This window comes from Pistacia vera, unplaced genomic scaffold (genome assembly GCF_008641045.1).
Source record: "Pistacia vera cultivar Batoury unplaced genomic scaffold, PisVer_v2 Contig692, whole genome shotgun sequence".
Classification (NCBI taxonomy): domain Eukaryota; kingdom Viridiplantae; phylum Streptophyta; class Magnoliopsida; order Sapindales; family Anacardiaceae; genus Pistacia; species Pistacia vera.
Genome location: NW_022196548.1, coordinates 414 through 64,081, shown reverse-complemented (window position 1 = coordinate 64,081; position 63,668 = coordinate 414). Strand labels below are relative to the sequence as shown.

The window sequence follows — 63,668 nt, the reverse complement described above, 5'->3', positions numbered from 1 at the left end:
TGGATCATCAAACACCTCTTTATCCTCAACATTCAATTTTACGTTAGGAACCATAGGAGTATCACAAGGCTTGGCTCCAATTAGACCTATTTCAGTCAATAAATCTAACACATACTTGCATTGAGACAAGATAATCCCTCTCATACTTCAAGAAACCTCAACTCCCAAAAAATACTTTAAAGAGCCTGAGTCTTTCGTGTGAAATTTGGAAGCCAAAAAGATTTTCAAACTATGAATACCAACACTATCACTACTAGTGATTACAATGTCATCAACATAAACAACAAGGAGGAGAATACCAGAACTAGATTGCTTATAGAAGACAAAATGATCGAGCACTTCTGTGCAAACCAAATTCAGTCACTACATCACTAAATCTCCCAAACCAAACATGTGGAGATTTTTTCAAACCATATAAAGATTTCCTCAGTTTGCATACCTTTCTAGACTCCCCTTAAGCAACAAACCCTGGTGGTTGCTCCATGTAAACCTCCTCAAGAAGATCACCATGAAGAAAGGCATTCTTGACATCAAGTTGGTGAAGGGGCCAACCATAGGAAGCTGCAAGAGAAATAAATAACCGAACATAGGTCATTTTAGCAACAGGAGAAAATGTCTCTGAATAATCAGTACCATATGTCTGAGCATAACCTTTAGCAACCAACCGAGCTTTCAACTGGGCCATAGACCCATCAAGATTAACCTTTACTGTGAAAACCCATTTACACCTAATGGCCCTTTTGTCACTAGGTAAATCAATGAGATCGCATGTACTATTATGCTCAAGAGCCAACATCTCTTCTTCCATAGCCCTTCGCCATTGATAAGTTGCATAAATTTAGTGTTTTTAGGTTTGTTTTTGTAGCCTTCTAGTTAATTTCTCATTTGTTTTCTATGTTTTGATGTTAGTTTTTGTTAAGTTTGAAATTTGAATGGTCAGCTATTGATTTGGAGAATTTTTGTAATTTTCTTTTCAAGTGTTAATTGAGTATATTGGAGCATTGGAATGAAATTGGAATTCAAAGCTTGAAGAAATTGAGATTAGCTGACAAGTTTGAAGGCCATGGCCTTGCCTTGGTGGTTCACCACGGTCGTGGTGGTGGAATGAAGATAAAATAATAAGGACAGGAAGCACCATGGCCTACGCTGTGGTGACGTACATTTGGACACGACCAGGGCCGTGTCGAACACTTTTAGGGTTTTTTTTAGTTTTTCTTTCCTTTTTCACTTAGGACTCTTTTGGGTATTTAAGGGTGATTAAGATTACTCCTGAGGAGGCCGAATTTTACCCATTCTTGGAGAGAGATTATTGGGTAACAAAAGAGAAAGGAGAATCAAGAACAAAATTCATCACAGAGTTTGTTTTTACTTTTTCAATATGATTTATTTCTTGGATTCTACTCTTGTTTCTTTTATTATGAACTAATTTTCTCAAGCTAAGACTAGGGTTAGTCTTTTTATGGATCTGTGATCAATCTTTTACTCTTTGGTCAGTGAATTATTTTTCTAATGATGAGTTTATATTATGTGCTTAATGCTATTAGGAACCTGATCAATTTCTGATATAATTGTTTTGTGTGATTGAGACCGAGAGGAGATATCACATGAGTGCTCTAGTAATATAGGCCATGGATTAATTGGATATAGAGATATATGAACTGATACATGCAATAGTCATAGGCAGGATTAACTTGTGCTAAAAGCTAGAGGATTTCATAAAGCTTAATGCTCGTCTATTTTATTAAATCTATATAGAAATATCTAGGTTGTGAGATAAAAGTAGAATTAATATTGCTTGAGAGAGAATATCGATTAACCTAGGAAATCTCGTTGTCACATTAATTAAATAAATTCATTGACCATAGTAAATTGAGGGGTGCAGAGAAGTTATAGATGAGCTTGAAGTCTTAGCCGTTTTCTCTCATTGAATTCTTAATTTTAGTTTTACTGTAATTCGTTTCTAATATTTCAAATTTTAATATTTTCAGTTTTAAAGATCACCATTCTAAGTTTTGATTATCTAGATAAAGTTGAGACTAATTAATATTTCAGTACTTGTTTACGCAATCCCTTGGGTACAATAACATGTATTTTGTTATACTATATTACTTGAGACTAGTGCACTTGCTAGTAGTTGTTGCAAACGACACAACAAGTTTTTGGCTCCGTTGCTAGGGATTGCAGTTAGACAATATTGAAATAATTAGTTTAGCTTTACTTTAGATCTTGTTCCATTATATATATATATATATAATATTTTTTTTTTTTCAAGTTCTCTTGTTTTTAGATTTTCCAGTGTATGACACACACTAGACGAAGATTAGAGATTCTTGAACCTTTTGATCCAGAAATTGAGAGAACAATACGAGCATTGAGAAGAAGACAAGCAAGGAATATGACAGACAACAATAATAATAATCAAGTGGATCCTCTACTTTTGGAGAATCTCGAAGAAGATGCAGTCCCACGTTCTTTAATGGATTATGCAATGCCGTCATTGAGTGGCACTACTTCTAGCATTAGGAGGCTAGCCATTGTAGCAAATAACTTTGAAATTAAATCTACGATTATTCAGATGATTCAGTCAGCCTGCCAATTCAGTGATTTAGCCCACGAGGATCCAAATGATCACATTGGAAATTTCTTGGAGATATGTGATACATTCAAGCAGAATGGTGTCACAGACGATGCAATTAGATTGAGATTGTTCCCTTTTTCATTAAGATATAAAGCCAAGAATTGGCTAAAATCTTTGCCTGCAGAATCTATTACAACTTGGGATGCATTGGCTCAGCACTTTCTAGCTAAATATTTTCCTCCCTCTAAAACTGCAAGGATGCGTAATGATATCACTAATTTTATGCAGGTAGATGGAGAGTCGTTATATGAAGCATGGGAGCGTTACAGAGAGTTGTTGAGGAAATGCCTGCATCATGAATTACCAATTTGGTTACAGGTATAAACTTTTTATAATGGTTTAATTCTTGCTAACCATTCTATGATTGATGCAGCTTCAGGAGGCACTATAATGAAGAAGACACCAGAAGCAACGTATGAATTATTGGATGAGATGGCTTCAAATAGCTACCAATGGCAGTATGATAAAGTGCCACAAAGGAAGGCAACAGGATTATATGGAGTGGATGCAATCACAACAATTTCTACTCAATTGGAAGCATTGAACAAAAAGATTGATAATATGAGTGCCCCAATCATGCAAGTGAAGAGCATGAGTTGTGATCTATGTGGAAGAGACCATCTTAGCAATGAATGTTAGGTAGGTAACCCTTTTGCTAATTCTACTGAAAGTGTTAATTATGTTGGTAATTTTCACAGGCAACAATAGGATAATCCTTACTCTAGTACTTACAACCCTGGTTGGCGGAATCACCCCAATTTTTCATGGAGCAATCAAAATGTAGTGAAACCACCACCTCCGGGTATTCCTCAAGAAAAGAAGCCCAATTTGGAGGAACTAGTGACGAAGTTTGTAAGCTCCATTGAAGCAAGATTTCAGAATCAAGAAGCTTCGATTAGAAATTTGGAGACTCGGATGGGGTAGTTGGCAAATTTGATATCAAGGAGAGCTCAAGGAACGTTGCCTAGTGACACAGAGAAGAATCCAAAGGAGCATGTGAAGGCAATTACACTAAGGTGTGGCAAAGAAATTGGGCATAAAAAGCAAGAGAAAGAGGAAGCACCGAAAGTGCAACCATACAACATTGCTGAAAAGTTGTTTGAACCTAAGAAGATAGTGATTCAGCCTCCTTTCCCTCTTGCATTGAAGAAGCAGAAAGTTGATCAGCAATTTGCAAAATTTTTAGATATTTTTAAGAAATTGCACATTAATATTCGATTTGCAGATGCTTTTCTTCAGATGCCTAGCTATGCAAAGTTCTTGAAAGAAATCCTTTCTAACAAGAGAAACCTGGAAGAGCAAGAAACAGTAAAACTCACTGAAGAATGTTCATCAATTTTGCAAAATAAATTGCCACCAAAATTAAAAGATCTGGGGAGTTTTATAATACCTTGCATTATTGGTTCACTTTCATCTTCCAAAGCTTTATGCGATTAAGGTGCTAGCATTAATCTAATGCCTTTATCTATTTTCAGGAAATTGGGACTTGGAGAACCAAGGGCCACCACAATATCTCTACAACTGGCTGACAGATCAATTAAATATCCAAGAGGTATTGTGGAGGACGTGCTTGTCAAGGTAGATAAGTTTATTTTTCCTTTAGATTTTCTTGTGTTGGACATGGAAGAAGATGTTGAGATACCTCTCATTCTTGGACGATCATTTTAGCCACAGGTAAGGCGTTGATTGATGTGCAAAGAGGTGAGCTAATTCTTAGGGTAGGAGATGAAAAAGTAACATTTGATGTTTTTAAAACTATGAAACACCCTTTAGAAGATAACACGTGCTTTAGAATCGATGCTTTTGATCCTTTGGTTCATGAGTATTTTCAAGATAACATGTATGAAGATCCATTGGAAACTTGCTTGGTTGATTCAAAAGAAGATGGAGGGGAGAATAAGCACTTATTTGAGATTGTAGCAATTTTGGAGGCCAATCCACCTTATAAAAGGGTTATGTTAAAAGATAAAAAGCTTGCAAAGTCCAGCCTTCACCACAGGGTACCCCGTGTTAGTTTACACAACTGTGGCTTCCCAAAAAAAAATAAAAAAAATAAAAAAAATAAAAAAAATAAAAAAAATAAAAAAAATAAAAAAAATAAAAAAAATAAAAAAAATACCTAAAGCCTAGTATCACAAGTGTCAATGACTGCCTGCTCATTTGTGGAGCCACATTTGACCGCTTTATGAGCCCAAATTCCTAGTAGTTTTGTCCTCTCACTTTAGGGAAGTTTCTGTCTCTCATTTTTCAGTTTTTTTTGTTTTTCTGTCTCTTTGTTTTTCATGCACTGAGGACATTGCATCCTTTAAGTTTGGGGGAGTGGGCGGTTTGGTTTGTGTTGCATCGTTGATGGTTTATTTCTTTTGTTTGGTGTGTTTGTTTTTAGGAAGTGTTTAGTTTATTTGCATGGTGGGTAGTATGCTTATACTTTTGATACAATCCCGAATGAAACTTTATCCCCCCCCCCCCAAAAAAAAATTGCTTTTTATGATGAACTTGGTAATCACTTGGAGTAGTGGTAGTATCAAGTCATTGAAAGGATTCAAACATGCTCATATCTTTAGGAATACTGAAGAGTATGCAATTCTAGATGGTTGTGCAAAGTCTGGTTTATTACTTGACTTTGTTGTGTACTAGATGAGCCTTGTCTTCACCCCCTACACAAAAAAAAAAATTGTATATACAGTCTTGAAATAAATTAACTATGCTTATTTGTTTATTTTTGAATGAACTACTCGATTGTTTCGAGCTGCTTAGTAACCAGGGGCATTCATAAGACCCATGTTTGCTTTTGCGTCAAACCGTATCTTGAATTATGAGTATGCAAAGCACTTTATGAGTTGTGACATTGTTGAGTAATCGGGGGCATTCATCACAAATGTGAGCATTCGCGTAAAAAGGTGATGCGACAATCTAAAGAAGCCTATCAAAAAACAAAAAAACAAAAAGAGAGAAAAATAAGCAGGGGGTTGAGTACAAAGGCTTGGTGAGGCACAACTGGGTTGGGGAAAGATCAGAGTTGCATAATTAGCTGGGTTGTATGTTTGGATGCATGAGAATTATTTAAAGAATGTTTACCTTCTTCCATTGATTTTGGAAGTACTGCGAATCCTTGATAATTGCTGAGTTTGTTTTTCTGATATTTTCTTTACTCAGGGACGAGCAAAGGACTAAGTTTGGGGGAGTTGATAAGTTGCATAAAATTAGTGTTTTTAGGTTTGTTTTTATAGCCTTCTAGTTAATTTCTCATTTGTTTTCTATGTTTTGATGTTAGTTTTTGTTAAGTTTGAAATTTGAATGGTCAGCTATTGATTTGGAGAATTTTTGTAATTTTCAGGCGTTAATTGAGTAGATTGGAGCATTGGAATGAAATTGGAATTTAAAGCTTGAAGAAATTGAGATTAGCTGACAAGTTTGAAGGCCATGGCCTTGCCTTGGTAGTTCACCACGGCCGTGGTGGTGGAATGAAGATAAAATAACGAGGACAGGAAGCACCATGGCCTAGGCTGTGGTGATGTACATTTGGACACGGTCAGGGTCGTGTCGGACACTTTTAGGGTTTTTTTTTTAGTTTTTCTTTACTTTTTCACTTAGGACTCTTTTGGGTATTTATGGGTGATTAAGATTATTCCTGAGGAGGCTGAATTTTACCCATTCTTGGAGAGAGATTATTGGGTAACAATCCATCATGAGCAATTGCTTCAAACATTGAACGGGGAACAGACATGGAATCTAAAGAGGCAACAAACTATTTGGAAGATAGAGACAATGAGTTATAAGAAACAAAAGAGGAAATAGGATAAGTACAAGAGCGCTTAACTTTATGTAGAGCAATGGGAAGATCTAGGTCAGAAGGAGGAGGAGCTAGATCTAGGGGTGAGGTAGACAATAGGGGCAATGTCTCAGATGCCGATACTGGTGCTAGTGTCGGTGCCACTTGTTGTGGTGGAGGGCCACAAGAGTATATCTGAGTGACAGGAGGACGAGACAGGGGTGGAGAACTATAGTGAGTAATGGTATAAATAAGAAAATCATTAGTGACCAGAGAAGAAGATGGAATGGAATCGTCAACAAAATGAGTAGTTTCGAAGAATGAAACATCAGCCGAGACAATATACTTACCTAAAGTAGGAGAAAAACAACGATATCCCTTTTGATACCATGGCTAACCCAAGAATATACACTTGAGGGATTTAGGGTCTAATTTGGAAAGATGAGGGCAAACGTCTTGAATAAAGCAAGTACACCCAAAGATTTTGGGAGCGAGGGGGAACAAAGGTTGAGAAGGAAAAAGAATGGAGTAAAGTATTTGGCTAGATAGAATAGATGAAGGCATACGATTAATTAAGTAACAGGAAGTAGAAACAACATCTGCCCAAAACTCTTTAGAGACTTTTATATGAAAGAGAAGTGTACGAGCGACCTCTAACGAATGATGATTTTTTCGTTCAGCAACTCTATTTTGCTGAGGCGTATACACACAAGACGACTGATGAATAATACCCTTGGTGGACCAAAAAGAAGAGAGAGAAGCAGAAAAATATTCTTTGGCATTATCACTTCACAAAATTTTGATAGATGAAGCAAATTGGTTTTGTATCTCAGCATAAAAGACACAAAATATAGAGAATAATTCAGAATGATTTTTCATAAAATATACCCACGTAACACGTGAAAAATTATCCACAAAAGTAACAAAATATTTATAACTAGATTTAGATAAAACGGGACAAGGACACCAAATGTCAGAATGTATAACATCAAAAGGAGCAATAACTCGTTTATTTTTTCGAGGACTAAAAGACGCTCGATGGTGTTTCCTAAATTGACACGCTTCACAATTAAGCTGTGACATTGACTGTAAACTAGGACATAACTTCTTCAGGATTGGAAGATGAGGATGACCAAAACGATCATAGAAGAGAGAGAAGGACAAATCACTAGTACATGCAACATGTGGCGACACTAGAGTAGAGATGTCATCAAGCACGTACAAGCCACCTGAGACATGACCCCTACCAATAATCTGTTTTGTCCCAAGATCCTGGTACAATAGACCCATTAGCTAAAGTAACAGAAGACAAATTAGAAGAAGGTGTAAGTGAGGAGAGAATGCGTGTATCACCTGTCATATGGTGCGTAGCACCAGAATCAATGACCTAGTTACGACTAGAAGTAGATACACAAGCTGTCGGATTACCAAGTTTAGTAAATGTAGCAGCAGTTGGTGCAATGGATGACTGGGGGCTAGCAAGTCGAGTGAGACGAGCATACTCATCTGCAGATATAGTAACCTGTAAAGGAATAGGTAAAGTACCATCTTGAGCAGTAACATGAGCATATTTCTGATTGCTTAACATAGTTGGAGGCTTTCCATGTAACTTCCAACAATTCCTTTTGACATGACCTTCAGCACCACAATGGAAACAAGTACGAGGACCATTACCATTGCCATGAGTACCCTTGATATCTCAACTAGCACCTTTGTTGCCCCTACTACTATTAGACTTCATGCTAGCAAGAGTCGCATGATCTAGAGCAACATTTTGAAGAGTCTCCCTATCTTGAGATGCTCCTCTATCTTCCCCTTTACTAAGCCAAAGAAGACGAGCATAAACCTCCGTTGGAGAAGGAAGTTTGTCACTGGTAAGGAGTTGTGCTTGAACTATCTCATATTCCAGTCTTAGCCCAACCAGAAAACACTACACCACCACTTGCTCTTCTTGTTCTTTCATTTCCACAACATCTACAGTCATAGGGAATATAGCTCGTTTTTCCTGAAATGCTTGCTTCACCTCTATATAGTATTCAAGTAATGTCTTCTCTTGCATACTTGCTTGATAAATCTGCAATAACAGCTCATGAACATGAGACAAGTCCTGTTTACTAGCATACAGAAACTCTAGATACTCCCATAACTCTTTAGCTGTATTATAATGATTAGTAACATCATTTACTATGGAATCCAGAGTATTCTGGATCTGATTAAACAATTTATCATCCTCCATGAGCTATTTCTTCCGAATTCTCCTAACACTCTCTAATTTCTTATCACTACCCTCTAGTTGCTTATCACTCTCTGTTTGTGGAAGTGAATTCGTAGGTGGATCCTTAGTCAAATGATCCCTCATGTCAATGCTAGAAACATATCTCCTAATAGTTCGTCTCCACTAGGCATAATTCTGCTTTCCCAGTAACTTCCTATCAGTAATCTTTGTAGATTAGTGGACTAAAATTTCAGTCACCACCTGTTTACTTCCACTGCCATAGCTTAATCGAACCAACAATGATTCAATACTAAGCTCACAGATAAGATCACCTCTAATCACCAATATCCAGCAAACCCAAATCACCAATTCACAATAAATTCATGACTCAAATCCAACACCACAACCAGAATAATCATCAAATAAACATAAAAAAAAAAAAAAAGGAACAATCAACCAGTAAAATTAAGTTGTGGGGTTCAAATTTTTTTGGCCATATGGTTATAAAAAAAAAAATGTAATTTCCTATGATTATTAAGTCAATATAGGGCATTTTATTTTTTTTTTTTTTACATTTTTTCATGTTAAAAATAATAATATATGTGATATTAAATATTCATTAATTTGAAAAAAATATCAATGATGTTAATTTATTTTTGTATAAATGATTTATCATCTATTATTACTTGTATTATATTTATATTTTAATTTATTGTATTTGTATTAATATAAATTATTATTTTTTAGAAAGGAAATTATGTATTATCTAATTTTCGTTGGTTTGACCCGAAAGATTTTTTATTTTTTTAAAGATTTTAATTGAAGAATATTTATGAACATACAATTTCAATTGGTTAATAAATTATTTAGACTACAGATAAATTTTATTTTATATATTTAACATAAATTAATATCATTTGTTTTCCTTTCATTTTCCTTTAATTAATAAGTGATAAAATTTTCATGCATTTTGGAAGAAGCCTATAACATATGCTACCTAGACAAAAGGTTATTGACAAATGCTGGGGTTTGCTTCTTTGTTGATTTTGTGTAAAATGTAAACTTAATTTGAAAAATATTATTTATTATTATTTTTTTACTAATTAATTTATATTTGTTTTAAATAATTATTGTATTGGCTATATTAATATTGGAATTTTAATCTCTAGATAATTTCACAAAATTTGAAGAAGATACACTGATGAATCAAATATTTGAACTTTAATGTCCCACGTGAATCCATAAAGAGAGGGTATTTCTTTAATTTATTTCTCTGCACAAAGTAAGTGTAAAAAATAAAAAAAATAAGATTACCTTGTAATTAAAATATAATTAAATTTAAATGGTTTCGAATTTCATTATAAATCTCTTGAAATTTCTTAATATTTGTGTAATTAATTTAATACATTTTAATTGTATGCTTTTCTTTGTTGCTTTTAGCTTCTTTAGAATCTTCAAACAGGATAATAAGGGTATATTTGACAATTTCCATTCGTTGACTCTGACCATTCTTTTAATCAGATTTCTCTTGATGGTGACATTATTAATAAAAAGGTGCTGTCTCTCGTTATCTCTTGCGAACTAGGTTTGCAATTTCCTTGAAGGCCAGCAAGAAATCGTCAAGGCTGGGTATCTTATACAATAAGCCAAACTTGAACTTACGTAGGTTGGAGTTGGGTTGATTTTCATCCAAGTCAAACTCATAAATTGATATAAAATAAAATAATTTAATTTAATATTAAAAATTAGTCTAATACAATTGAGTTTTCACTTCTATTATTTTAATTTAGTTACTCTCTTTATGCCATATTGATATGTGTAAAATAATATACAAATTATTTTAAAGTATTATAATAATAACAATAATGTTACGGACACCGAGATTATACACCGAATTTTTACATCGAATTACGTGTCGCGTGACTCAGACCAACCACGTATCTTATTAACAAATATTTTGCGAGTGAATGGCCATTCATCAACTATGGATGACTGTTCACTGTTATTGGAAGGGGGTCTATTATATGTGGATGCCCGTCTATGCGAAATGAACAATAGACTCTCATCCATATAATATGGACGAGGGTTCACATTTAAAGGACGCCCGTTCATCAGTTAATTAAAAAAAGCTTCTAAACAAAAATAATGGACGGCCATTCATAGGTTATGGATGACCGTCCCTCAATAATGGACAATGTCCATACTTTTAATAAAATAAAGTATGGACGAAATGCAAGGATGCCTGTTCATCAGTTATGGACAGTCGTCTCTGCATTTTGGACAAGCGTCCACATATAACGGATGCCCGTCCATATTGTAAAGTAAAAAAAAAAGAAAAATTAAAACAAATTTTTGGACACCCGTCCATTATTCAGTGGACGGGCATCAACATATAATGGACGCCCGTCAATACTTTCAATTAAAACAAAAATTTTAAAACAAATTTTTCGGACGCCCACCCATATGTTATGGACAGGAGTCCATATAATATGGACGATCGTCCATAATATAATAAAATGTTTTTTTTAATTTACTTTTTTTTTTTTCTATTTGTAAAAAACATTAGCTTCTCCAAAACAAGAGCCAAAATTTTTACACGAAACAAAAAAGAAAAAAACTTCATTTTATACCTATTGCCTTCTGCTTCATTGTTCCCGTCTGTTCTTCGCGTCTGCGTTCTTCTCATCTGCGCTATACTAGTTTCTTCCTCATGAGTTTGATCAAGAACCACAATTGGTTTCTTCCTTAACAACCAACTACTGTGACAAGAAAGAAAGCCATAAATTTTTCATAAAACAATCGTTTAGGGTGGAAAGGGAGATAGGAAGATCAAAATTTTTTCAGATTAGAAAGATTTGTTAAGGTTGTTAAGCGGTTTTTATTTAACTTATGCATTTATTTAGTTTTGTATTCTATTTTGGATTGAATATATGTTACAATAGAAAATAACTGATAGAGAATATTTGTTGGTGATTATTGTGAATAAGATTAGTGAAAGAGAACACTAGTATTGGTTTTGCATTAAATTACAGAATATGGAAGAGTCCAGTTTGCCTCATTTCAATGATGTTGAGGTAAATTGTGTTCGAAACCTTAAATTTTTCGTTAACATGATTTTAAATTTATTGTATCGTATTGTTTCTTATGATGTGTTGTATTAGTACATTCTAATTTTGTCCATTATAAAACTATTAAATGATCAGGAAAATGAACGTGATGAATTAGAAGATATGGGATGTGCGGAGGAAGAGGTGGAGCCTCATATTGGAATGGTGTTTGATTCAGTTGATAGTCTGGTGAAGTATTACAAACGGTATGGTAACAAAATGGGATTTGAGGCAATGATACATACGTCAAAGAAAGGCGATGATGGAGAGATGAGATATGTGACAGTGGCATGTTCTTGTTCTAGGAAGGAAAGATGTAAATCCAGAAATACCTTGAAAAAGCAACTTGTTGCCAAAACATATTATAAGAGTCGGATTAGTGTAGCTTTGAATGCTGAATGCAAATGGGAAATTAAATCAGTTGTACTTGAACATAATCATGATCTTACAAGTCCAACAAAAAGAAGATATTTCAACGTTAATCGAACGATACAACCTTATGTGAAAATGAGGCTTGAAGTTAATGATGTGGCTGGGATTAGACCATGTAAAAATTTTTAGTCATGTTCAATTGAGGTAGGAGGTGTAGAGAATTTGACGTTTCTACAAAAAGATTGTAGGAACTACATTGAAAAAGTGAGAAGGCTACGACTTGGAGTTGGAGATGCTTTGGTAGTACTCGAGTATTTTATGAAAATGCAAAAGGAGAATTCAAATTCTAGTACATGATTGATGTAGATGAAGAGAGTCGATTACCGAATGTGCTATGGGTTGATGCTAGATGTAGGGCTGCATATAAAGAATTCGGTGATGTTGTCACCTTCGACACAACGTATCTGACGAATAAGTATGATATACCATTTGTTGCTTTTGTGGGGGTTGATCATCATGGACATTCGACATTGTTAGGTTGTGGGTTAATTTCCCATGAGGACATTGAGATATTTGTATGGCTATTTTGTTCTTGGCTTGAATGCATGGATGTTGCTCCTAATGGAATTATCACTGATCAAGATAAAGCCATGCAAAATGCAATTGAGATTGTTTTTCCTGGTACAAGACATAGGTGGTGTTTGTAGCTTATAATGAAGAAACTGCCTGAAAAGTTAAGAGGGTATAAGGAATATGAAACTATAAAGTTTAAGTTGCAAAATATTGTGTATGATTCCTTTATGTGTGAAGAGTTCAAAGAACGGTGGAACCAATTTGTTGATGTGCACAACCTTCACGAGAATGGATGGTTTGTGGATTGTACAAAGAAAGAGTACGGTGGGTGCTTGCATTTCTTAAAGATACTTTCTGGGTAGGTATGTCTACTACCCAACGTAGTGAAAGTATGCATGTATTTTTTGATGGATATGTAAATTCCAAAACTACTTTGAAACAATTTGTGGAACAATAATATGATAATGCATTGCAAGATAAAGTGGAAAAAGAAAGGGACATTGATTTTAGATCTTTCAAATCCTGGATATCATGCATAACTAATTACCCTATTGAGAAACAATTTCAAAGTGCATATACAACTGCAAAGTTTAAAAAGTTTCAAGAAGAGATTGCGGGGAAGATTTATTGTGAATTATCTTTTTTGAATAAATGTGATTCATACGAGAAGTATCAAGTTTTAGAAGATGTTTGGTTTGGAGATAGCAGTCACCATGTTCCCTTTGCGGTATACTTAGAAGAAAGTTCGTGTGATATTCGTTGTACTTGTCATTTGTTTGAGTTCAGGGGGATTTTATGCAGACATGCCATTATGGTGTTGATTCATAAAAGCGTTACGTTCCAGAAAAGTACATTTTATGGCATTGGAGGAAAAATATAAACAGATGTCATAGAAAATTAAGGTGAGTTATAATAGGTGGAGCACCAACATAAAGGACAACATTTTGATAAGTTGTCTAATATAATGCTGACAGTAGCCGATATGGCATCAAACAATGAGGAAGAGTATAATATGTTGACGGAGTTTATGATTGACATGAGAACAAAGTTGGAGCAAAAGGAAAGTGAGGGAGGGCTTGGTACAAAAGTGAACATCTCTTCCACAGTCGGTTTGAGTAATAAAGATGGGGACAGTCCTCCGAAAGAGGGGAATAATCTAATTATTAGTCTATAGACAGTTCGTAGCAAAGGTAGTCCTCTATGTAGAAGAAAGCAATCGAAGGTTGAAGAAATTGTACGTAGGGTTAAAAAGAAAAAATTACAAAAACAAAGAATTGGTATGAGTTATACACCTATTCTTACATGATATTTCTTTTTTGAAACATTATTTACTTATTTGAAGTTTATAATAATATCAACTTGATTATTAATGTGTTATGCTATTTTTTAGGAAAATGATCATCAGTAGAGCGAGAAAATGAATAGTTTCTTTCATCTACTTCCGTGGCCGATGCGGAAACTTAAGTGTTGTTGAATGATGTTGTTACTACCCAGGTATGTGTTATGTATGTTGTATAATTGTAATTGACTTAAGTTTTCTATAACGTATGCTAAATTGTGTTTGTTAAACAATGACAGTTGTCCACTGGTTCGGTTCAGAATCTCGCAGGACAAAGTAATTTCTATACTGGACAGGAGTTTGTAAATGATGACCATGTCTCGTTGGGAGATGTTTGATATTGTTGATAGGTTGAAGCATATAGAATTGTATTTGGTAGAAATTATTCATGCTTTGGTTAATTTCTGCCGAATGCAGTTGAGTTATATGTTGATTTAGTTGTTTTGTTTTTAGTATTTTAGTCATTGGTTGTGTATGAGTAGGTTTTCTACTGTAGGGTTGTGAATTCATGATAATGACCTTAATGTAACTTATTATGAATGTTTTCAGTATATATTATCGTCACATTGCAGACTCTGGTTGTAAATGGAATTTCGGATATACATTTCATTTGAGATTTTAATTTTGATGTCTTTGGGTATGTCTAGTATTACATATACATATGCATTCAAAAGAGTATTTGAGATATGTATAAACAAAAGGCAAATCTATTTATAAACAAAAGTCAATCTTTATCAAGAACATCTGCTGAAATCAATCTATTTATAAACAAAAGACAAATATAATCTTCGTACATAAAGCTTAGTATTTGAACTTCACATAATGACAATTAACATTCATAGTGTGTTCCCCAAGAATGTTGACAAGGAGGAGGCTGTTGAGAAATTCTTCATCATGGTGCAGGGGGTGGAGGTTAATTGGAGGAGGAAGAGGCTGTTGAGAAGTTCTTCATCATGCTGAAATTTTTTGTCATGCGTTCCCTAAGGATGTCAATTGTTTCTTCTATTCTTGATGTGAACGAGTTGAAATCACTTTGCAATTGATCATGTTGTTCTTGCATTTTCCTCTCAATACGTGAAAAACGCTCCTCTTGAAACTTTTCCATCCGCTCAAATCTGCTTACTATTTCGTCTGAAGTATGAGAAGACATATCTTCTACATTCTAAGATGATCCAGGTTCAATACTCATTCTTCTTCTTTTGCACACATAGACTTGTCCTTCATTTACCCCTTCTGGAACACTGACACCTTTCTGAACCATTGCATCTCCATTTCATCCCTAATCACAAACCATTCTCCTGCCATATTTTTTTTAATCAAACCCATTTTACATAATGTCACATCTCCCAACACATTATTTGTGGAGAACTTAATCTTATTTGCTTCATCATTAGGGGTGATCTGAATACCACACTTCTCACATGTTAACGTAACAAGCATCCCCTAATATATTTCTCCTTTTTCTACTTGAACCTCTCCCAACTTCTTAATCAATAACTTCGTTGAATTTACTTGCCTCCTTGCTATTGCTGCTTCTATAAACATTAAATCCTTAATCGTCACGTTTCCATTTGTCTCTTTCCTACCATTAAATGTGTAAGTCAGATATCTGTGAAATACTCTCATAGTATGATTCTTTAACTTTGTAGATTTACACCTATGTGGATGGTAAATCCCTATCCCAGAAACATCTATCCAAGCTTGTTTGGAATCTCACGTTCTAGATACGTTATCCAAACCTTCAAAATCAAATCCTATCCAAGTTGCTAAATCTTGTGGTCTCACTACAAAGTTCTGATTCTTTAATCTAAAAAACATTGTATACGCCAGAAACTCATCAGTATCTGTCTCCAGAACTTCCAAACTACCAAAAAACTCATAGATCAAATGCTTATATCCATTATATCTAATACTCACCAACCGGTCCCATTTCAAATTATGAATCCAACCATTCATTTCATCACCCAAATCCAAACTTGTTATAAGCCCTAAATCCAAACTTCTTTCAAGGAAAATATCTCTTTTCAACACCTCCTCGTATTGCTTTTTATGTCGCAAGTCTCGAAATTGGATTCCAGATGACGATGTGCCTTCATGAGGAATGGTTGTATTTTTTGCTCTCACCATTTTTTGCTTTCTTCTAAAACCTGTATACATAAAAAATTCATCATCATAATCAGTTATAACTAAAGAAGTTTGAAAGATACAAAAGTGTCAATAAGAACATGAATCTCAACAGAAACCTATACAAAAGTATAGTTTGTCTGCATTCATCACTTTTTAGGTTGATATTTAGAAGAAGTTAGTTATGACTCATCACAAACAAAACAGCCATTTTCCTTACTAACTCATCCTCAAATTCATAATATCTTTAGGAAAACTATCATTTCACTTCAAATCATTTGTTTAATATTTTGTGTTCTGCTGCTAGATCCCACCCTTCGTTTCTGGGTCGATCCTCTTTAATGAGATCAACATTATCACTTATAATCGCACTGCCACCAATACATGGCCAGTTTATTAACAATACCAAAACAATTTGTTTAATAACTCACCAACCTAACAAGCACTCAAACCATATTTTAGTTGTCAAAAAACCATCCACAGGTCTGGGGCCGAAACTTGGTCCCCCTACTCCCTTATACAAATGAAACTTGGTCCCCCTTCAAGTAAAGTCAAAATCCTAGTCTCATCAAAGCCAAACACCTTCACAGGATTAAATGCTAAGGTTACAAATGAAACTTGGTACTGCACCAATAATGTTGACAATCCATATAAGTAGAGAGCATAATATGCTTGCGATTTTCAAGAGAACCTGAGAGCTACTAAGACAAATAAATCCAGACTTCAGGATAGATTACCTTTATTTCTCAAACTATTCTTCACAATGCTAGAGGTTTGTCCATGTAACAGAACTTTGTTTATTTAGAATCAAACTAACTAAAGAGAATTAAGCCATCCAAAAAAGAGATTTTCATACAATCATGTCGAATAAGAGATTTATCTATCTGATTTGAAATGCAAATCCTAATGGTTAAAAATGTTCTAGTGCTGAGTTAGCTTTACATATGCTTAAATTTCATAATACATTATATAATTTGCTCAATTTCTCTACTGCAGACAAGTTAAATTCAGAGCATTAACCAAAGAAACCACATGAAACATTAGAAGACAGACTCAATGTCAATTACCATCGATCGAACTTATATTCATCGAAATGTGATACATTCTTAGCAAAAAGTTTTGAATCAGGAAATTAATATGCTGTAATCAACAGATTGACCAGTTGCGTCATGGAAATACCCAAGAAAAGAGGAGTGATTCAATTAAAAGCTCAAGCTGGAATTCTGCAGGTAAATCAGAACCATTATAATCAGAATCATTATTCAGTATTTCAATCCCAACAATGTGGTCGAAGGAAAATAAGACTATATACCATTATAAACAGATACAGAAAAATAGCTATAAAAGTTAAACTAATGGTTCAATCATGAATGCTAATAACAAGTAATGGATAAAATAATTAACCAACAAAACATGCAAATAAGGGAAAAGGAAAACAAACAAACAAACCAACATCTTTGATGCAGAGAAATATGTGGTCCACCAAAATTGAACTAAAGAACGTCCATCTGCTTCACTAGATCGCTGTCCATCTGCTTTACTAGATCGCTATCAGAAGTCAATATGAGATATAGAAAACGTGATTAACAAAAACCAAATAGACTAATTACCTTACAATAATAATGGCAAATTAGGAACTTGAAGAAGAATCACGATAGATGAGGAACTTCGACGAAGAAGAAGAGCAGCAGATGAGAACTTCGAAGAAGAAGAAGAGCGCAAATAAGGAATGAAGACAAAGAAGAAGAGCGGAGATGGGGAATGAAGATGAAGAAGAAGAGCGACTTGTTGTTTTTTAAAATTGCCCCAAATTGATTTGACATAAATCCCAATTAAAGTACTCTTGGAAGTATTGACGACATTATATGTTGATGCCCGTCCACAAGTTAGGGACGCATGTCCACTGAATAATGGATGGGCGTCCAAACATTTGTTTTAATTTTTTTTTTAATTTACAGTATGGACGGGCGTCCGTTATATGCAGATGCCCGTCCAAAATGCAGGGGTGGGTGTCCATAACTGATGAATGGGCATCCCTACATTTTGTCTATATTTTATTTTATTTAAAGTATGGACGGGCGTCCATTATATGTGGACGCCCGTCCATTATTTTTGTTTAGAAGCTTTTTTTAATTAACTGATGAATGGGCATCCTTTAAATGTGGACCCTTGTCCATAGTAAATGGACTCCCGTCCATATAATATGGACGGGAGTCCATCGTTCATTTCGCATAGACAGGTGTCCACATATAATGGACTCCTGTCTAATAACAGTGAACAGCCGTTCACTCACAAAATATTTGTTAATGGGATACGTGGCTGGTCTAAGTCACGTGACACATAATTCGGTGCACAGTCCTAGTGTTTGTAGCATTATTGTAATAACAATAGTATAATTACATCTATCCTAATTCCAATTTTTTCATAAACCTTGTGTAAATCTTTAAAAAGGGTTTAAAAAAATAAGATATTATTTTGAGGTAATCATGATCATAAAATTACATAATATACATAAATTAGTAAATTACTAGAATATTATTACATCAATTAATATGTAAAATTTGAAATATAAACTTGAGATATATATAATATTATTCTTCGTAATTAGACTTCATGCTAGCAAGAGCCGCATGATAGAGAGCAACATTCTAAAGAGTCTCTTTGTCTTTAGATGCTCCTCTATCTTCCCCTTTACTAACCTGAAGAAGATGAGCATAAACCTTCGTTAGAGAAGGAAGTTTGTCACTGGTAAGGAGTTGTGTCTAAACTATCTCATATTCTGGTCTCAGCCCAGCCAGAAAACACTACACCACCATTTGCTCTTCTTGTTCTTTTATTCGCACAACATCTACAGTCATAGGGAATATAGCTCGTTTTTCCTGAAAGGCTTAATTCACCTTTGTATAGTATTCAAGTAATGTCTTCTCTTGCATATTTGCTCGATAAATCTGCAATAACAGCTCATGAACACGAGACAAGTCCTGTTTACTAGCATACAGAAACTCTAGATACTCCCATAACTCTTTAACTATATTACAATGATTAGTAACATCATTTACTATGGAATTCAGAGTATTCTGGATCTGATTAAACAATTTATCACCCTCCATGAGCCATTTCTTCCGAATTCTCCTAACACTCTCTAATTTCTTATCATTACCCTCTAGTTGCTTATCACTCTCTGTTTGTGGAAGTGAATCCGTAGGTGGATCCTCAGTCAAATGATCCCCCATGTCAATGCTAGAAACATATCTCCTAATAGTTTGTCTCCACTGAGCATAATTCTGCTTTCCCAGTAATATCAGTAATCTTTGCAAATTAGTGGACTAAAATTTCAGTCACCACTTGTTTACCTTCCACTGTCATAGCTTAATCAAACCAACAATGATTGACTACTAAGCTCACAGACAAGATCACCTCTAATCACCAATATCCAGCAAACCCAAATCACCAATTCACAACAAATTCATGACTCAAATCCAACACCACAACTAGAACAATCATCAAATAAACATAAAAAAAAAAAAAAAGGAACACAATAACTGGAAACTGCAGAATAATAAAAACAGATCACCAACTAGAAACCACGACCGGAAAATAGGAGACACAACAGACTTAGTTTCCATAAAAAAAATAACAACCATGAATAGTGTCTCACGAACAGTATCGTGTGAACAGTGTAGCGTGCACAGTGTCGTTGGCCATCAGAGCAAAACCCTAAGACCGGTGCTCTGATACCATGTGATAAAATATTCTACTATAGTTTTCTTTCAATAATCAAATAAAATAATATTACACCCTATGCATATTTTAACTAACTTTCATTTACACATATACCCCTAACTCTATACACATAACTTCTATCAAGTACCAAGATAAATCTTCCTGGTAATCATACTCCAAACAACATTCAATTGGGAATGGTAAGTGGCAAATTGCAGTGAGGTAATTTTGTATTTCCAATATCTTATTTTTAGCATTGTATATCTTTCTGGTTCCAAGGTTGTATTTCTCCTTTATTCACGATATATCATGAAAATTAGTAAATAAAAAGATAATAATTGATAAATAAGAGATAGAAGAAATATTTTATGTAATAAAATATTTTTATATTCTGTTATATTTACTTCCTTACTCCAAACATAGATTAATGGATGCTTGACGTTAAATACAAGTGAGGAGATTTTGTTAAGAATTTATTAGACAAATCATATCTTAATTCATATAATTTTACTATATTTTCAAAAAACAAAAATCATTTGTTATCTCCAACCAAAGTTTAAATGTGATTCCAATTTTGGATCCCAAACTAACAACCAAAATTTAAAAGTGATTCATAATTGATGTGCTTACTAAGGTATCATAATTTTGGTGCCATAATTTTATTCCCTGACATGATATAATTGTTTGGATGGCTATAAAAGGAAGACTCCCCACTAAGCATAAGCTTTAATCATTCTAAAGCTTATGAGGGACAAGAATCCTTTGATCATCTTTTCTTTGCTTGTCCATTCACTAAATCCATATGGTGTAGTATACTCGAGTTAGCTCATTTTGAGTATTTAGTAAGACCTTGGCATGATTATACTTTATATCTTGCTAGAAGATGGAAAGGAAAAAAGCTCAAATATGCTATTGCTAAGCTTGGTTTGGGAACTATGGTGTATTGGGTTTGGAGGGAGAGAAAGAGTAGGATCTATTATTGATTTGATCAAATGCATTGTGAGAGAAAGAGTTATGAACTTTAAAAACTTCAAGGCCTCCTTCAGCAATAGGACTTTGGCGGACTCATGGGGTCTCCCTAGGGTTGTCTTCAAGTCCTCCTCCTTTGTTCCCGCTCTTGTCAATTGATGCCTCCCCGGGTCAGCCATTCCTTGGATGAAGATTGAGTTGTTTCGGCTCTTCTTTTGAGTTTTCTTGTATTTTCTTTTGTTTTGCTAAGCTTTTTTCCTAACCCGGGGCATGTCTTGAGGTAGGATTTTTTGTTTGGTTTGGTTCCTCTTGGCTTTGAGGTGTTGGATTCTCTTGGTTCCAATCTTTGTTTTTGAAGATTGTAAAACAAGAGGAGTGAGTGTTGCTGGGCAGTGGGCAGCCTTGGTTAAGGTATGCTTTCTTTTAGTTTTGAGTTGGTGCTTTGTTTAGCTTTTGGCTGTGGTTGTCTAGTTTAGTATTTTGTTAGTAGTCTTAGTGATTACTTGATTATTTTAAGCCTAACCTAAGGCTTGTCCTATGATATGTTGGCCCTTTTTATATGACCTCTTGTAAATTCTTTCATATTCTTATGAATACTTCCTTACCCAAAAAAAGGTGTTAGCAACACGTTAATTATATAAAACACTATATCATTTTACAAAATCTTACCATTAATATGGTGGAGTAATGCTACATATACACATTAATTATACAACCCTGCATGTTTGAACTACCTTAGTAGTTGCATCAATTTGTATGACCACCTTGATATCCATATCAGTTGACACCAAAATTGAAATTTCAATGTTTTACACATAGTATTATTGAAAAAATAATAATCATAATACAGTGTAATTACTGTGTTATAATCAGATTAAAAAAAAAAAAAAAAAAAGAGTTCAAATTTATCCCAAATTCCTCAACTTCGACTGCTCCAACAACAACTAAATTGACGATATTATCTCGAGAAAATCCTCAAAAAAATTAACCACTTTGACATTATCTTCAAAACCCCCATTATTGACTACTTCAAACTCACGCACTCAAAACTCTTCAATCTGCTTTAGCATTAAATCCATTCTCATCTTCACTAAAATGGCAACAAAAATTGACGGCATTGAAGAGGCAGAAATCTCAAAGATGGAAGAAGGTGTTGCAACAAACAAAGGCAATGGCGATCGTTGGTCATCAGCTTCAGTTGTGAGCATCTCACAAAAGGTTTGTCATTAAAAAAAAAATACTAATAAAAAAAAATTTGAATATGCATTAGATAATTTAGAATTAACTGTATTTGGATGTAAAATTTTCAGTTGATCGCAGAGGTGATAGGGACGTACTTCATTATATTTGCTGGGTGTGGGGCAGTTGTAGTGAATAAAATATATGGATCGGTCACATTCCCAGGGATTTGTGTGACATGGGGTTTAGTTGTCATGGTTATGATTTATACAGTCGGCCATATTTCTGGGGCTCACTTTAACCCCGCCGTCACCATTACTCTTGCTATTTTCCGTCGCTTCCCATGGTGGCAGGTCAGTTGAGTTGCGTAATGTTAAAATGAAAATGGTATTACTATTTTAACAACTCTTTCAATCTGTAGGTTCCGTTATACGTTGTAGCTGAGCTAATGGGATCTATCATCGCGAGTGGAACGTTATCTTTAATGTTTGATGTAACTCCGAAAGCTTATTTCGGAACTCTGCCTGTTGGATCCAACGGTCAATCTCTAGTTGCCGAAATCATCATCTCCTTCCTCTTGATGTTTGTTATTTCAGGCGTCGCCACTGATAGTAGAGCGGTTTGCATTCTCAATACACCACCTTTAATTAACATATAGTCTTCTTAATTAACTAAGAATTGTTGTGTTTTTACAGATTGGAGAATTAGGAGGGTTTGCTGTTGGAATGACCATAATGTTAAACGTCTTCGTTGCCGGGTATTTTTCCAATCAGTTTTTTTTTTGGAAATATATTCTAAACTCGTGTTGACCCTCTTTGTAGAGAGTAACCACTGTTTTTAGAAATAATATCATTTAATCATTAAATGTATCAACAATTTCATCAATTTACCATATGTTAATATAATATATTAATCTTTAGATGTTAGATTGATTAAATTTGGATAAATAGTGAAAACGTTTCCCCAATTTGTTTTACTCTTTGAAACATTTTTTTGTTATCCTGTTTCGATTAAAAAACATTTTTTTTATTACTGCGATCATTATTTTGAAAATCAATTTGAATCAAATAAGATTTTTTCAATTGAAAATGAAGAGTGAATAGTACTTGTTTTCTATTATCCTATTCTAACATTTTTCCAACTCTATTTAACTAAAAACAATTACATTTCACAATAAAAATTTATAAATTAAACAAAACATCCCCACACACCCAAGCCACTCCAAGCCGCTAGCAATCACCGCTGGTTGTCATCGGAACGACGCAAACGGCCAGATCTACGACCAAAGATCTGGCTGTTAACGATGACCATATTTTGATCGTTGTTGACGGCTAGATCCATGGTGGATTTAGTCAGAAAAAGCCAGATTAGCGCACGACCGGAAAGATTAATCTGGTCGTGTGCCATTCTGCTGACTGTTGGCTATCGTTCGACGATGGTGGCTAGTTGCCAACAGTTTTTCGGTAGGTAGGAGTGTTTTTGTTAATTCATAATTTTTTTTTTATGAGAGATGTTTAGCTAAATTAATAAATGTAGGGGATTAAAAAATAATATAAATATTTTCAGAAAATATTTTCAAAAAATATACCAAACAAATATTCTAATTTTTATCTAATTATGAGATAATTTTTAAATATTATACTAAACACATTCTCATAATCATATCTTATTTGATTTAATCATATCCTATCATATTCATATAATTTTTCATAGTAACATTTTTTCAAATAGCCTATCAAACAGGCCAGTTATGTTCAGGGATAGATGCGTCGGTTGTAGCTAGGTAGCCCTCTTAGAAAAAAAAAAAAAAAATCTAGCCTAGGCAAAGAAATATTTATGGCTACACCCTGGTCATTTCCTTCAAACTTAAATGGAATAACCTAACTGTTAGTGAAAAATAGAATCATCAAGTGTTCACTACTACCAAAAGATTCGAACACACAATGTTTACTATATATATATATATATAAACCTTTATAATTCCAGGTTTATTGTGGGAATATGCATAATTAATTAACATAAGAATTGATGTAATTACAGGCCCGTTTCTGGAGCTTCGATGAACCCAGCGAGGAGCTTAGGCCCAGCAATTGTTAAGCATGAATACAGAGGAATATGGGTGTATATAATAGGGCCGGTGATTGGGACTGTTGCAGGAGCATTTGCTTACAATTTGGTAAGATTTACAGAGAAGCCACTTAGTGAATTGACCAAAACTTCTTCATCTTTTCTCAAGACCAATTCAAAAGAATAATTCTTATTAATTAATGTTTTGTTAGAGTTGACGATATTTTAACTATTTCTATTTCTAGTTTATTATATTTATCCATAATTTATCTTTCATTCTCATTCTTCTTCCCACATTAATATCATAACACTATCTATTACCAAAATAGTAATTATAATTCATTAATAATAATCTAATAATTAATTTTTAAAATAAAAAAATATTTTCTCCAACCAATCACGTATTGATATTTTGACATTATAATTTTTCAATAAAATAATAATAATAATAATAATAACGCGGCTGGTCCTCTGCGTTAGGACTGACAGGGCGTGTTTGTCACATGCGTGTCTTGAAGCGATTTGCAAGTGGCAGTTAAAAGCGTCCACTTTAAATTACACTGTTCAAAAACGCATGAGGCAAAGCCAAAGCCAAAGCCGAACCCAAATATCATCTCTCTCTTCAATTGGACCCATAAAATAAAATATAAAATAGCCAACAAAACCAAATTTGACTACTCAGTACAGGCACTTCCCCTCACTGACTCTCGCACTCTCTCTCTCACACGGATCAGGTCATTCATTCATCGAAAATCAAACCCTAACTTTCAACAACAATCAAAGAAAAGAATGGGAGATCCTGTCGATAGTCCTATGACAGGAGTTGAATCGACTATCAAGGAGGAGCTCTCTATGGAGATTGACCCTCCCTTCCGAGAGAATGTCGCCACTGCTGAGGACTGGCGGAAGGCGCTCAACAAGGTCGTTCCTGCTGTCGTCGTCCTCCGAACCAACGCCTGTCGTGCCTTCGACACTGAGGCCGCTGGTGCCAGCTACGCCACTGGTTTTGTCGTTGACAAGCGCAGGGGAATCATCTTGACTAATCGTCACGTCGTCAAGCCGGGTCTTTTCTTTTTTAAACTAATTTTTTATTGACTAATTTCATCTCAATTTTGTTACATCGAGGAGACGATAACCTTAGTCTGTCAGCATTTACTTGAATATGACCGTTGCAATGTGTATTTAGTAATCTTTTCTTTTTCTTTCTTCTCGTAATGGAAGGATGTTTAAATGTTGTTTATCTTTTTTTTTTTCATATTGTTTCTTCCATATAAAATATGGTGTTGATTTTTTTTTTCTTGTAATCTTGAGAAATTGTTTTAGCAGAATAGGTTTTGCTTTCTAGAAAATGTAGGAGATGGATGGACTCTTGGATTGTAGGTCTGGTTTCTTGGCTATACTTATTTGTGCTTTCTATAGTTTTTCTGTTTAATGTCATTGTTTATTCAGAATCAAGATAATAGATTATTATACTATGAATTTGATTAGAAGCGTCTCCATAAATTTGATTTCTCATTTGTAAAAGTTGTTCATTTAGTTGAAGTTCGGGTTTTGGAGGGTTTAAACCTGGACTGTACATAGCAGAGGATTATTTTTCAAGTATGCTTTATGTATGGGTTTTACATGTTAAAGGAGCCAATCTAATGTCAAATTACATTTGCATGAGTTAAGTTTTCCTTTTGTGGCACTGATAAGTTCCGATACCTGCTTGTGCCGTCCCCAATTATTTGTGTACAAAGAAATGATATTGTCAAGTTTTGGAGATCACCTTATTATTATTATTATTATTATTATTATTATTATTTTGTACAACACTTAAACTAGATATCGGGCATAGTTGTTTGAATTTTTGTCACTATTTAACACGTATTTGTGATTTTCTGGACCTATAGGACCTGTAGTTGCTGAGGCCATGTTTGTAAACCGGGAAGAAGTCCCAGTGTATCCTGTGTACAGAGATCCGGTGAGTACCGTCGCCATCAAACTTAGCTAACCATGTTCTCTGACTTTTTAGTGATTAATAAGCTCTAATGTTAGTAGATTGAGTGATTTGAAAGCCACTACATTGTTTGGTGAGTAATATTATTTGATTCAGCATGGCATTGGCCATTCTCTTTCATTCTTATCCTAATCTTTATACCTGACCCGTTACACAGTTTATCAATATGTACACTATTTTGTTTTCCTCTCATCATGATAATAATTGTGATATATACATTTGAACGATTTTATCCTTGTGTATTAAATACCGTCTGTGTCAACAACAATAACATTTTGTGTACATCCTTTCAGGTTCATGATTTTGGCTTCTTTCGTTATGATCCTAGTGCAATACAGTTTCTGCAGTATGAGGAGATTCCTCTTGCCCCTGAAATTGCATGTGTTGGACTTGAAATCCGGGTTGTTGGGAATGACAGTGGCGAGAAGGTATTTACGTCACACATGCAATTCCTTAATATTTTAGGGTGCTTTATTACTTTTGTATCTCAAATATTAATGCAAATTTACACTTTATATTATTCAATGATTATAGGGCATTGTTTTCCTTTTTTTGCTATTTGAATATATTGCTTGAAAGCTTAAGTTGATAGATCCTCGTATAAGAGAAAAAAACTAATTAGAAGACAAAAATTATAGTTAAACCACCTGCTTTCTTTGTGGTTAAAGAAGCCTGTTTCTTAAAATTCATCTTTTTATTATATTTTTTTCGATTATCCACAATTCCTTTGGGGGCATAAGGTTTTAATTGGGACAGTTGTGGGGCTTTACAACTGTGGTAATCAGAATATTTTTGGGAGTTAAATCCTAATTCAAGTGTGATGATGAGAGACCCTTAGTTTCAGCACGTAAGAAATTCTCAATGCAAAGCCCAGATCTTTATCTATCTTCTTTTTCTGTATAAGATTTACTATTCACTTTCCCAAAAACTGCTCTCACAACTTTCTTGATTGTTATATTTTGGTTTCAAATTCTAGCCTAACAAGTATGATATCATAATTAATAATCTCATTCATGGTTTCTACTATAGCAAAATCTTTATCAATCAGCTGAAAAGATAACATGCATATTTCAGCCTTACATTGTCAATATGATTGTTGTAATCAATCAGTTTATTCTTGTGTTTGTGGTTTTATTTAGTTCCTCTTTAAGATTACAACTTGTGATGATGGTTTCTTTATTTTTTATTGATTTTTTGTCAACCTACCCGAAAGGGCAAAGAGTTTCGCTGTTGGTATTATGTGTACTTCTGTTTCCTGGGTGTCAAATTGTTGTTGTCCTACGTCCTAGTAATCATATGATTATATGATTTAATAGTAACCAGCTTAATTTATTATAGGAATATTTTGGTCAATTTCTCTTTTGTTTATTTGTCTCTAAATTTGCAGGTATCAATTTTGGCTGGAACTGTTGCTCGTTTAGATAGAGATGCTCCTCACTATAAAAAGTAAGCAGTAGCTTTTAGTAATGTTCTCTTTTGTCTTTCTTCAAGGAGAATGTTCATTTGAAAAAGTATATAAAATTTGTTCTAACACTGCTACAGTTCAGTGATGATTGTGGTTAATATATGGTTGTCATCTTATGTTGAAATCAGCCCACTGATGCTCTTTTCTTGAATAATTCTTTTGGTTCATTCCTAATATCATAGTCCCTTGTTTTTGAGGCTTCAAGGCATAGTTTTCATTACATTCTCACTAACCTCATTTGCCGTTTCTTTTGCCTTTTTAGCTCTGCTGAACTTTAATTATCACGCTAATTCATAATATGGAAGCCTGGTTCCTTTATTCAGTTAATATCTGTGATGCATTCTCGTATTGCACTTGATTTTCTTTTTATATCCTCTTTCTTCCCCTATTTTTTTTTGCAATCAGTATTTTATATCCAACTGACTGTTGGCTTCTCTGATTCTCATGTTGATCTTCCACAATACATAGTAGTTAACAGTGGCTGCTTTTTGGTGCAGGGATGGCTATAATGATTTCAACACATTCTACATGCAAGTAAGTATTTAAGCTAAGATCGGAGGAAATCTGACAATTATCACATACTTAGTCTTTTCTCGAGCAATTGTTGAGTTCTGTGGCTGTATATATGCTTTAAGAGTTACTTTTCTTTTGCCATTGTGGACATCTAGTCCATTGTTGTAACTCTTTTTATCATTGATGCACATATTTTTGTTTTCTATCCCAAAAAAAAAAAAAAAAAAAAAAAAATTCCTTCTTCTTATTTTGATTAAGTATTTTCTTTTCTAGAATTGATGCAGACTGTTTACTTCTTTTCGTTTATGGTTTCTACCTGGGGTGTGTTTAACATTTTTGTTCTAATCTGATGGAAAATTTATAGCGAGAATGGGACACAAAATTGAAGTGGGTGAATGAGATCTTATTTTTGAAAAGGTTATAAATGGAAGAAAGAAGAACCAGAAACCCAGTGGGCGTGAAAACATTGAATCTCAGAAATGCAGCACCTTTTGTGTTTTTTTATTGGATAAGAAATTAGACAATTATATTGGCATCTTAGTGCTGAAAATCTCAGACTGATGTGAATCTCTGTTTGATATACCTCTTATGATTTAGAAGATCAGAAGTGCAAAGGGATTTCGTTTGCCAAAAGGTTTAGACCATGATAGGATGAAAGATGAACAAGAAGAACTGATGGATTTGAAAACACTGCAAGCCTAAACTGCCCTACAAGATGGTTGTTACCAGGTGAAAGAAAAACTAAGATGGAAGAGCTCTGCCATTAGAGAATCATTTGAACTTATAAGATTTCGAAGATCAGTTGTGTAAAAGTTGATTTGAGGGCCAATTGAAAATGCAAATCTTGGCATCATGAAATTGTTGATTTCACAAATTTTATCACCAAAATTTAACACCACTATTTAAGCTGTCACTGTTGTACTATGTTGTTTCTATTATTTGGCTTGAGTTGTAACAATCTGTTTAGTTCTTTTAGCATAAATTTGGCATTGATATAGGATTGACTTTTTGTTTTGATTTTACAAAATTCAAGAAAGCCATAACATTTTATTGCTGCAACCAATTTGGGAAAAAGCTTTTCTGGATCCAAATTTTGCTTAAAGTTGCAGTATTTGTGCCTGTTGGTCCTATGTTAGTATGGTTTATTGCAGCCTATGTTTTTCTGTGATTGCAGGCAGCATCGGGGACTAAGGGTGGTTCAAGTGGTTCTCCAGTTATTGATTGGCAAGGTAGGGCAGTGGCCTTGAATGCAGGTAGCAAGTCGTCAAGTGCATCTGCCTTTTTTTTACCTTTAGAACGGGTGAGTTTCTTTTATTTATATGTCGACCCTTTGTGTCACAATACTGGTTATTGTATGAGATAGAGCATAACTTTTGCAGTGTTGCAAATAATTAAAATTAAGAGGTTACTGTTCTTGAGTTTGTGAAGAGTGGCTTATGTCATAACTGAAGTGATCTAAACAAACTTACTTAAGATCTGATATTGTTTCCTGCAAATTTCTAATTTTTTCGTGTTTAGTTAAAAAGTTTTTGAATAGGTTCAGGTAAAATTTTATACAGAACTGTGATATTTGGTCTAATGCATTGTTATTAACACTTTTTTTCAAACATTTAATTTAGAACAATATATTCGTTCAAAAAAAAATGTATCATAGAAGAGAATTTTATTATCAGTGCTTATGATGGTTCACTAGTTAGACTAGTCTACTTGAATTGTGAGTTTTGAAGAGCATTTATAAGGAATGCATTGATTTATGGCACTCCTGGATGGAGTATATAGAAATTGTGTAATATTGATTGTTGGTGGAGGTACGCTATGTAATAGACATGATTTTTTAATATGTTCCTCATAGTTTTAGTATTTTGTATTTAAGTTCCTCCTTTTTTAGAGGTATTATACCAAATTTCTTTTCTAATTCAATAAACTGGAATGCTTAACTGTTGCATTAGATCCTGTTACTGCCCTTCTGGCCATAGTGCATATCTCAGATGGTGAAAAGAAATTTTAGTTTCTGACTGGAATTGTTTCCATATCTTTATTAACTTTTGTGATTGTTTTATAGGTTTCTAGTACAATGTTTGTGTGCTCACCTTTTGCTTTGTTTGAATATAAAATTAGTTAAGACCTACACTAAAAGTTGATACTTAAACCATGTGGTTTTATACAAATGGATCAGGTCATGTCACTGTTCATTAGATTTACTCCTAGGAGTTCTACTATCCAAGTTTTCTATTTCTTCTGAAGGTTCGCTTTGCTCTTTGGGCCTTTCTGCCATATATTGTCATTGTACATGTGAACCCTTGAATTTTCGTTGAATACCTAGTTTTTTAAGTCAGTAGTTTCTCGCCACTGAAAACACATTATTATTCGATTTTCAGGTTGTAAGAGCACTAAGATTCCTCCAGAAGGGGAAAGATTCTTATATAAATAAATGGGAGGCAGTTTCTATTCCTCGTGGTACGCTACAGGTTTGTTAATGCTGTTGTGCTTGTAACGCCTTACTTTTACTGATGTTTCATTTTTTTTTTTTTTTTTTTGGGAAATGATGTTTCATTTATTATCATTGTGTTTTTGACCTTTTGTTTCAACTATGTTAGAAAGAAGGTTGAACACATGTTGGTCAGTGTCATGAAGAGTTTGTTGTGATGTCTTGATTCAGTAATTCTCAGATTTATATTTCCTAGTAGATTGCTAAAATTCTATCCCCACTCATATTCTGCTTGGCATTGGCTCTTGTATGATATCAATTTTTTTCTTGCAATGTAATTGTTTTGGCTTATTCTTTTTAGTGAATATAATCCCTGAGTTCATCCCTAAGCAAATGAAGCAGATGTGAAATATGATCAATTTATAGATGGACGAAAATTGGTGTTCTTGCTGTACTATTTATGCCCATATTTAAAATTGTTTTCTTTATTCATCTGAATTCGATAGCAATCTTGGTCAAGCATTTCTTGGGGTGTTTTGATATACTTTTGTGGACGAATTGGTACTCTCTTGTACTTATTTTAAGCTTGTTTAACTGAAACACATATAGATTTACTATGGAAAGCTTATTCATTGCTTTGCAAATCCTTCTTACACTTATATAAGTTTTATTCAGTTTCATCTTTGAAAAAAAAAAAAAAATTCTGGTATGCTTTTGGAACCTCCCCTTAGTAATGATGTCTGTGGCCTTATTGCAATACCATTTCATTATGTGTGATGGGATTGTTGTATTTATTTGTTTATTCTTGATTCAGAGTATGAATATTTCTTAACAAGTTGTTGCTTCTGCTTAATATATGCTATTGTCATTGGTGTACAGTGTGGAGAATTTATTATTTGTGACATGCGACAGTTATTTATGATGTAGGTGACATTTCTTCATAAAGGATTTGATGAGACCCGACGACTTGGTCTCCAAAGCGGAACGGAGCAGGTACTTGGGTTGTTACTTACATTCTCTTGTTTTGATAAATATCTTATGTAGAGTACGATTTCTGAATATTCTATCGTACATGTGTTTAGATGGTGCGACATGCATCTCCTCCCGGAGAAACTGGATTGCTTGTTGTTGACTCTGTGGTGAGCATACTTGAGAGTTCTGTATATATTTTCTTAAATAAAGTAGTCATGTTTGTTTCTTTCTAGTCCAATTATATACTTACCACAATCTCTTTTTTAATATCATGTTTGTAATAAGATTTTATACATATTTCAGGTGCCTGGTGGCCCAGCTCATTCACAATTGGAGCCGGGTGATGTCCTTGTTCGTGTGAATGGGGAAGTAAGTGGTGCCTTCAAATACTAACTCTAGTTATTTCTTGCACTGACCCATTTCTGGTGTGTGTTTAAGTTATATATATATATATATATTTTTTTTTTTTTTTTGCTTCGGTTGCTATATTCCTTGACAGGGTTAGTTAACAATAGATTGGTGCTCTTTTTTCTTGTTCTTCTGCCCCTCCCTCAGCGTGGGTGACTCTTTAAGTATTTTATCAAAATGCATATGGTCTTGTTTCTGAATGTGTGTATGGTTATCTTCCTTGTTGCAAAGGTTGGTTTGTCTGTTAGATCGTGAAGAGCTGTAATAGCAACTTATAATATATGTGGGCTTAGTTTGTAGTTTGCACGTGTACCTATTCTGCTTGTGATGATGCTGGGTTGTGGGATTTATGATGTGTTTCACTTTATTTTTTTGTATGTTTATTTAAAAAATGACCCTAGATATATGGAAGAAACTTCATTTCAAATATTCATTTCCCTGAAAAAGTTGAGTAATGGCAATATTCAATGTTTGATGACTTTTCTTGATCATCAAAATTCTACTGCAGGTGATTACTCAATTTCTGAAATTGGAGACTTTGCTTGATGACAGTGTTGGGAACACAATTGAATTGCAGATTGAAAGGGGTGGCACATCAATGACTGTAAACTTAGTGGTGAGGCTCATAATGGCTTGCAAGTTTGTTATTGTCAACGTTCAACACAATTGCTGAATTTAATATGTTCTCTTTTAAACTTCAGGTCCAGGATTTACACTCAATAACTCCTGACTACTTCTTAGAAGTAAGTGGTGCAGTGATACATCCTTTATCATATCAACAGGTAGGTTAAATTTTGCTGCTTTTGCTATGTAAGCATGTCAAGATATTTTCAAATTTATTTGGTGAATTTGTTTACATTTTAACCCTATCTCCAGAAGTTCACTCAAAATTAAGCATAAATTTTTATCAGAATTGGGTAAAACTTTTCTCTGTTTGGATTGTGCTAACATGGTTTAGACTATAATGTGGTTTACGTTTTATTTTCTGTGCTTGCTTATTAAGATACATTATTCAAATGGTTGCTTTTTACAGGCTAGAAATTTCCGATTTCCTTGTGGTCTTGTCTACGTTTCGGAACCTGGGTAAGTTTATCAATATGTACTTACTGAAGTTTTGTATTGTTAGCTTTATTTTATTTTTCAGCTATTGTTTTTTTTATATGTTGTTTTCTGCTGATTTAGTTATTTAATGTGAGAAGAAAGTCTATCATGATAAATTTGATTGTAGAGTGAATCAACTGCACATGATCACATATTTAATTACTTTAACATTTTACTAGTGGAGAAAGTTCTTATGAGATGTATTACTGGTGCTTTTGTTGTTAGCCTAAATGTCACACTACAGATTTTGTCCCTAAAAATCATTGGCACTTATTTAGAATAGCATGTTTGGTCAGCATAACCTTAATGGCTTACAATGTTCAAGGATCACTCCATGTTGAATGAGAAACACTTGTTTAACGTGAATCAATGGGTTTGGTGGAGTAACATCACCTAGTGTCTAATTAATATTTAATATCACTGATTACTTAATTTTCTGGGACTCAAGTGAGAAGATTGTATGTTGTACAACACAATTTTGTTTGACATGATGTATCTTTCTGATTTGCCAACTCTTTTCTTTTAAAATTGTTATTTCAATTTACAATGTTACCCTGTTTCTTCTTCTTGTTATTTTTTAAATATTTAATGTTCAACTATTGCAGATATATGCTATTTAGAGCAGGTGTTCTTCGCCATGCGATCATTAAGAAATTTGCTGGTCAAGAGATATTGCGGCTTGATGAACTAATCTCAGTTCTCTCTAAGCTGTCTAGGGGTGCTCGAGTGCCATTAGAATATGTAAGCTATACGGACCGCCATCGCAGGAAGGTATATGATTTTAACTATTGCCTCGTTGCCCTATTGGATATTTATTGCAAAAAAGTACTGCCGGTTGTGCTATCTAAATTTCAGTATATATGTTATATTTGATGTTTTTCACTTGGGTTTATGATAGTCAACACATTTCATTATGCTAATGGATGATGATATTGAATTGAGGGTTGGTGAGGGGCAACAAGTAAATTGATGAGTTCTGGCCCTTTCAATACCTCTATTTCAGGCCTAAATGTGTTTTATGATTGATTCACTCAATTATTGCTAGTTTGTACCTGAGAATTGGATTTAGTATGAGATAAGGTAAAGGTTATCAGAGTCACTGATCTATTATTCCTGGTTTGACAGTCTCCAAATTTCAGGCCTAGGCACTGGGTATAGTTGACTTAAAGTGGCTGTTAAATTCTGATATGATTATTCAAAATTTAATGAGTGCTTTCTAATTAATGACTTAACAGGTTGTGGGGTACTTATTGCCTCAGTGATTTTAATCCTCTGCAACTTCTAGAAGTTTGTTTTGAAGATATTTTCTTAAAAAATATTTTCCTATAAGAAGCAAGATTTTATTGATATTTAAAGAATGACTGGAAAAGAGTAAAGCAGTGGACCACCCTACAAAACGTTGCATCGCTCTATACGAAACACATAGTGACGCCAGAAATAGAATATCCTCACTGCAAAATAATCTGTAATCAGGTGATAGAAATCAAAATCATCTAACTGCTGGGTGTCTTCGGTATGTTTTTGTTATTTCTGGAGCAGAATTGTAACTGTAAAGTGTCTGAGAAATGTTGTAACATTTGAAGGGCTAAATGTGGGAGTTTTCTATCATTTAGAGCAGAAACATAGTGCATTTTATTATACCATTTATTAGATACTGTAGTTACTCTTTTTGATGTGTATTCCTATTGGTATTCAGCCATGCATTGCCACTTTTTGATTATCATTCATATAAGCCTGCTTACTGGTGTTCTCAAATATGAAAGCATTGTCAGCTAATTTTCCTTTTATGCTTGCGTCCTTCTATCTGGCTGCATATATTGTTTTCTATTCATTGTTCATTGTGTACTTGTGGGTGTGGTGCACACATGCACAGTCCTCACTCTTTAAGTTTTAAGTGTTAATTGATTTTTTGTTGTGTCTGCAGTCTGTTCTTGTAACAATTGATCGCCATGAGTGGTATGCTCCACCTCAGATATACACTCGTGATGACAGTTCTGGTCTGTGGACAGCAAGGCCTGCTATTCAGTCCGAGTCTCTGTTGCTGGCATCGGGTACCAATGGTGCAGGTCTAGGCTTAAACAATCAGACAATTCTGTCATGTGGTGAGCCTGTTCATATGGAACATAAGCATCAAGGTAATGACCAAGAGTTGACTGATGGTGTTACTAGTATGGAAACTGCCAGTGGAGATGCTTCTATAGAGTCACATTCTCGAGATGAATCTGATAGTGGGAGAAAGAAACGACGAGTGGAAGAGTACGCATCTGCTGATGGTGTAGTTGCTGACGGCTCTGTACATGAAAGTGGAGATGTTAAGTTGGAGGATCCAAGTACCATGGAAAATGCAGGTTCAAGAGACTATCAAGGTGCCACTGCAGTGACAACAAATGCTTCATTAGCAGAACGTGTGATAGAGCCCACTCTTGTAATGTTTGAGGTAATAATTGAAAGGTCCTTACATCATGATTACCTTAAATTAGCTGTCTAATTTTGTTGATTGCCTTCGGTTTTGGTCAGCGATCTTCTGATACTTGTATTATTTTCTTTATTGCTTTCTTGAGATAAATGTTTTTCATTACAAAAAGTAAGTGCTGCTATTTTGTATCAGGATTTACATTTGATACTGTATTAATAGGTTCGACCTTGGGCTTGGCAAGTGTTGCACCTCATTGAAAGAATTTTCTTTGGTTCAGTCCTTTTTTTTTTTTTTTTTTTCCCAATGAAATTATTATTTTAATTATAAAATATTTTCTGAGGAAGTGATGTATTCTTCTTGTAAGTTTTCATATTTTCCTTTGGTATCTGCTGGTGATGGGGATGATAGGTTCTTGTGAGGCTATTACTAATTAAATGTGGCCAAGCTTAAAGCTGTTAGAAATTTATTGCATATGGCTCAACGAATTAAATGCAGGACGATACAGAGAAACTTTCTCACTAGATTTTTCCATGAAGCAAAAGGAGCTGTAACATTATTATTTCTTGGTGAAAATTCTAGACCATGGGGACCTCTTAACGTAAAGGAGACAAACTAAAATAAGTTGTTTTTGTTTTTTTCCTGTTGAAAAGTGTTTGAGATGATTTGTGGGTTGTGTGGTCTGCTAAGGTCACTATTTGGTTCCTTTAATTATTCTGTTTGATTCTTTGCTTTTCTCTCTCTCTCTCTCTCTCTCTCTCTCTTTTCTCTATATAAAATTTTGTTTCTGAGAGCTTGCATGACAAATAATCTTCTGGAGTAGAATAAGATGATTGTTATACTTGCAGGTTCATGTACCACCGTCATGTATGATTGATGGTGTCCATTCTCAACATTTTTTTGGAACTGGTGTCATTATATACCATTCTCAAAACATGGGGTTGGTTGCAGTTGACAAGAACACAGTTGCAATTTCTGCGTCAGATGTGATGCTTTCATTTGCTGCTTTTCCAATTGAAATACCCGGAGAGGTAAACTTTTAAAACGTAATTAGTTGAAGGCTTTGTCTTATGCTATTGGTTAAGTTTGCCTACTTTGTGTTGCAGGTGGTTTTTCTCCATCCTGTTCACAATTTTGCTCTTGTTGCTTATGATCCTTCTGCCCTGGGGGCTGCTGGTGCTGCAGTGGTTCGTGCTGCTGAATTACTTCCAGGTAGTTGCCTTTTGCTTTCATTCCACACTGTTATCCTTCAGATTACAATGTTCTATGTGTTTTCTGTATTTTATTGATGCATCACCATCCGTATAATTGTTAGTTTTTACATTTGTACTTTCTTAAACAGAACCTGCATTGCGCCGTGGGGATTCAGTATGTCTTGTGGGGCTGAGTAGAAGTCTACAAGCAACGTCTAGGAAATCCATTGTGACCAACCCGTGTGCCGCTTTAAATATCAGCTCAGCTGATTGTCCACGATACAGAGCAATGAATATGGAAGTCATTGAGGTTGATACTGGTAAGGGAGTCAGAATTGTTTATAATGAATCTTAAAATTATGAAAACTGGTATGAGTTCAGTTGGTTTTTATTAAATGCTGTATTGCAGACTTTGGTAGTACATTTTCTGGTGTGTTGACTGATGAGCAAGGAAGGGTTCAAGCTATCTGGGGAAGCTTTTCAACTCAGGTTTCTACTGTTAAATATCTGCTTGCTATCTGCTACAGTGTGGCAATCTGTTTTGATGCTTACTTTCCAATTTCAGCTGAAATTTGGTTGCAGTTCGTCAGAGGATCATCAATTTGTCAGAGGTATTCCAGTAGATACAATCAGCCAAGTTCTTGACAAAATCATATCTGGAGCAAGCGGACCATCTCTTCTTATAAACGGTGTTAAAAGGCCAATGCCACTTGTTAGGATTTTAGAGGTTGAACTTTATCCTACTCTGCTTTCAAAGGCTCGGAGCTTTGGTCTTAGTGATGATTGGGTCCAAGTATGCTTTCTTCCTGATGCTTTGTTTCATTTATATTTTATTATTTTTTGCATGTGCAATATGAATGGTCCATACCTTAGAAATTCTCTTATATGATGTGATGTTCATTAATGGTAATATGTGTTTGTTATTTTTCTTGTCTGCTTACTGTGTACATGGGCTTTTTGATATTAGTTTCCTTGGAAATTTATCTTGATATGCAAAACGAGAGACATGTTTGCATTTTTACTAGTTTGGTTTTATATTTTGAGATGGATTCGAATTGAACCTTTTCTTTTACATGCTTCTTAAAATGATATATTTTATACATGCATTTTGAAATAAAAAATTCTGGCTATGTTAGTTCATTTTTGTTGTTCATTGTTGGTCAATGTTTCCTGTAGGCTCTTGTCAAGAAGGATCCAGTGAGACGACAAGTTTTACGTGTTAAAGGTTGTTTGGCTGGATCAAAAGCTGAGAATTTACTTGAACAAGGTGACATGGTGTTGGCAGTCAATAAACAGCCTGTTACTTGTTTCCATGACATAGAAAATGCTTGTCAAGCATTGGACAAATATGATGAAAATGATGGGAAGCTTGACCTGACCATTTTTCGGCAGGTAAGCAAACAGATGTGCTCTTTATAAATTTCAGATTTTTAATTCCCATCTTCATTGTCTTATTATTTTTTTGTTTTAAAGAGTACAAACTGGAGGGTTTTTTAATTTTTTCAAATTTTTGTTGAATTAGCTTTGATTTGTAGTGTAGGATGTGTAAGATCTGTAAATTCCTCATTATTACATACTTTGAAGTACATGATTTTCAGGGACGTGAAATTGAGATTAAGGTGGGAACAGATGTCAGGGATGGGAATGGCACAACACGTGTGATAAATTGGTGTGGTTGTATTGTTCAGGATCCTCATCCTGCAGTCCGTGCCCTGGGATTTCTTCCTGATGAAGGTCATGGTGTGTACGTAGCAAGGTAAGAATTTCGCATTTACTTGTAGACTTTACATACTTTCTTTGACATGGAAAGAACATCATGGTTAGAGTGTTGACAGCAACGTATTTGGATAATCGTCATATGGAGACATTAACTTAATAGCCCTGCTATAAATTTACTCAACTAGCAAACTTTATTACTCAACTATCTGGACCATTAGAGGCAATTGTTTTGAATTTTTTATGTAATTGCTAAATTCATATCTTGCTTCTTTGTGGGCTTCAGTCACAATTTTTTTTTTTTTTTTTTTTTTTTTAAAGTATTTTCACTTCTGCTGTGACCATTTCCTTGCTTTACTAACTGGAAAAAAATCTCTTACCAACATGATATTGATGATCTGTCCATGTTATCAGGTGGTGTCATGGTAGTCCAGTTCATCGATATGGTCTGTATGCTCTTCAATGGATTGTTGAAATTAACGGAAAGCCAACTCCTGATCTAGATGCTTTTGTCAATGTGACAAAGGTATTTTTACTTTATTACCAGTATTTACATTTTGATTTAATCCTTTATCTATCTGTTTATCTATCTACTTGCATTCATACACAATTATTTGTATGTGAAAATTTTCCATCTTTTTTGTTTATGACTCCCGAAAGGCTTAAAGTTTTCCCTTAAGAAAAAGCTACTGACATGTTAAAAGTTAAAAGCTCTTTCTTATGCATTAGTTGAGGCGTTTTATCCTGTTGATTTGGCTAGAATCCCCTTGTTTTTTATGTAACACTGCTTTATTGCATAAGTTTTTTGCTTGATATGTATTTGTTGGAATTAGTGACTTACAAATGTTCTTCAGAGGTTTTGAGATGGATGGAGTAAACTGATTTTCTTGATACTGATTTAGGAAATAGAGCATGGAGAATTTGTCCGTGTAAGGACAGTTCACCTGAATGGGAAGCCTCGAGTTTTAACGTTAAAGCAGGATTTGCACTACTGGCCTACTTGGGAGCTGATATTTGATCCTGATACTGCAATTTGGCGCCGAAAGACCATCAAGGCAATAGACTGCAGTAGTGTATAAAGGAAAGTACTAGACTTCACTGCACCCTTTTTCATCGAGGAGCAAGTTGGAATTTGAACATAGACTGACTTGGAATTCTTGGTTCCACTGAAGCAGCAAGCTCGCGCTCTCTGTTAGATATATAGAAGAGCTTTGAGAATTGAGTCGAAGGAGGTGGCTACAGTGCATTTGCTATATAGTTAGACACTTATTGTGCCCAAATATTAAAATTATAAACTCTTTGAGATATAAACCAATTTATACATGATATTTATTAGGGAAAAAAAAAAAAGATAAATAAAAGATGTTTTGAGTTTGCCCTTGTGATGAAAGTTTTAGTTGATATTACAAAATGCTCTGTAAAACCAGTATCTGTTTTTATAGACGCCCTTGCCTTCTGATTGAATGATTGACAGGAACTGAGTTGTTGCTTATCCCAATTCCCAAGCAGGTAGTTGGGACGTCTAATTTCATGTTAGACATTAGGAGATAAAAAGTTTCAAAGTTGAGTGGAGGTCCTTTATTCGCAGCATGTGATTTCTTATGTAAAAAGTCTTTACAGCACTTATATATTATCACAATTCGTATCTTATATGGAGGAATATTCCAATTCAGTGGTCACAAAAACAAAGTTGTGTTTTATTTACAAAGCAAAACTATATGTTTATAAACCTATCCGACGACATTAATATTTCCATCTCAACTTTTAAATTTACCATTGAAGGGCATTATTGTAGACTCAGTATATTATTGTTATATATATGAACGCTTTTGCATTTGTCAGCTTGTGTCACAAATTATTTTGGTGAATGGTAGGTTTAGAACTTTGCATCTCCATCGAATCTTTTGGACCACCAAGCCTTGACACCAAGTGACAATGACTATGAGGTGGCTATAATCATAGACGATGCCAAACAAGAAAATAAATATACATCGCATCATTGCCTTTTACTCTTAAAGTTTATAATTTATTTTTCTAAAGTGTAATTTGCTTTATAACAATCCAATATAAGAAATTGGGTGCCACAAGTTATGCGATAAGCACTTTTATCAATATATTTTCGCTTCCCATATAATTGATTTCTTATATTTTACAAAAAAAAAAAAAAAACCAATATCACATTGTAATTTCCAAATTAGATATCAATTAATTCTCAAATTCTTGAAGAAGCACATGTCAGTAACATGAAATTCTAGTGAGAATCTCTAGTATGTCACCAACTCTTCAGTAGATACATGGAATGGAACATATAGTGAAAAAACATAAAATCTGTACGGCATTGTTCTCCTACTAGCCCTTCCCAACTTAGCCATCACCATTGCCAATCAACTTGGCCTCCTAGACATTTTTCATAATATATAAACCCACGAAAATGATGCATGGAACCATAAGGAGCGATCGCTGAAGTGACATTGCCATGGAAAATTCGGGCGGAGGAGGGTACATGTAATACCATGGAAAGTAAGGCAATATTGGATTAGGAGGTGGTGGCGCAGCCCAAATGACGTTCCCAGGAGGCGGTGGGGGTAGTGGCAACCATGGTGGCTGTGGTATCACTGGTGGCTGTAGTTGTGGCGGCGGTGGTGCAAGTGGTGGCGAAGGTGGAGGAGGGCAGTTTGTGTTGGGTGTTGGTGGTGGTGGTGGTTGACAAGGGTAAGTACAAGCTTGAGTGGGGAGTGTAGGGTCAAGATTAATCAAAAAGACGAAGAAAAGAAGGGTTATGGAGAAAGCATTTGCATGGATGAATATAAGGGCCATGGGGCTTTACAGTGAAGGAGAAGAGGTTATGTTGGGTGTGGTATACATGTGTGGTGACTTACTATATATTGAAAGGTTTAAAGCTATGCGAGTGCAATCAATAATTCAATTCAATTATTTTTTTGAAAATTTAAGAAGAAACCTCCGCCTAAACAATTTAATACACCATTAAACTCTGGTTCAAGGAAAAGAAGAATTCTCTCTCTTTCTATATGAGTTATTACCAAATTAATGGTTAGAAATCGTTAAATCTCTTGAAAATTAAATGAGGTAATTCAGAAAGATCCAAATCATAATATATATATATATATATATAAAATCAATTACTTTTGCTTTAATGATTTGGCCCACTGAGTAGTGGGAATCATCTAATAAAAGAGCTTCAAATTAGTTGTAAACGTTGCCACTTTGACTATCTGAGTTGTGATTTATGAGTTAGGTTAATTAGCGTGGCCTAGGCCTAAAGGCTAAACATATAGGCTTAATTTATTTAAAATTGTAGTTAATGAATCATCTAAATTAAACTCTACACTTACCAATTTATAATATTCAGTCTTATCTTATTTTTTCCTCGTATTTTGTCAGAAACAAAATGATGTACAATTTCAAACAGGGGATTTAGCTATATTACCCCCTCAGTCTTGTTACCGGGGGAGTAATAACAGTTGATAATGGTCCCTTGGACGACGATGAGGGTATGTTACTGGGAGTGGGGGTAACAAGATCCTTGAAATAGGAAATGCTCAACAGCTGAGAAACGGTCCAGTGGGTGAACGAAACAGACTGATATGTCTTAATGTTTGTTGTTAAGCCAAATCCTTTTCTATATAATAAAGTTAGTGGGTCCTTTTCTATATAATGTTTGTTGTTAACACTATTCACATGCTTCTATAGTTATTTATATATACAGTATAATTCTTAAAATATGTAATATCAACCCAATTTGAATCGGTATATAAGATAACAGGAGTAATCTTCGTTTATTTTGTAAGATTCCGATGTTTGGTTTGCAAGTAATAAAATATTACGGTAATCTTTTATTGTAAATAATATTTATTATTGATAATGTGGGGGTAATTTTATTATCTTGTTAGGGAGTGTTATTAAAATATTACCAGGATAATCTGATTTTTCTACATATTTTGCCCTTAATTAATAACAATTTTGGACATAATTGCCCTCAAATATCTACCAAATAACAATTAACCCAGCCTTCCTACATTTAAGAAATTAGCTAAAACACCGAAACACAAAAAAGTTTAAAAGTTAGCAAAATACCCCCGGTCACTCAAGACCATTGCCGGTTGTCGGCGTCAGTCGTCGTAATGGTACACGGTCGACGAGATCTGGCCAGTCGTGCCTCGAAAACTGCCAAATCTAACATTTCTATGGTTGTTTCACTGTCAAAGATGTGGCTGTGAAAATGCCAGATCTTTGGCTATGAAATGGCCATAGATCTGGCCATTTTCCGGCCATGGATTTGTGATCCATGGCCATTTTCAGCTTTGCTAGTGCACGACCGGCCATATACAGTCAATCGTGAGCCATTTCATCGACTGCCGACAATGGCCAATAGTGGTGGCTGATTGTCGGTAGTGGCTTGGGTGGATGGGGATAATTTTGCTATAAATTTAAGTTTTATATGGCTAGGATGTTTTAACAAAATTTCAAATGTGCGAGGATTAAAAGAAATGATTCAAAAAATAATAATAAAAAAATTTATTATATTAATATTTAAAAATAAGGTCTATTTAGTAATCTATATAACGTATTCACTTATTTATCCTCCCAACTAAATATATTATTCATCAATTTATTTGAATTAATTACACATTTTTATAAACATTTTCAATAATTTTAAAAGTGATTTTTCTATATGTTAATATAATACACACCTTGTGACAAGCAAAGAAAGTAAAATTTAACTTTGTGATGGTGTGATCCGCATTTAAAACAGTTTGTAGTCAGCAGTCACTGACAGGTTGAAACTATAAATGCTGACTGACCTCAATCTTTCTATGTAGACAGGTTGAAACTATAAATGCTGACTGACCTCAATCTTTCTATGTATAGTTGAATGATGTTGCATTCATCTGGAAGTTCCTGCACAACACAGAGACAGAATTGAAGCTGTGAAAGCTGATGAGGTAGGAATTTCGATTAAATAAATGATGACCCACCTCAATCTTTCTATGTATAGTTTCATTACTGATGGCTATTTGGCTTTCATAAATCATACTCACATTCATGCATATTTTGTGGTTTGGTCGAGACTTACGTTTTGATTTTGAAAATTTTATTTAATTAAATCAAGTTTCCATGGAAATTAAGTAATTTGAATTTATATTTGGATTATTATCAGGATTTTGCCAACAATAACAGTTAAGAGTCAATGAACTTTAAAGAAAAAAAAAAAAAAAAAGAATTAATTATCATTTGAAACTAGTTTTTGCTTCGGATATCGAAACTACAGATACCTACTCTAAGCATTTTCAATTAGTTAGATATACCTAATTTCAGATAAAGATTTAGAAGTTAATTAACACTTACAAATTTTATTTCCCTGGAGAATTTTACAGGGAAAGGCCATAAATTATTCCTCTTTNGTCACACTAATATTAAATGAGATTGGTCAAGTTGATAAGAGTAAACGACACGTTCCCACCCAAGATTTGACAAAATCCTAAGTTAGTACCACTAGTTTTATTTATTTCAGATTCTCACCCTTAAAGTGACGAAAAAACATTTGATATAACGGTAAAGGGGTAAATTGGTCATTTTACATGGGCGGCGCACGTTAGCAGACCACTGCCTCTAACAGTCCTCCAACGCACATTAGCAGCTGTCGTTCCCGACGTTTTTCGCTCTTTTTTGGCGATTTTTCCACCCAAAATCACCCTTGTCACCACCATTTAAACCCTCATCCTCCCCTCTACAAAACCATACCATTCACAACCCCTCATCATTCGCCGATCTTCGGCCACGGCAATGAAAAACGGTCGATGAACACGAACTCTTGGCCGGTGAATGACCACGAAATGGTTGCTGGGGACATAGAGGTTTTATAGATTTGGGGACGGTGGTTGCATTGGTGGTGTCCAATTGGATTTTCACCGCCAGAATCCGGTGAAGAACACCGAAACCTTAAGCCTAACGGTACCGACGATTTGAGGGGCAAATGAGTCTGGAACCAGAGGGGTTTTGGACTACGGACTATGGGGAAGGTGATGGAGGTGACCAGGGGGTTCGACGTTGTCGGAAACAACCCGATCCGGGCTGTTTCCGACGAGGGTGTATAGTGACCGAGGGTGTTTTTGATATAATTTGAAAATAAAATGGTAAGTTTTGTAATTCTACTAATTTAGGGGTTAAAACATAATTTATTAATTTAGGGTTAAGGGCATTATGATAATTACACCCTCTAAACCCTAAAAATTCATAACACTGTTACTTTAAAGGTGGAAATATGGAATAAATGGAACCAGTGGTACTAACTTGGGATTTCGTCAAACCTTGGGTGGGAATATGTCGTTTACTCAGTTGAAATTAATGTTATCATCGATGGTGGACCAGCTAGAAGAATTGTGCAAGTTTATGGTATCCACTATCAGCTAGCACATTTTACAAGCCAACAAGATGAATATTTGCTTTCAGAAAGCTACATTCCAATATTTCATATTAAGGGATATTACATCATATCTCGGTATCCATATTCATCCGATTGATTCTCATGAGTTACACAATATAATATGCCATCAATAAAGCTTTCCTGAATGATTATCAAAGACGTGAACTAATTTGTAGTACAGCATGTAACGAATAAATTATGGCTGTTTAAAAGAAAAAAGGGAAAGAAGAAAAAGATTAAAGCCAACTCACACTACACCATGGTAAAAATTGAGGTCGATATTGCTTAAAAACAAAAGAAAAATTTAAAGCCAATTCCCATCATTTGAGCAGTTATTTAATTAATTAAGTTCATTAATAATATATTTGGCAATGATTAGCTTCCTCTCTGTTGTTTCAATAAGTGAGGCATGGTTCAAAGCTCTTATATTAATATTAATTTTGACTGAGTTAATTGGAGAAACGAATATTATACGTGAATTTATAAATTATAATCAATAAATAATATAGGTTTAAATGAAAGAAAAAGAAAGATATTAAATAATAATAAAGTTAACAAAACAAATAAAGAAATTGGATCAAAGTTGGAGAATAAAAGCATAATAGATGACCATTTATTATATGGTGGCATTGTTTAATTAAGAAAAGCTGTAACTTATCCCGAAGATAAGAAGATTAACTTTGTGTTTCCCAACAAGAAAATGCTTTGCATACTTTACAAAAGTGCAACCCTGGAACTATATCTTCTTGTGATTGTCTGTCAATTTATTATCAGAACTCTTGCATTTCATTTGCTCTTTATATCTGAGTATAATTTTATTCTCTTCTGTTTCCATTTTAGCTGATAAATATTGAAAAGTGCTTTACGATACAATTGAGAAGCAAGCTTCTTTTTCCTTTTAAACAAACTTGGCATCATCATTCATGTAAAATGTAGAATTAATCTCTTGTATTTGTCAAGCTAATATTGTAACTGAAGTTTTGTAATGGTTAAACGTGTGGAGTAATTATGGAAGAATATTTGGGCAGCAGATGATCTTGAACAACGAAGACTTGGTAAAATTGAAGGGAATCGTATACCCTGGCAAAAAGATGATCACACAAAAAGATCAACAACCTTTTTTAATTTCTTCTTTTCTTGGAAGAATATGGTCCATTCTTTCAGCTGAAGGAATACCCAACCGCAGGCCAATTTCAATTACATGGGGTCTTTGCTTCTTTGAATGCAAAATTGCTATATATCATCCACAAATAAACGATCAAATTCCACCATTTGGGAAATCATCAAAGGTTATCAACCTTTACGGTTTAGGGTTTATGATTGAAGGAAGAATGAAAGAAGAAGGACAAAAAGTTAGGAAATTAATAATAGTAATGGAAAAGCACATTGATGAACGATAGAGAAGCATCACCATTCCACACTGTCCCACTCTCCCACCTCACTCCCTTCATTAATCTTCCGTTCAAGCTCATTATTTATATTGGAATTTATGTTACAATAGTCAGAATTTATGTTAAGATCATTACTTTTTTTTGGTTCTTCTTTATATTTTGATTTTTATGAACATCCATATTGTGCATTGAAATTATTTACACCCAGCTAGAAAGTATGCAACCAACCTGGGTTCGGTTGGGTTGGGTTCAAATTGAGGAATGTATTGGCTAAATAGTTAAGCTTGGCAGGCCAACGCTTTCCAATTTCACTCGTTTCAGTTTATCACAGAGTAATACTACACATACATCATTTTTATACAACATTTCACATACAATATTATGATAAGATATGATTGGCTAATTTAAAGTTAAATTAAACTTTCACCCAATCATATCTGTCAAATATATTGTATGAGAAATATTGTTAAAAATGATGTTTGTGTAGTATTATTCTCATCACATAAAGTAAAGTTAAAGCATCTTTAAAAAAAATTTATATAAACTAAATTCTTTATTATAAAGAGTTTATTTATAAAATCAAAATCTAATAGACTCTTTATTTTTTAAATACAGATTAAAAAATATTTGACATACCACATTTAAAAAGTCAAATTTCACTCTCTATCATAATTTTAATAATAAATTATAAATTTCTATGTATTTTATTTATGATTTCCCCTCCTATTAAATTTTCTTTTCAAAAAAGTATTTTTTCTTCTAAATTTAAAAAGTTTATTAGATTTGAATACATATTTTATTTTTTATATTTAAAAATTAATAAAGATGGTGCTATATAAAATAAATATCTACATTGATATGCTCTAAAACACCAATTTATCAAATCGCCGACAGAAAAACAATCCAGAACAAAATTTGAAATTCACATGTTCTCATCGGTTGATATAGGCCGCACAGAATTTCTCAGTTGCTTCCACGTGTTAAAAACACTTTATAACTACAATTTTATATTTTTTCCCCATATCCAAAATACGTGTACACGGCTCTGACAGCACATTGACACGTGTACAAATTACATGTACTTATACTGACACGTAGCATCTACACCTCACAGCCAAGAATTATTAATTGCTTCAGTATCTCTATAAAACTCAATTCACCGGCCAAACTTTACCATCAACTTATCAACTTCGTCATCTTCACCTCCAAGCTCCAATCATAGCATTTCTGTCTTTTTAATCCATTTTTTTTTTTTTTTTTTTTTTTTTGGTTGGTTCTACTTCTGAAGTTGTTGCAAGAACGTTACGATTAACGTTATGGCTGGTGGAATTGGAGTTCCACTTTGTGTTCAGTGTGGCACACTAGCAACCCTGCCGGTGCAAGGTGGTTGGCCGACGCTAGGGTTCCTGGCATTCGCAGTGGCGGCAATCTTTGAATGGCCGTGGGGGGCTTTAGTTTATTGCTTCAAGCACGCGAAGTCGTCGTATTATGGCTCATCCTGTCACCGTTGTTACCCTAAAGTACCAATAAGATTCCTATTTGATGTTCTACCGTGCTATAAAATAATGTAACTTTAATTTACTTCTTGCTTTGCTTAAGTTCATGTACGAAAATAATAATTAGTATGAAATGATAATTAATTTAAAAAAAAAAAAATAGACCTTACTTATATTCCCTGTCTTTGAGAAGAGGGTATTTTCTAATATATTACATGTGATTAGGAACCCGACCCGGCCGGTTAAACCGATTCAACCATGACCCGCCTGTCACCTTCACCGGGTCGGGTTAAAATTTTCATATTCATTTAAAACTCTAAAAATTAAGACATCAATCTGTGACAATTAAATGTTTGAATGTTAGGGCTTTTGAAGAGAAATTGCTGGTGAGTGGAATGATGGCAAAACATCGATTTCCAATGAGTGAATCGTACAGAAATCGCGATGGGGGAGGCAAACAGGGGAGGGGTGAGATAGGTTTTGGTCAGGAGTTGAGGGATGTTTTTGTGGTGATGGAGAGTGTTTCATCGTTGGAAACATGCACTATTTGCCGATGTCGACGGTTATGCGAACTTACAATAATTTTTAGAGGTGTTTTGTTAGATTTCAAACATTTGGACACCGTTTGACCCATCAGTCAAACCGGTTAAACCGCTCAACCCGTGACTGCACGGTTTGTGTTTCTAATCACTTAATGTAATGAAAAAAAAAATAGTGGTAAATGGTAATTAATAGTTATAATATGGACAAAATCAATTGCTCAAATTTAAGCTTGTAATTCAAAGCTAACACTGATATGATTCACATAATTCTCATAAATACGTGCAACTAAGGAAGGCAGTCTTGCCTTGGACCCAGTTCATCATCTGTAGCAATAATCAAGTTTCTGAATTAAAAATATGGAAACATCTGCAGCTTGGATAGAAATTTTATTATTTCAAGATGTATTTGTATTCATATATGCACCATGTACAATATTAATTTAAATACAGTGTGAGTAAACAATACTTGAGTGGTGTTAGGTACTTTGTGACCTTTGCTTAGAAGCCTCTCCAGCTCTTTCTTCGTATTCAAAACAAGCAAAGGAAAATTCCATCTTCATCAACACTTTAAGGCAGTAAATACTATTGGCTTTTAAACCTTTCAAAGACACGCATCCAAGTCACTCCCTTAGTCGTTACTCTGAAATCAATCTATTCTTTACATAACCATCTATAATACGTCCAGAATTCGCAAGTTATAATCACTTCTTAGTTTTACGTAGGACCACTTATAGACATGGTCAATTGATCCTATTTTTTCTCGTTACTTTATTCATATCTTATTAAAAATACCATTCAGAAGCGTAAATACTGCAAATTATCTATTGATCCACTTGACCAGTCTATAGACCAAGATATAATTTACATTTTAAATATTATCAGCTAAAAAAGAATATGAACTAAGAAAAAAAATGAACTAGGTGTGCTATAATTGATATATTGAATATAATTTGTGAAAGTCTAAATTGTTGAAAAGAGTCGTTAGAAAAAAGAATTTATGTACCAATAATTCAATAATGAAAACAGCAGCAAGAGATAAATGAATCTGAAATTAAGAAGAGAAATATATATGAACTTATCAAATGAATATGAGAGAAAAGGCAAGAACGCTCTCCAAGCTTCATCGATCTGCAACCATTCTGAACAATTTATTCTCGCTATCAAAATATGAATCCATTAAAATTAAAATGCTCACAAACAGAAGAAACAGTAAGGAGAAATAGAGAACTAGCTGTTTGTTGTGTCTCCAGATCGCTCTTCGTGGTCCTACTTATATAGGAAGAGATTTAATTTAGAAATTTGGCATTCATGTTGATGGGATTATAGACAATGACCGGTCCAGCTATTTATTATGTCACTAATTCTTAAATTAAAAGTCTACATCTTGTGTGACCATTCTGTTTAACAGTATTTATTATAGTAAACAATACTTAAAGTTTATAGCATAAGGTATAAAATTAATGACGGAATCTGCTAATTATGTAAAGATGTAGCATATATTGTATTCTTATGTGACAACTGTTACACTAAAGTGTAGCTATATTATGCATGGTGCGAATAAAATATTAATCCCCCACATGATATTGAATCAATTCTGTAACTTTAGGCATAGAAAACTATATTTGGGTGACTGAATGATTTGATAAAGATTCTTAGTTGTATTACTCAAGACGTCCTAAGTTTGAGTCTTTCATCAGTTGTTAATAGGGATCATCATTGGAACTCTTATCTGGTCAATAGTTTTAGGATTATAAGGAATTAGTTGAAGTACGCGTAAACTAACTTGAATACTCCCGATTATTTAAAAAAAAAACTTTAGGCATAGATGATAGAACTATCTAGAAATTATTTTTAAAACATTTGCGGAAATTAGAAAAGTTTATTACTCAGTAATACGTAGTTAAATTTTTTAACGATTAGTAATACGTAGTAATAATGTTCATATATATCATGCTGCTGAGATTGTTTTAAAAAGTTTCTTTCAACGTTTTGCAGCATAATTATATACATGTGCTTCTTTCATGAAGACAGAATTCATAAGCTTAGTTATTAATTAATCGGGACATTTGAACACTACCAAGAACTCAATTAATTTTGAGTTTATTCCAGTCGTGAATATAATTAATGTTATCATCTTTGTTGACAATGAGTTGAAATTGTCATTATTCTAACTTCAAAGAACTAAACATCATCATCAGCGGCAATGGGCATTAAGATAAAACGAACATGATTTGAGTGAAGAGAAACAACAACATATATAAACGAGATTTTAAGGAGACTAAATGACTAATAACATCATCACCTAATAAAAAAATGCTTCCCCCTGTTACAATCACCAAAGTAAGAGTCCCAACACTCCGTATCCAGCCAAAACCAACAATATTTTAGCCACATTACATTCAGCCCTCGAGTAAAACCCCCAGTTATATGCATCCGTCTGATAAATTTGCCCAGGCATACCTGTCACATAGATGAACCTAGGTGGTGGTGGCGCCAGTGGAGGACAGTATGTAGTTTTCGGTGGAGAGGGCGGCGACGGGGGCGGTGGTGGTGGTGGTGGTGGTGGAGGTGGAGGTGGAGGAAGCTGGTCACATGGGTTGACACAAGGACATGTTCCACACTTTATACTGCTATCTGGTTCCGGAGACACCAATTCTTGGCTACTAACCGGAAATACAAGTGAAATCAAACAAATAAGCAAGATCAAACTGAGTTGTCGTTGACGACTCCTTTCACTTCTCGGCAATACCATATTTTTTTTTTCTTTTGGGGGACAGAGAAAGAGAGAGAGGGTGAGAGGGGGTTTATATATATATGAAGATATAAAGGATTAGAAGTTAAAACTAAAAGGTGTACGTTTATAAGAAATGACGAGAGAGACGGAGAGAAAGGGTAAAAAAAAAAAAAAATATGCGTTGCTTTGTCATTTGGCTTACGTTGGGTGCATGGGGAGTGACAGCACAGTATTGTAGAAAGCAAGAGATTGATTATCTGGTTGCGGTGTTAGGTAATTTTTGTTTATTTATTATTATTTTTTTTTCTAAGAGAAAAGTGCACAGTTGTAAGGTGAGAGAGACATGAAATAAGAATTAAAGACTCGTTCAATGGTTTTGCGAAAGCGAATTGCATGTGGAGGTTTAAATGCAGGGACCGATTTCATTTGGGGTAGGCATGCAAGCACGAATATTATTTGGTAGAGCTACTGGTTTTTCATTTAGTTCTTTGTTTTCATTTATTTATTTATTTATGCGCCCTCTATGCTGATTAATTTACATGAATGGTTGATATTAACCTGGAATAAAATTGTTAAAAAGATAGGGAATTGTTTACCTAATGTTAGAAGAATTGGTGCAAGTTTATGGTATCCACTATCAGCTAGCACATTTTACAAGCCAACAAGATAGAATATTTGCTTTCAGAAAGCTACATTCCAATATTTCCATATATAAGGGATATTACATCATATCTCGGTATCCATATTCATCCGATTGATTCTCATGAGTTACACAATATAATATGCCATCAATAAAGCTTTTCCTGAATGAATAATCAAAGGACGGTGAACTTAATTTGTAGTACAGCATGTAAATGAATAAACTTATGGCTGTTTAAAAGAAAAAATGGAAAGAAGAAAAAGATTAAAGCCAACTCACACTACACCATGGATAAAAATTGAGGTCGATATTGCATATAAAACAAAAAGAAAAATTTAAAGCCAATTCCCATAATTTGAGCAGTTATTTAATTAATTAAGTTCATTAATAATATATTTTGGCAATGATTAGCTTTCCTCTCTGTTGTTTCAACAAGTTAAGGCATGGTCCAAAGCTCTTAAATTAATATTAATTTTGACTGAATTAATTGGAGAAACGAATATTATACGTGAATTTATAAATATATAATCAATAAATTAATATAGGTTAAATAGAAAAAGAAAAAGAAAGATATTAAATAATAATAAAGTTAACAAAAACAAATAAAAGAAATTGGATCAAAGTTGGAGAATAAAAGCATAATAGATGACCATTTTATTATATGGTGGCATTGTTTAATTAAGAAAAGCTGTAACTTATCCCGGAAGATAAGAAGATTAACTTTGTGTTTCCCAACAAGAAAATGCTTTGCATACTTTACAAAAAGTGCAACCCTGGAACTATATCTTCTTGTGATTTGTCTGTCAATTATATATCAGAACTCTTGCATTTCATTTGCTGCTTTATATCTGAGTATAATTTTATTCTCTTCTGTTTCCATTTTATGCTGATAAATATTGAAAAGTGCTTTACGATACAATTGAGAAGCAAGCTTCATTTTCCTTTTAAACAAAACTTGGCATCATCATTCATATGTAAAATGTAGAATTAATCTCTTGTATTTGTCAAGCTAATATTGTAACTGAAGTTTTGTAATGGTTAAACGTGAATGGAGTAATTATGGGAAGAATATTTGGGCAGCAGATGATCTTGAACAACGAAAACACTTTGGTAAAATTGAAGGGAATCGTATACCCTGGCAAAAAGATGATCACACAAAAAGATCAAACAACCTTTTTTAATTTCTTCTTTTCTTGGAAGAATATGGTCCTCTCTTTCAGCTGAAGGAATACCCAACCGCACGCCAATTTTATTTCCATGGGGTCTTTGCTTCTTTGAATGCAAAATTGCTATATATCATCCACAAATAAAATGATCAAATTCCACCATTTGGGAAATCATTCAAAGGTTATCAACCTTTACGGTTTAGGGTTTATGATTGAAGGAAGAAATGAAAGAAAGAGAGGACAAAAAGTTAGGAAATTAATAATAGTAATGGAAAGCACATTGATGAACGATAGAGAAGCATCACCATTCCACACTGTCCCACTCTCCCACCTCACTTCCTTCATTAATCTTCCGTTCAAGCTCATTATTTATATTGGAATTTATGTTACAATAGTCAGAATTTATGTTAAGATCATTATTATTATTATTTTTTTTTTCTTTATATTTTGATTTTTATGAACATCCATTATTGTGCATTGAAATTATTTACAACCAAGCTAGAAAGTATGCAACCAACCTGGGTTCGGTTGGGTTGGGTTCAAATTGAGGAATGTAATTGGGCTAAATAGTTAAGCTTGGCAGGCCAACGTCTTCCAATTTCACTCTGTTTCAGTTTATCACATGAGTAATACTACACATACATCATTTTTATACAACATTTCACATACAATATTATGTGATAAGATATGATTGGCTAATTTAAAGTTAAAATTAAACTTTCACCCAATCATATCTTGTCAAATAATATTGTATGAGAAATATTGTATAAAAATGATGTTTGTGTAGTATTATTCTCATCACATAAAGTAAAGTTAAAGCATCTTTAAAAAAAATTTATATAAACTAAATTCTTTATTATAAAGAGTTTATTTATAAAATCAAAAATCTAATAGACTCTTTATTTTTTAAATACAGATTAAAAAATGAATTTGACATACCACATTTAAAAAGTCAAATTTCACTCTCTATCATAATTTTAATAATAAATTATAAATTTCTATGTATTTTATTTATGATTTCCCTCTCCTATTAAATTTCTTTTTCAAAAAAGTATTTTTTCTTCTAAAATTTAAAAAGTTTATTAGATTTGAATACATATTTTATTTTTTATATTTAAAAATTAATAAAGAATGGTGCTATATAAAATAAATATCTACATTGGATATGCTCTAAAACACCAATTTATCAAATCGCCGACAGAAAAACAACACAAAACAAAATTTGAAAGTCACATGTTCTCATCGGTTGATATAGGCCGCACAGAATTTCTCAGTTGCTTCCACGTGTTAAAAACACTTTATAAAACTACAATTTTATATTTTATTCCCCATATCCAAAAATACGTGTACACGGCTCCGACAGCACATTGACACGTGTACAAATTACATGTACTTATACTGACACGTAGCATCTACACCTCACAGCCAGAGAATTATTAAATTGCTTCAGTATCTCTATAAAACTCAATTCACCGGCCAAACTTTACCATCAAACTTATCAACTTCGTCATCTTCACCTCCAAGCTCCAATCAATAGCATTTTCTGTCTTTTTAATCCATTTTTTTTTTTTTTTTTTTTTTTTTTTTTTGTTTTCTTTTTTTTTGTTGGTTCTACTTCTGAAGTTGTTGCAAGAACGTTAACGATTAACGTTATGGCTGGTGGAATTGGAGTTCCACTTTGTGTTCAGTGTGGCACGACTAGCAACCCGTGCCGGTGCAAGGTGGTTGGGCCGACGCTAGGGTTCCTGGCATTCGCAGTGGCGGCAATCTTTGAATGGCCGGTGGGGGCTTTAGTTTATTGCTTCAAGCACGCGAAAGGTCGTCGTATTATGGCTCATCCTGTCACCGTTGTTTACCCTAAAGTCACCAATAAGATTCCTATTTGATGTTCTACCGTGCTATAAAATAATGTAACTTTAATTTACTTCTTGCTTTGCTTAAGTTCATGTAACGAAAATAATAATTGTAGTAAATGATAATTAATTTAAAAAGAAAAAAAATAGACCTTACTTATATTCCCTGTCTTTGAAAAGAGGGTAGTTTCTAAATATATTACATGTGATTAGGAACCCGACCCGGCCGGTTAAACCGATTCAACCATGACCCGCCTGTCACCTTCACCGGGTCAGGTTATAAATTTTCATATTCATTTAAAACTCTAAAAATTAAGACATCAATCTGTGAACAATTAAATGTTTGAATGTTAGGGCTTTTGAAGAGAAATTGCTGGTGAGTGGAATGATGGCAATAACATCGATTTCCAATGAGTGAATCGATCAGAAATCGCGATGGGGGAGGCAAACAGGGGAGGGGTGAGATAGGTTTTGGTCAGGAGGTTGAGGGGAGTGTTTTTGTGGTGATGGAGAGTGTTTCATCGTTGGAAACATGCACTATTTGCCGATGTCGACGGTTATGCGAACTTACAATAATTTTTAGAGGTGGTTTTGTTAGATTTCAAACATTTGGACACCGGTTTGACCCATCAGTCAAACCGGTTAAACCGCTCAACCCGTGACTGCACGGTTTGTGTTTCTAATCACTTAATGTAATGAAAATAATAATAGTGGTAAATGGTAATTAATAGTTATAATATGGACAAAATCAATTGCTCAAGTTTAAGCTTGTAATTCAAAGCTACACGTGATATGATTCACATAATTGTCATGAAATACGTGCAACGAAGGAAGGCAGTCTTGCCTTGGACCCAGTTCATCATCTGTAGCAATTAATCAAGTTTCTGAATTAAAAATTAATGGAAACATCTGCAGCTTGGATAGAAATTTTAATTTGATTTCAAGATGTATTTGTATTCAAATATATGCACCATGTACAATATTAATTTAAAATACAGTGTGAGTAAACAAATACTTGAAGTGGTGTTAGGTACTTTGTGACCTTTGCTTAGAAGCCTCTCCAGCTTCTTTCTTCGTATTCAAAACAAGCAAAGGAAAATTCCATCTTCATCAACGACTTTAAGGCAGTAAATACTATTGGCTTTTAAACCTTTCAAAGACACGCATCCAAGTCAACTCCCGTTAGTCGTTACTCTGAAATCAATCTATTCTTTACATAACCATCTATAATACGTCCAGAATTTCGCAAGTTATAATCAACATTCTTAGTTTTACGTAGGACCAACTTATAGACATGGTCAATTGATCCTATTTTTTCTCGTTACTTTTATTCATATCTATATTAAAAAATACCATTTCAGAAGCGTAAAATACTGCAAATTACCTATTGATCGAACTTGACCAATCACACTAATATTAAATGAGATTGGTCAAGTTGAAATTAATGTTATCATCGATGGTGGACCAGCAGTGGAGAAGACTTATGACTAGAAATAGTGGCCTTTGGTAAACTGAAAATTTCGTAAATTAAGATTTTTTTTCACTCAGTGGACTTGTCTAATCCCCTTATAATTCATAGTGGTGCAATTAAACCTACTTATCTCCCAATAATATTTGATGATCCTTCTCTTCTCTTCCTTGGAACCTTGCTCGGTTCTTTTATAAGAATTTCCCATGGCAAGGAAATTTCTAAACCTTTCCACGCAAAATCTTCAGTTTCAATCCACACTGTTAACCCTTTTGTTTGTTCTGATCGGAGTCTTCTCTGTGTTTTCGGTTGTAACGTTTCTTTGTGCTTCTCACAAAACAAAGAAATNTAGAAATAGTGGCCTTTGGTAAACTGAAAATTTCGTAAATTAAGATTTTTTTTCACTCAGTGGACTTGTCTAATCCTCTTATAATTCATAGTGGTGCAATTAAACCTACTTATCTCCCAATAATATTTGATGATCCTTCTCTTCTCTTCCTTGGAACCTTGCCTAAAACTTGTTCACAGTTTGTGGTAGCTCGGTTCTTTTATAAGAATTTCCCATGGCAAGGAAATTTCTAAACCTTTCCACGCAAAATATTCAGTTTCAATCCACACTGTTAACCCTTTTGTTTGTTCTGATCGGAGTCTTCTCTGTGTTTTCGGTTGTAACGTTTCTTTGTGCTTCTCACAAAACAAAGAAATCGTCAAGAAGACTGAAGGATGAAGAAAAAGTGTCAAGTGAGAGAAAACTTCTTTCGAAATTAAATAGTAATATTAGTAGTAAAGCTCATTTGATGGTGAAGATGATTTCATGGAGGAAGGTGCAAGATGAAGATGATGAAGATGAAGCAGTCTGGAAGAGATCGATCATCATGGGAGAACGGTGTCGTCCTCTTGAGTTTTCCGGGAAAATTCTGTATGATTCTGAAGGAAATCTTTTACCCGACTCTGACTCATCCAACAAAACCTGAGTAAATCAACTGTTTTATTGGATAATTTTAATGTTTCTTGTGTGGAGGTGGATGCTTCTTTTCAAGAATAATTTTGTTTAATTTTCATTTTCTTTTCCCTTTATTTTGGTGGTTGTTTTGTTTGTTTGTCTGTGAATCACTAAAGCTAACTAGTTAGTGAAGTTAATTTGTGAATAAAACTGATGAAAACAGAGAAGTATTCAAAGACAGAGTTCCTTTGAAAATATATAACGATTCATTCAATGGGTTCTATCTTCTCTAATCTCTAATAAAATATTTAGAATGGAGATATTGGGGAATCTGACCATAATTCCATTTATTTATTTTAATGTTTAGATTAAAATTTTCCTGGAGTCAACTATAAGTCAATCACCATTCACCAATTCTGTAGATTACAGGAAAAATGAAAGAACCTGGAAATAACAAGTAATTTCACATCAATAATACAGTGAAAGCGAATACCAGACATTTAGGTAAATCAAATCGTTCATGACATGAACTCCAATCCTTATCAATATGTATAACCTATCTTAATTATTACAATGAATTGATCTAAACCTGATTTCTTCTTAGCTTTTTTACTTGTTGCTTTTGAATATTAGTTGTTAATTTGGCAATTTGTTTTGTGAAATACTGATCTGGGATGAAGATTGAGTGTTGGTTTTGTTTGATGATGAGGGCTAGGTGTATTTGCTAAGATCAAGATATTTCAATATAAGATTTGGTGAAATTTCAGCGAGAAAATATATATCTCAATTAGTGAATGAAAACAAGTTATTCTTAGAGGATTTTGACTAGTAAATAAACAAGAGTTGGACGGAGGGACTATTATGGCGTGAACGGTGTTGATCTACGTTCATCCTATTGTGGCTAAAATTTGGCGTTATTATACGCTATTCCGACCATCGTATGCGGCACCAGTCCGATGTCAGATGTCATCGGAATACGATTATTCCGGCACCGAAACACCCTGTTGTGACGCAATTCCAATGCGACAATTGGGTGTTTTTCTTATAGGGTAATTTGTAAACAGTTTCTCAAATCCTAATACTGTTCAAATCATACTTTAAAAAGCTTGTTATAACTTGATTTTGATTAAAAAAAAAAAAAAAGCTAACTTTATCATCAAAACGTAAAAAAATGTTAGTTTTTTAATCATATAAGAACTATATGAATAATACTATGTCAATAATATCAATCATCTTATAATACACATATAACAAGTTTTGATAAAAAAAATATCATATTTTTCTAACCCAAACATAGATAAAACATCTCTTGGTATATTACTCAAGAAATTCTGAGTTCGAATCCCTCTTAGGTTACTAATAGGAGTAACCATTGGAGTTTTTATTCAACCGATAGTTCTAAGATCCCAAAGATTCAGTTGAGGTGTGCGTAAACTCGTCCGAACACCAAATAGATAAAGTATATATAATATTAATTTTTAAAATCAAATTAATCCTGGATTTTGGAGCACATCATGTCATGAAAGAGTGCTGTGTTCACTAACTTAGTAATCATGATATAATCTACTAAATAACCCACTAATTAATCATCACATGAAAAACAGACAAATTTGCTTGAATCAACAGATGTCTCCACTGAGATCCCATCAATTATTCAAGCCTTTTACAATACTCATAATGCCATTTTTTCAAATAATAATGTCAAGGCCTTTATAAAATACACACACTGTATCTGTATGTGACAAAAGATACAAATGCAATCAAACTAGGATTTGATTTGAATTCATTTTCACAATTATGATCACAGTAGCATAAGTAGATTAGCCATTTATAATGCTGAATCCATCTTCTCAGTGATCCATCTTTTCATGCCTTTCTCATTCATTCATAGCATTTATCATTTAAGCGACAATTCTGATATGATGTAGATCAGCCAGCACCTTTTCTTCACCACTTACCCTTAATGATAACAACTACTCTTAATTTACCTCCCCCTGTTATCTCCGTCTCAACTTTATTTAAAATCAGTTGGACATTACGCACCAAAGAAAATAATCCATCAAATTGTGAAAAGCAACTAGGACTTGATTAGAACCAGAGAGCTCACTTGTATGATATAATTTCATTGATATTTCAATGGTGGAATTTGTCAATTGAGCACATATTCCGTGTTTTTTTTTTTTTTTAATGATTGGGAGTATCCAGATCAACTTACACTCATCTCAACTAATCTCTCAGGACCCTGAAACTATTGATTGAATAAGAACTCCAGTGATTATCCCTATTAGTAACCGAAGAGGGACTTGAACTTAAGACTTCTTGAGTAATACACCTAAAAGGTCCTATCGAACCATTCAATCACTCAAAGGTAGTTCATATCTGTGGTTTTGTATTAGTGAATTAGCCCAAATTAAACACATATCCCTGATTCTTATTATCTTCTTAATCTTCCCCAGTGCTTGAAAATCTTAGTAGAAAGAATATGATGATGAAATCCAAGTAAAATAAACAATTAATTCAACCAAAGATTCATAGTTTAGGTGAGGTTTAAATTTTCCACAGTTTAAAATTTTGTAATCCGACCCCCAATGATAATGAAGGCACTTTAAATTTCAAACAATTGGATCAAGACTCAACTTGGCATGAATGGCTGAAAGAAATATATGAACTTACATATTGATAGCAATATTGGGCATACGTATATATGATACGCCCTCTTCACCAGATAAATTTTTTTAAAGCTTGTAACAAATATTGTTCTGCCATTTTGATGGTGCGTCTGCAATTTTGCTTGCTACCATAGATACATGATTTAACTGTATAGGATATGGAGAGAGACACAGAAATGTGACAAAAATTGTTGGCTTTCTAATACTTAAATAATTTCCTAAGAGCTAAAAATGATATCTAAGACAAATTTACAAAGACACTGAAACATGAAACTTGATGCTCTGCTTTTTGCACTTGATACTGGAATTAAGTCCATGGATCACTACCGAGATGTAACATCTAGTTGAATTTCTTCTGCGGGAAAAAAACTTACGTGTTTCTGCAAAATAGAATGATTTATAAAAAAGAGATTAGTATACAATTTAAAATCTAAACATATGCACAAAACAAGGTTTAGATTAATTATTAACAATTTCAGAAATAAAAATAAAGGCTTCAATTTAAACCAAAACAACGAAACAGGTTAAATTAAAAGACTCCTTTTTCTTTTTAAAATTTTCCAAACTAAACATTAAATGAACTTTTTGCACATAAATAGGCTTGTGTCCTTATAGGCCAGCCTAACTATTGTTCGGCATCCAAATTTGACTTTGGGAATTTCTTGTTCCCTAGAAATGCCTAAGGCTGCATACAAAAGTTAAAAGTCAAGTTAGGCTCCTTTCTTAAGGGCTGATGATGATGTAAGGAACGACGTCGGCTTTACGACCAGTTGTTCTTTCTGAATCGACCCGTTGATATTTCGTGGATTTTTTACCAAAGAGGTTTGGCATAAAAAGTCCCCTCTCACCCCAATTTTAGAGGACCAATATTTTTTTTTTTTCAAAGTATCCATATTCACATTGAAGTCTACTTAATCCGTATAACTACCTTCAATTTCAACTAACGTTTTAATAGTTAAATGTAACGATTTAAGGGGTATAAATGAGATTTTCTTTTTTAAAATCATTGACACGTTTAGTTAAACAGTTAAAATTTTGAAAAAGTAACTAGAAGTTTGGTTAAACTGTTATGAATTTTGAATGTAAAATGGTTTTACGTTAACTTAGGATCCAAAATTAGAGAGGGAAAAGTTTTTAAACCAAATCTCGGTGGGGTGGCAGTCAATCAACCCATATCTTGTTGTCCGCTAAACGAAGAAAAGTTTTTAAAAAGCTAAAGAAAAATAGCGTCAGATAAGAAAAAGAAAGAATGGCAGATAATTTAAAAAAAAAAAAGGTTAAAAAAAGAAAGAAAAGAAAGGGAGGAAATAGCCCCTAAAAGGTTAATTGATGTGGTATTCACGTAATGGGTTGTTACAAGCCGACAAGTTAATAGTTATAAAAGGATGAGATTTTTTTGACTAAACTGGCCCACCAAAAATCATGTGGCTTATGTCCCTTGTTACTCAGCAGCATGTGGACTCAGGGTGAAAATGAACCTGATAATTTCAGCCATGGCTAAATCAACATCATAAAACTCATTCATCTTCCTATGGTCAAATTCTAGACTTGGCCAGCCATTCCCAATTTGTAATTAACGACAGTATCAATAACGACCGGCCCGACAAGACAGTGCACCCATTTCTTTAATAATGCTTTAATTTAATTCATTCTGTCTTATTCATTGCATGAATACAAGGCTAATCACAATCACTATGACTAATCCCAATTAAATCTTACTTTTAACGAAAAATTACTATTGACTCACTGCATTTCTGCATTTCTCCAAGAGAAATACTACATTTATAACTTTTTATCACAAATTTTTTCTCACAATCTCGATATGACAGTTTACAATTGATCAATTCGTAATAAGTCTAACCTCAATCCCACTTAATAAATCACGACTAACTAATTATGAGTTGTTAAGTAAAAGGGTTGAAAAGAAGAGGTTGTAGGTATAGTATTACTCTTTCTCCAAGAGTAATACTACACCCAAATACAACCATTATTCTGCCACAAATTTATTATTCATTTTTGTATGCATGAATAAGTAAACACTTGATTTTATAATGCAAATGGAGGTATCATCTCCTCTTAATTCACAAACCAAATTCCTATAATGAAATTAATCATTGACATAATCAAAATGAGAACTGAGACAATTTCAAAGATTATTAACAAAACCAAATTTAGTAAACATACCTCACGTGCCTTATGATTCTCTCTGACGCTACCAAGTCTCGGTTTCCACTCCTCTCCCGGTAGCGGCGCACCGCCGGCTTTTCCAACATAAAGATCGACAAGCTTCTCAGCCGCCTCCGCTTCATCCTTACTCTCATCCATCAATTTAGCCACTTGGGATTTGGGCAGCCTCATTTTGACCCTCATGCGCCCATCATTAAGTTCCGGCACTTGCCCATCAGATCCACGGCTCGTCGAGGGTTTAACTGCAGAAAGATCAGAAACTGCCCGCCTTGACAACATCAGTAACTCAAGCCGGTCCTTTGCGCCCATGTGAATCCCCGATTGAACCCTTCTAGTGGGCATTTTATTTTTCTCTTCAGGAATAAACTTGGGTAACTCCACCAAGAAATAAATTTTCTTGGCCTTCAGAATCTGTTGAGGCTCCAACGGCTTCGCCCGAATGCCATAGTGTTTCACAGCTTCTGAATCTAACAAAACGTGACCTGGGTAGTCTTTAACGACATCGGAAACTTGAACTGGAGTCTTTAACTTGAACGTTTCTCCATCAACTTTCATCACCTTGGCTTTCTTTCTTCCTCCTATGGTGTTCCCCATGTTAAATTTTCTTGTGTTAATATTATAAAGATTATGATAAAGGTTGGAATTGTTTATATACGGGATTTGGTGAGGTGTGAATCAGTGGAAATTATTGTAGATTCCTTTTACTGAAGATATGGATTCATGATTAAGGACAGGTGAATTGAAGTGGGAACGTTAATGAGTTTGGTTGGGGTCGAGACAAAGTCTGTGTTTGGCGTAGATGGAAAATAGAAAATGAAGAATTGAGTTGTGACAAACCAAACGTACATATCAGCTTTCAAGATTCCCATTAAGCTATGTTTGTTTAAGTACTTTTTTTTTTTACCTATTTATCATGTGAAATTAAGCGCTTGTGGGACAACTTTTGTTGAAAAGGATAAGCACAAGGAAAAGTGCTTTTGGCTTGCACCAACTAGCATGGCTAGTCGACGTACAACAGAAATTGTCCTGTTAGGCTGGCCCATCTTTTCCATCCTATTAATTTTCTCATCTATAAATAATCATTTTTTCTATTAATATAAATGATACCAATATATAGATTCAATTAGACTAATATTATACCCACAACCTTTTCGTATAAGTTTTCTTCCACAAACTTATATGATAAAAGATGATTGAGTAAAAGTTTATTTTAAATATAAAATCACTCAATCATCTTTTGTCACATAAGTTTGTGAGAGAAAATTTGTATAAAAAAGTTATGAGTGTAGTATTAGTGTAATTTTTAAGGGTTAATCACATCTTTCCCATTAGAAATTGTTAATTTTTAAGCCTTTTAAAATTATTAAATACACCTTTACCTGGTGTTTTGATATTTTTCATAAGTTTATTCAATAATGCTAGGTCCACAACTTTTTCTCACAACCCTGACATAATAGTTTATCTTTTGTTAGCTCGCAAACAGGTAGGCAGGATCCACACAAGCAGGTGAGACCCATTTTGCGAGACGAGCTATCACATTGGAGATTGTGAGATTGAGTTATGGACCTAGCATTACTCAAGTTTTTTTTATATATATTTTAAAAGTTATTGGTAATTTTATAAAGATATTAAATAGTTTCTGAAAATTACTAGAACACATGAGACTTGGATCTCGAGAGTGAAATTAACCAAATTTGTAATATTAATTATATTATTAGTATTGTAGGATATCCTGAATTCAAAATTTACCATTTGTAACTTATGTGTTAATTAATTAACTCAATGTGAAAGTAGTTTAGAAGGTTAATTAAAAGAAATGAATCATCTTGAGTTGTATATTACTTGGAT

General features: G+C 33.9%; 5 protein-coding genes and 1 non-coding gene across 7 annotated transcripts; 3 read left to right on the top strand and 3 right to left on the bottom strand.

Annotated features, from left to right (window-relative positions):
* Positions 1-2,833: 2,833 nt before the first annotated feature.
* LOC116113949 lies at positions 2,834-2,940 on the bottom strand. Its single transcript, XR_004125489.1, has one exon. It is a non-coding gene; the product is annotated as a small nucleolar RNA R71 (small nucleolar RNA).
* A 16,073-nt stretch (positions 2,941-19,013) lies between these two features.
* Positions 19,014-24,265, top strand: LOC116113946 (probable aquaporin NIP-type). The gene is made up of 6 exons (XM_031400105.1): positions 19,014-19,025; positions 21,925-22,050; positions 22,143-22,364; positions 22,433-22,630; positions 22,707-22,768; positions 24,052-24,265. The coding sequence occupies exons 2-6, from the start codon at positions 21,928-21,930 to the stop codon at positions 24,263-24,265; spliced, it is 819 nt and encodes a 272-aa protein (XP_031255965.1). The 5' UTR covers positions 19,014-19,025; positions 21,925-21,927.
* Positions 24,266-24,867: 602 nt separating this feature from the next.
* On the top strand, positions 24,868-39,763 carry LOC116113920 (protease Do-like 7). The gene is made up of 24 exons (XM_031400074.1): positions 24,868-25,141; positions 25,971-26,041; positions 26,371-26,505; positions 27,465-27,523; positions 28,040-28,076; positions 29,230-29,355; positions 30,434-30,523; positions 31,411-31,476; positions 31,566-31,622; positions 31,759-31,824; positions 32,372-32,479; positions 32,565-32,645; positions 32,897-32,946; positions 33,570-33,735; positions 34,889-35,401; positions 36,226-36,408; positions 36,484-36,589; positions 36,720-36,890; positions 36,980-37,059; positions 37,136-37,363; positions 37,747-37,962; positions 38,169-38,326; positions 38,701-38,812; positions 39,189-39,763. The coding sequence occupies exons 1-24, from the start codon at positions 24,868-24,870 to the stop codon at positions 39,363-39,365; spliced, it is 3,330 nt and encodes a 1,109-aa protein (XP_031255934.1). The 3' UTR covers positions 39,366-39,763.
* A 10,729-nt stretch (positions 39,764-50,492) lies between these two features.
* Positions 50,493-50,912, bottom strand: LOC116113927 (leucine-rich repeat extensin-like protein 3). Its single transcript, XM_031400085.1, has one exon. It carries the CDS (start codon positions 50,910-50,912, stop codon positions 50,493-50,495), a length of 420 nt encoding a protein of 139 aa, XP_031255945.1.
* A 3,268-nt stretch (positions 50,913-54,180) lies between these two features.
* LOC116113942 lies at positions 54,181-54,624 on the top strand. The gene has a single exon (XM_031400100.1). The coding sequence runs from the start codon at positions 54,353-54,355 to the stop codon at positions 54,584-54,586; it is 234 nt and encodes a 77-aa protein (XP_031255960.1). The 5' UTR covers positions 54,181-54,352; the 3' UTR covers positions 54,587-54,624.
* Positions 54,625-59,747: 5,123 nt separating this feature from the next.
* On the bottom strand, positions 59,748-62,680 carry LOC116113935 (uncharacterized protein At1g66480-like). 2 transcript variants are annotated; one of them, XM_031400093.1, is made up of 2 exons: positions 61,818-62,680; positions 59,748-60,013 (listed from the first exon to the last, which is right to left on the bottom strand). In XM_031400093.1, the coding sequence occupies exons 1-2, from the start codon at positions 62,412-62,414 to the stop codon at positions 59,957-59,959; spliced, it is 654 nt and encodes a 217-aa protein (XP_031255953.1). In that variant the 5' UTR covers positions 62,415-62,680; the 3' UTR covers positions 59,748-59,956. The 2 variants fall into 2 exon arrangements, with proteins under 2 accessions (XP_031255953.1, XP_031255954.1); XM_031400094.1 differs by having other exon boundaries at positions 61,827-62,680.
* Between the last annotated feature and the right edge of the window lie 988 nt (positions 62,681-63,668).

Bases quoted from the DNA above. Each gene is read 5' to 3' on its own strand.
- LOC116113946 (XM_031400105.1), top strand. From the start codon at position 21,928: ATGGCAACAAAAATTGACGGCATTGAAGAGGCAGAAATCTCAAAGATG. The intron at 22,365-22,432 runs GTCAGTTGAGTT...TTCAATCTGTAG, and splicing joins GTCGCTTCCCATGGTGGCAG to GTTCCGTTATACGTTGTAGC. The intron at 22,631-22,706 runs GTTTGCATTCTC...GTGTTTTTACAG, and splicing joins TCGCCACTGATAGTAGAGCG to ATTGGAGAATTAGGAGGGTT.
- LOC116113927 (XM_031400085.1), bottom strand. From the start codon at position 50,912: ATGGTATTGCCGAGAAGTGAAAGGAGTCGTCAACGACAACTCAGTTTG.
- LOC116113920 (XM_031400074.1), top strand. From the start codon at position 24,868: ATGGGAGATCCTGTCGATAGTCCTATGACAGGAGTTGAATCGACTATC. The intron at 28,077-29,229 runs GTAAGTATTTAA...CTGTGATTGCAG, and splicing joins TCAACACATTCTACATGCAA to GCAGCATCGGGGACTAAGGG. The intron at 32,646-32,896 runs GTAGGTTAAATT...TGCTTTTTACAG, and splicing joins ATCCTTTATCATATCAACAG to GCTAGAAATTTCCGATTTCC.
- LOC116113942 (XM_031400100.1), top strand. From the start codon at position 54,353: ATGGCTGGTGGAATTGGAGTTCCACTTTGTGTTCAGTGTGGCACGACT.
- LOC116113935 (XM_031400093.1), bottom strand. From the start codon at position 62,414: ATGGGGAACACCATAGGAGGAAGAAAGAAAGCCAAGGTGATGAAAGTT. The intron at 60,014-61,817 runs GTATGTTTACTA...TCTATTTTGCAG, and splicing joins AGAATCATAAGGCACGTGAG to AAACACGTAAGTTTTTTTCC.